The 71,868-nt window shown below is 30.2% G+C and overlaps 7 protein-coding genes across 7 annotated transcripts; 3 read left to right on the top strand and 4 right to left on the bottom strand.

Annotated features, from left to right (window-relative positions):
* The first annotated feature begins 11,594 nt into the window (after positions 1-11,594).
* On the top strand, positions 11,595-13,548 carry LOC114370625 (non-specific lipid-transfer protein-like protein At2g13820). Its single transcript, XM_028328019.1, has 4 exons — positions 11,595-12,056; positions 12,741-12,767; positions 12,901-12,984; positions 13,093-13,548. The coding sequence occupies exons 1-4, from the start codon at positions 11,714-11,716 to the stop codon at positions 13,320-13,322; spliced, it is 684 nt and encodes a 227-aa protein (XP_028183820.1). The 5' UTR covers positions 11,595-11,713; the 3' UTR covers positions 13,323-13,548.
* An 8,475-nt stretch (positions 13,549-22,023) lies between these two features.
* Positions 22,024-23,364, top strand: LOC114369619. Its single transcript, XM_028326847.1, has 2 exons — positions 22,024-22,281; positions 23,079-23,364. Exons 1-2 carry the CDS (start codon positions 22,089-22,091, stop codon positions 23,234-23,236), a joined length of 351 nt encoding a protein of 116 aa, XP_028182648.1. The 5' UTR covers positions 22,024-22,088; the 3' UTR covers positions 23,237-23,364.
* A 3,422-nt stretch (positions 23,365-26,786) lies between these two features.
* On the bottom strand, positions 26,787-29,344 carry LOC114370237 (beta-conglycinin beta subunit 1-like). Its single transcript, XM_028327531.1, has 6 exons — positions 28,485-29,344; positions 28,208-28,383; positions 28,019-28,099; positions 27,621-27,902; positions 27,242-27,509; positions 26,787-27,108 (listed from the first exon to the last, which is right to left on the bottom strand). The coding sequence occupies exons 1-6, from the start codon at positions 29,257-29,259 to the stop codon at positions 26,936-26,938; spliced, it is 1,755 nt and encodes a 584-aa protein (XP_028183332.1). The 5' UTR covers positions 29,260-29,344; the 3' UTR covers positions 26,787-26,935.
* A 7,420-nt stretch (positions 29,345-36,764) lies between these two features.
* On the bottom strand, positions 36,765-37,592 carry LOC114371833 (beta-conglycinin alpha' subunit-like). The gene is made up of 4 exons (XM_028329154.1): positions 37,571-37,592; positions 37,265-37,368; positions 36,947-37,160; positions 36,765-36,820 (listed from the first exon to the last, which is right to left on the bottom strand). Exons 1-4 carry the CDS (start codon positions 37,590-37,592, stop codon positions 36,765-36,767), a joined length of 396 nt encoding a protein of 131 aa, XP_028184955.1.
* Positions 37,420-38,078, bottom strand: LOC114370855 (beta-conglycinin beta subunit 2-like). The gene has a single exon (XM_028328252.1). The coding sequence runs from the start codon at positions 38,006-38,008 to the stop codon at positions 37,643-37,645; it is 366 nt and encodes a 121-aa protein (XP_028184053.1). The 5' UTR covers positions 38,009-38,078; the 3' UTR covers positions 37,420-37,642.
* Positions 38,079-39,891: 1,813 nt separating this feature from the next.
* LOC114372540 (beta-conglycinin alpha' subunit) lies at positions 39,892-42,593 on the bottom strand. The gene is made up of 6 exons (XM_028330146.1): positions 41,681-42,593; positions 41,302-41,477; positions 41,133-41,213; positions 40,748-41,047; positions 40,352-40,631; positions 39,892-40,219 (listed from the first exon to the last, which is right to left on the bottom strand). The coding sequence occupies exons 1-6, from the start codon at positions 42,528-42,530 to the stop codon at positions 40,023-40,025; spliced, it is 1,884 nt and encodes a 627-aa protein (XP_028185947.1). The 5' UTR covers positions 42,531-42,593; the 3' UTR covers positions 39,892-40,022.
* A 13,137-nt stretch (positions 42,594-55,730) lies between these two features.
* Positions 55,731-57,154, top strand: LOC114371830 (transcription factor CYCLOIDEA-like). The gene is made up of 2 exons (XM_028329153.1): positions 55,731-56,872; positions 56,972-57,154. Coding segments are annotated over exons 1-2 (1,143 nt in total). The 3' UTR covers positions 56,973-57,154.
* The last annotated feature ends 14,714 nt before the right edge of the window (positions 57,155-71,868 follow it).

Here is a 71,868-nt window from a genome sequence, read left to right as displayed (position 1 = left end):
CGCTGCGTAGAGCAACCAGTATTAGTCAGTGCTTTTTACCGAAAATTATGCTTCTGGTAAATAAGATATTTATATTAATTACTACATGTAAGAAATATATATAAGATGGATTACATAATTAAAAGAAAAAAGAAAAAAATTACAGATTTAATCTCCTTTACTAATAAAATTAATATTTTTCTATAAAAAAAACTAAGCGTTCTTAACAACAGAAGATTCGATGATATACTTATGCAAGAAATGAACACATTTTTTTTTGGTGATCAGAAGATGAGCACTTGGTGTCGACATTATGCCACGAAAAACGTTAATCCTGATTGAGGTTAGTGGAACAACTTTCAAACTCAAATATAATGATGTAACCCTACTTAGAAACAATTACTGATGCTCTTTAAATCATAACCTGTGGCTGTGGTGATTTTAGGATTGAAAAATATAAGGCAACTCCCACCTCCCACATGCAAACACAAATATGAAATATAATAAGAGAATTCTTCTTATATACTCCCTTGATATGATGTTAGATACTTTAATTAAAAATTTAATTAATCATATTTAATTACATTAATTTAAAATTAATTTTTTTCTAACTTATATTTCATTAAAAATTGATATTAGAATAAAAAAATAGTTATTGAAACTAAAATCTCAAATAAATCAATGATATATTAGAGATAATAGTATTAAATGCGATAAAATTAGTTGATTTTTTTATATATTTAAGATAAAAACCTATTTTTTATTATATTTAAAATCGGAGAGAGTAAAAGAATAATAGAAATGAACTGTTGCTACTAAATTAAATTATAAAAGAATAAGTTAAATAATAAATTTATATAATTTTTGAAATAAAAAGTTATCTGGGGTTATAAAGAAAATAAATATTAATATAATGTATTACCAATTTGGTTCAATTAAATTTTCACAGAAGAAAACAAAAAGGTCCAACAAAACTCCAGTAAAAAAGTATATATATTATCTGTGGTTAAATTATAAAATTTTGTCTCTCTTTAATTCTTAATTTGTGATTTAATTTTAGTTTTGTATTTTACTTTGGTATAATAATTAATGTTATATATTATTATTTTTCAATTGAGCTCTAAATATAATATATTCATTTAAGGTAGCATAAAAATAAATAATATAATTAATTAAATATAAAAAATAAAACTTATAATATAAAGACTAATTCTTTTTAAAGTCTAAAATCACGGATAAAAAATTAAAAGAGAACTAAATTTAAAGTATAGTCTAATTTCATTTTTTATTTAATCATTTTTCTAATTAATTTTGCTATTTAAAACGAGTTGATGTAATTTTCAACATGGATCCTCTCTTCTTCTGTATATATTTTGAAGTTAGAAGCCTAACCAAACGGTAGGACCATGTTGACTTGGCTCTTGTTTGAACCCACGTCAGAATTAAACTCAGCCACTTGTGTCTTTGTTCTTGTTAGGATTATGCAAGATAAAATTTACTTATATATCATTTCAATTCTCTCGATTAGAACACGAACTTTGATGAGACTACGAGTAGACACCACCTTGTTCTTGTTGCACTGTCCTTGGTTTGTACTAGAAGTCTTAGATCTAATTTTCATAGGCACCTCCATATACGGGTTTGGTGCAAGTAATGCATGATATAATAATGTTACCCTCGTTTCGATGTGACATTTGGGTAAATCTACAAATTAGTTCTCGCTTAGACGCTTACCATGATCAACATCGCTTAGAAATAAAACTCACATTTCTGTGACAGCCATGTCTTGTAGTTGTTTTGTTTCTCTGGTCTGCGTTATAGTCTCCAAAGCTTTTAGCAGCAGGTACATCATCTTTCGACAATCATAATAATGCTAGGAAAAACTGCCAAGTGTTCGGAGGAGATAAGATCATTTCTTATAAGATCAACAAAATCAACTTTCATATGAATCTTGACCAAATAGTGACAAGCTATGCATTTATGGTTGGATTTTCAGTTTGGAAATAGTCATATCCAAACATTTCATTGAGAAAAATATTATTTGTACAACAATTCATATAATAATCTTTATAATAATATTTTTTTTTGCTGGTTTCTTTCCCGCACATTATTTATTACGTTATAATGATGAACAGAAATAAATACAAAAAATAACATTGTTTAAATAATTGTATGAATTGTTATATATGTGTGTTTTTTTAATAAAGCAATAAGTTCTTTTGGCTCCAACTTTTCATTTTTTAAAAAATAAAAATCTGAAAAACAGTTTTTGTGTGTTTTTAATATAAGAAAAAAACTATTCATTATTATCTTACAGTATTATTCCATTATCTCATTATAAATTATTATGTATGATAATTTTTTAAATTTTTATAATAATTATTTTAATTAAAAATCATATTAATAATAAATTATGATTAAAGGTTGATATAAAATTATTTTACATGATGATCATCGGTGTGGATGATTATTAGAATTTTAATATATATATTTTTTAAATTGATTCATTTAGAAAAAACTTTATGACAAACCTTGTTCATTGAAGAATGTGTAGATATATGGTAATTGCAGCTTGAAGGCGGAAGTTTTTTTGTGCTTTTTTAAGGCATAAAAATGTTTAACCCTAATAGATAGTCACAAGTAATTAACGACCTTTGGTAGTAGGGGAGGAGCTGATAATCATTTATCACTCAAGAGGGAATTCAATTGTTTTTTTATGAATGAATTATTTATCAACATTTTATTTTTGGTTTTATTGATCAATTTAATAAATAAGTAAAACAATAATACTATTTAGGATTTAGGACCATTACAGGTTATCTGATTTGTAATGATGGATCAACAAGTTTAAAGCTCAGAAGCTGGTGAAATGGTAGTAGACCCATGATAATCATTTGAACTCAAAAGAAAAACTTCCATATCAGTTGCATCTACTTAATAATAAAAAAAGGGGCTGCATCTAATCTTAATTTGGATTCCAACTAAGTCGCGCTATAGACATAAACTAAAGAAGGGTGCAGTCCACATCAGTTATTTTCGATCGAGTATTGTTAAAGAAGGCAGGTTTTTCTATTAAGCGACCATAACTTATTTTAGTCTATATATCCAGGGACTTGAAGATATAAGGTCTTTTTCTACACATCAGAAATAATTCCAACTCTCATTTGTATTTATTTTACTTTCAAAAGCAGGTGGTAAAGCAATTGATGCTTTATTGTCCCCGTGCCGAAGAATTAAGATAATGGTTGAGATATAAAGTTATTTCTTTCTCTTTTATCATTGGATTTTTGTGTTCCCCAATGTGCTTCACAACTTAGACTGGGGTATATAATAGCTGCAAAATATATAGGTAAAGATGGCGTAACAAGAAATGGGCCCAGCTTCATAAATTCGCAGTATATAGGCTTCACAACTTAGTCCCGGGACTAAGCAGATCGCAGTATATATTACTACTTTCCTCTTGATAAATTCGCAAGAAGAAAAGATGCATGATTCATTGATATTTGATAGCACAAGGTACTTCAATATACAGGGTGCATGTATAGTTGTGTTAATTAACTAGCAGAACTAGAGATTAATGCCCAGCTTGGAAATGAATTGAAATATGATTGGAAGTATCATTTTATTTTAAAATAAGTTAATTTAGTAAAAGATAATTAGTTGGGTATTAAATAAAATCTGGGTGTGACTATTATACATAAAAAAATACTTCTTGACTACAAAAAAAAAGAATCTAACAATTAAAAACTAAAAGAATACATAACACAATTTAATTTATTTTCACGTCTATTATATCGACAAGCTGAAGAATGAATATTAAATCATTGTAAATAATAGAAATGTAATACACATACAATAATTCATAAAACAATTTATAGATATTTTATGTGTGTCTATTTCTCTTTATCATTATGAAATTAATTAATAAATTATATGTAAGAGAGATATCGACAAAAAAAAAGTATTATTGTACAAATTATTATATAAATTATTGTATAAGTAACATTCTCTATATATGTTATTGAGAGAAAGAGAATCATGTCAATGTCAAATATTGGATCCGACTCTTTTAAAATAATAAAAGTGTATTTATTTAGTAAAATGTGTAATTATTATACTTAATTGAAAAAAAAAATGATTGACATTTTAATAATTTTTATAATTTATTATACATGTATATTTATCTTATTAAAATCTCAACAATTAATTTTTAATCAATAATTATAAATATATTTTGTCCTCTAATTAGAAGAATTGAATCTAAATATATACAAGAGATCATATCCTTTTTTTCTTTCCTCACTCGTCTCTGTTAAGCTCTATTAAAAAAAAAAGAAGAACCAAACTTAACCATGAAAGGGTCTACATCATAATTAAACCAACCACCCTATTGGTCTCTTATCAGATTTTAGGTTACAGGGACCTGACCTTACTTCTATTTTGTCTGATTTAAGCGTGAGCAATGTGTTGAAATCTTACATTAGAGACACACACACAAACGGAAACGAAAACAAAAATGTAAAAAAATTAAAAAATTCATTGATTTCAATAATTTCAGGTTTAGTATTAGAAGTAAAACAAAAATCTTAATTTAATTTCTTGTATTTGTTTCCATCACATTAGTATTTCTTTAAAACACATTTCTCTTTAATTAAAATAGTGACAGTTGACATCATATTAAAAATAGATTTATACTTTTGATATCTCATCATTTAAAAAATGTGTATAAATCCGCATTTACTAAAGTTTTATTTTCTTATCACCACCTTGGCTTTAGAATTAAATTCCACTTAAACATGCTACATATAGATTTTTTTTAGTAATGCATATTTCTTTATTAAAAATGTACTTCTGTTATATATAAAAAAAAATGTATTTCTTACGAACAGCGTGAACCGAACCCGAGGGAGACTTCAATATTCCTCTTCGCGTGCACATATATAAGGTGATTCAGGTGAAAAAGAGAAGGATATAGGGAGACATTTCAAAAGATAAAGTGTAAGTAAAACCATTTTTATTTATGAAAAATGTTCAATATACACTCTAATGGGATGCATAAACGTAAGAAAGAGAAAGAAAAAAGAAAAAAAAGTGAAAGATGAGATGAGTAAAAAAAAGAAATATGAAGAAAAAATGGGCGTGAAAAAGGGGATGGAAGACAAAGTGAATGAATGAATATAATTATCTTTTATTTAGTGAGAATCAAAGTGAGAGACTGGACTTTCTTTGTTGTTGAGCGATGAAGATCACAAAATGAGTTTAAATGTTGTGTATTTTTTACAGTTGAAAAACATAGAAAAATGGAAAAATGTTAAAAATAAACAATAAATAATAAGAATGGGTACATATATAAGAAGGATGATCTGGAATAGTCCAATGCCAATTTAAGACTCAACACTCCACAGGTTATTTTCCTTGGTAATCAAAGATAAAGACAAAAAAGTAATAAATATCTTAAACTTAACCACTTTAAGATATGTACTATCTCTATCAATTATTTCTTAACTTCATTTTATTATATAAGATAGAGTCTTTTAGTTACATTTCCACCATTATAGAGTTTGGTAGGTCGTTATTGGAGGAAAAACTCACTACATTAAAACTCAGAGATATAAGATTAATCCAATGATTAAAAAAAGAGAAAAAAAATTATGAGTTTAATTTATCTTATTAACAAAAATTAATAAATTAATAAATAATATTTATTGATGATAAAAAAACTTTCTTGAGGCTGTGTGATGAATGAGCTATCAGTAAATTAAGATAAATTAACACTTAAGAAACAACTCACTTTCTGGAGGAACAACATTTTGGGATTGTGTAGAACAGGGGACAAAAATAAAAATGATAGATGAGCTAATAAAGATAAGTTAAAAGTTAAGATGAAACAAAAATAAATGTAAATGAAAATTTTAAACATGAGAAATAATTTGTGAGACTCATTTTAAGTTATTGAATAGAATTATTAGTAAACAATTGTTTAGATTCTTAAAATTAATGTGACACGGTAAGATTCATAATCAAAATAATCTACTCCAATTTAGTTAACCATTGGAAATACTTTAAGGAGCAACAGAATGTGCATTAAGTAATTACTATTTAACATTACCATATGTCATATAAAGGACATTTAATTTATTGTCGTTGATTTCTAATTACGAAAGTTGAAATGCCATTTGCATATTTTAATTTAGAATTTAAATAAAATGTATTAATTTTACATTACCATAAATTATAAATTATCATAATAAATGCTGTTTATTTTTATAATAATTATTTCAAAAGTGACTTTTACAGCATTTTCTAATCATTTAACAGTAAAAGAAATTTATACTTGCATAAAAAATAGTAAATTACACTGGCATCTTGTGAGATTCTACAAATACTTTCTATTTTTTTTACACTCACATTAATCATTTTAATTGTTTGAAAAAAATTATACTGACGTGGCTCATATTATATAGCCCTCTTAATTGTTTGAAATATTACAGCGTATTCTCTTATAAGGGAGGTTGCAGTAAACGGAAACATGAAGAATTTGTGTGATCTTACAAAATCTTAAGATAATTTACTTAAACTATACTTTTTAATTTATGAATGATAACTAAAACATATTTCTTTGAAAATGTCTAAAAAAGTTAAAATCATAAAGCTAGGAGAAGCTCCAATCTTCAAATAGAGAAGGATGGTTGAAAAATTCGAGAGAAAAAAAGGAAAGGAAAGGTTACTTGTCATAACGAAAGGTTGATTTTGACCAAATAATGAAGTTATAATCCAAGCCTTGTTTGTAGCTAGCTCTCAAATCCCATGTAGATGTGGGTCATACGAAAAAAATAATTTGCACCATATTTAACATCCCTTGTCCATTCAAAAAATGAATTGCGAAAACGATACGATAAAGAAGTTAAAAGACAAAAGAAATCAAGTGGGACCAATTAGTAATTCAATAGGCAGGAAAGCAAAACATCAAAAAGGAAAGAATGCCATTTTGGAGAGATATCATTTTCTGAGACACAGTCGAATTGATGATAATCTGCAAGCAGCCTATATGGTAGCTGCACATTGCCGCTAGGTACACAATTACAATAAATTTACATTGTGACTCATAATCTCCGGTTAACAAAAAAATAATAATAATTAATATTTATTGATAAATATATATCTATATATTTTTGTCGATAAATATATTTATATATAGTCATTATGTTTTTGTGGTTCTGATTTTTTTTATAATAAACTTGAGTTGAAGCACAAGATGGGTCAAGACAAGATCCGTTAAGTTCGTTACAAGCAATTGAGCCTGCAGCGCGGTAACTGTTGACCTATGTTTCCCAAATAAAGAGCACTAAGAACAAAAAAGACCACCAATGCAAAAATTGAAGCCCGATTCTATGACGGATCAGCAACAGAAAACCAATAATGTAAATCAACAGTACAAGGAGATTCTCATATTATAAACCCTTGTTTGACCTCCTTTATTTTTCTTAATCAAAGCATTTATACTTCTTTCTCTATTTCAATCTTGCAGCAACCCAAAAAGTCCCAACACAACATAGAACCCCTGCTGTGACCGAACTCTCCAAGCACTATAAAACTCATGTTTAGGAGATATAAGGTTAATTTTATGGTTGGAAAAAAAAGAATTAAAGGTAAAGGGAGAAAAGAAAAAAAAGAGGTTTTAGATTTGAATTCTCTCACTAATAAAAGTTAATATTTATCGATAAAAAAATATAATACATGTTTAATGGTACGTGGTTAAAATCAATCAAACACCATACTATGAAACAAAAAGTTAAGTAAAAAAAAAACTACATAGATCCACAACTAAACATGTCTAGAGTTTGTTTTCTGCCACACAGAGATGGATGAATTAACATACCTGTCAATATTGACAATAAAAAAGAAACTAAGGGGGTTCTATTGCCCCCGCCCCTCTTTTTCTCTTTACACCCCTTGAACATTTTGTTAAATTTCTGTCAAAAATACTAGACTAATTCTCAAAATATATTTTAGCAATTCGAAGTGTTAAAAGTTTAACATTTTCAGAAATTAATTTCTAAAAGTTTATTTGAAAACTAATTGGTGATAGCAAATTTTTTACATCAACTACCGGCTAAATTCATCATCTATTATTTGGATCTGATAATCATTGACAGGACAGTAGCTCCGTAATCAAACTTAAAAATCTATTTTGCATTTGGATTTGATAGCAATATTCTAATAATTCTATGATTTTAGTACTTTTGGAATTTAATTTTTGGGAGTGTTAAATTTTTTTAGTTACTTTCAGAAACCAGTTTCTGAAATTTACCAAGTACATTCCAAAAACTAAAATTTAACATATCTATCTATTTTTAAAATAATGTTCCAAAAATGGACGTTTTAGAAGAAAAAAAAATACCAAAACACTAAAGAAGATGTAAGAAAAACGGTGCAAGTAGAATCGCAAGGAAAATATATAGAGACCCACAGCCAATCATGTTTAGCCTAAATAACAAACTAGTATTCTTTTCCCGCTCACAAAGAATTAGAGATGGGCCAAATAAGAAACTAGTCCTTGTAGCCCATATTTAGTTTTGCCAAAGTTTTAATGGGTAATTCTATTTGCACTCTTCTTTTTCTCTTTGCATCCACTCTAATTTTTTGTATTTTATTTTGTGTCCTTGAAAACTAATTTTCACAAACACATGATGCAAATTAATTATCATAGAGATATGTATAAGTTGAAAAATTATTTGTGAACACTAAATGCTAGTCAATACCTGGAGTGAAAGAGAGAAAAATATATTTATGATATCTAATAAAGAGTGTTAAGGACACTTTGACACTTTTTTTTAATACATCAAACATGATATATGAAAATATAAAGTTAACTAAATGTTGGAAAATAATGAAAAAAAGAAAGAAGGATGGAAATGTGGGGAGTTAGAATATCCCAAATAACATTTCTAAGAAGATTAAAAAAAAATCATACATAATATATAAAGATTAGTAGTAGGAATTAGATTTAGAATTGAACCTTATCTTGGTGATTTTAATTAGATATTTGGGTAATATGATGATCATACCATTATTACACTAAGTGATGGGTGGGGTCTGCACATTGCAGGCACCAGGTCCCAATGAAGAACCTCCCCCGTTAAGAACCTGGCATTGGCACTGTGGTTGTGACCTGAGAACACTGGCAAGCACCCTGAAGAAGGGGTGGAGGAGTTCCCCGTTGGGAAGTTTAGGCACTTGTGCAACTTGATTGTTGTGCCTTAGTCCCTCCACATAGCATGCTAATCATCATTACCACCAAAACCACACCTATCTCCATTTTCCCTGCTGCTGCCATCCCAATGTGCTTTGATGCAATTCTTGTGGAATCCTTTCAATTCAGAATATTGACAAGGACGGGCTTTTATAGGGATGTAAGGGAAACAATATTCAGACCAAAAAAAATAAAATAAAGGGCTAGTTATGTTGGTGAACTACTAACTCGATCTCAAACCAAATGGGGTCTATTTGGGTTTTTGGTGGCACCTTGGTATTTTTTAAGCAGTTCAAACTTCAAACGCGGACATTTGGACCCCTTAAACTTGCATAAAAAAATCCAAGTAACTTTTATATAGAAATCGAAAAAATCATGAGTTAATTTAGTGTCTGATTTAAATAAATTAAGAGAAAAAGAACAGAAGAATTTATAAAATAATATTTTGAAATTTTTTAATATCAGTTAAATACTTTGCACCAGTGTGGTCATAAGCTATTTTAAAAATATTGGTCCAGATCGATATGAGTCGGTTATAACATCCGAAGAGGGGGGAACTTAATTTGTGGACGTTTTAGTTACCAGTTAAGTTTGAGAATATATCCATGGATTTTGAAACATGACTCCATAAAACTAACTGCGTGTTTTTTACGCTTAATCTATTGAATTTGGATCGTATAGCTTGTCAATATGAACAGAATAAATTTGCGGGATGACAACTCAGAACTGCTTCAAGCGAAAACGGGATGTCGCATTTTAGACGTAACTAAAGCAGTTTCGGAGAAATTGAGCAAAAGCATTATGGATTAATTCTCTTGGAATTATCGTGTGCAAGTGTCTCTTGTAAGTTGTATCAGAAGGTCACTGGTGTCTGGTGTGCAATTATGATGTCTTTTTTTAACACAATTTTTATTATTAAATAAAAAGCAAATTGCATTTTTATGATTTTATAACTAGTTTTAAACGTCTTTTTTTAATTTAATGACCTTAAAATATAAAATAATTTTTTTAAACTGAATTTCAAAATTAATAATATTTAAAACCAATATCATCACCTCAGATTCAGAGTGATTATCAACTGAACGGAAATATCAAATTAATGAGTTATTAGTTATTACGCATCAAAAAGTTAACGAGTTATTGGTTTGATCAAGAGGCTTATTGGTTGAACTGATTAAATTAGATTATTCAAAATAAATATATATGTATTTCTTAATTTAGATTATTGGGAATAAATTTCCACTGAAATATGTTTTCCTAAAAGGCAGGTTTGGATCAATGCTATTTAAGTTTGGGTGTACTTAACAAAATCAGTGTGTAAATAGCAAGTACCCAGTAACGGGTTAAGTCATTGGGTAGTGGTTAAGTTTGGGCTTAGCCCAATATTTTTATATTTCAAGTGGAATCCAAATTAAAAAGGGCCTAAATTAAATCGAGAAGAAAAATCGCACGTACGAAACTAATGCAAGATCAAGAAAAAAAAAATAATTAGAAGAGGATAATTGTTAAACACACCTCACTCCCTTTCTTTATTCTTTTGTTAATAATTTTATTTACATATCATTTTTTCATTTTCTTCCTCTTCACTCGTTTCAGTACCTGTTCAAATATCTCTTTTTCATCCTTCTCTCCTCTTTTCACTTGTTCTTATTCTTACTGTCACTTTTTTTTTTTGAATTCTTCGGCAATGTTTTTTTTTTGTTTCCCTTCTTAATTTTTTTCTTTGATAGTTTGCTCTTTCCTTTCGGATCACATTCATCATCTTCACGCCCATCACGTATTGAGCGCACACGTTTTACAAGGGAGATACAATAATAGAGAGGTACATTTAACAATAAGGGAGATACATTTAGTAATTGGCGTAGAAGAATTTGTAGTTTTGTGCACCTATGGTCTATTTCCCGTGAATTGTGATAGACCAATCGTTATATTATATTGGTACGACCTAAATAAAATAAAATACAATGTAGGGCCGATAAAAAAAAAATTAAAACAAGCAAAGGAAAAAAAGAGAACTAGAAGATTGTGTGATATTCGGTTATTATACACCCAAGCAGCTGAACTAACAAAGACATTGCATGACTTGGCAGATGATCAGCTACAATAATTCAAAGAAGCACCCAACATTGTGACACAAAAATCAGGGTAGGAAGTTTTGGATGCCACTTGGTGAGCTTAAAATGCTTAGCCAAAGTTGTTTCAGCATTGGTCACAAACACGCCAATCCTACCTACTTCAAACTCTTTCATTTCACGTTGATTGGTTATGGTAGTTGAGCTTCTAAACCAACTTTGACTCTTCCAAGTTCCATTCTTCACTTCTCTTCTTTATGCCTCCCATCTATAAATTCCCCTAATTAATCCTTCTCCAACCCAACCATCAAAACTCCCAAAGACTCATTTTTCTTTGTACATCTTAAAGCCTTCATAAATTTTAAAATTCCCAGTGGACCCCACAAGGCATAACTTGAGAAAAATACACATGGCAAGTTTTGGGCCTCTTTGCTGCAAAGCTCTAGTGATAGCCGTGGTGGCTATGGTGATGGGTGCACCAAGCTATGGCCAAATCAGCACGCCATGTAACGCTTCAATACTAGGCACTTTCTTCACACCTTGCATGAATTTTCTGACTAATAGCAGTGGCAATGGAACCTCACCAACAACGGAGTGCTGCAGTGCCCTTAAATCTCTCACAAGTGGTGGCATGGATTGTTTGTGTCTCATTGTGACTGGCAGCGTTCCCTTCAGAATACCCGTCAATCGAACCTTAGCCATTTCTCTCCCTCGTGCATGCAACATGGCCGGTGTCCCAGTGCAATGCAAAGGTAAATTTCTTCATTTTAGGACAAACGATCTTTCACACTTTTCAAATTTATTTGTTTATGCTTTTTAATGACTAAGGTCCTCTTAATAAGAACTTGTTAAAAAAGAAAAGAAAATTCAAATAAATTAAACTTCTCCCATAAATATTTAAAGTTAGATAAGTTAAAGTCAGATTTTGAAAAGGCACACAATAGATTGCCTTATGCATAATTTAATTTTAACTTGTAAAAAAACACACACACACACACTTAATTTTAGGATTTTTTTGGATAAAAGTTGGAAAATTGTTTTTATAAATTTCAATGTATATTTCTGGATTTCAACATACAAAACAAAGAAGGAAGGGATTACTGCTTTGAGAGTAAAACTATTTTTTAACTCTCTCCACTAATAATATCCAACTATCTAAATTTTCTGAAATTTAAGTTATAACAAATGTTAAATTTCATTATTTGTATTAGGCTTATTTCTATGTTTATTAACGATAACTAAAATTGTAATTACAGAATTATTTATTTTAATCTAAACTTCAAAATATTTAACAATAAAAAGACATATAGGAAAGTAAGTTAAAAAGTTATAGAAAAATAAAGTGTAACTCATCCTAGATTTTATTCTTAATCTTGTTTATCAATTAAGCTAATTAATTAAGGTGTGTGACTTTTTTGCCTTTACTTATTTTGCAGCCTCGGGTTCACCACTCCCTGCTCCTGGTAATGCCAAAACGCAAAACTTCCATTTCAATTTCAATATGTATATTTTGCCTAAAATTTCTTATATATAATATAATTATTTTTACCATTAATTGTAACTAAGCTTTTGAATGATTTTATTAAACATGCGCAGGACCAGTGTCTCTTGGACCATCTCCTTCGCCAGCATCAGCTCCATCTGCTCCCTCTGGATTTACTCCAACCCCTAGTCCTCAAGGTTAATTAATTATTTCATTTTAGTACATGCATATATAGTAACATTTTTAGTGGCCAAGAACTTCTTTAGTGTGATACTAATATCATACTCTAATTTATCTTTGAACAGCTTCTACTGTTCTCCCATCACCAACTTCACCTTCTCTGGCACCACAATCTGACACAACTACTCCCTCTCTTTTGACTCCACCATCTCCATCAGCGGATTCTGGTAACCCATCTGTACCAACTGGAAGTGGTCGCACTAATCTCTCTCCATCATCTGCCATGACATCTTACAGTGTCTCACCTTCTCTTCTCTTCATTGCACTTGGATTTGCTCTTCTCAAATACTACTAGCTTGTGTGTTCGCCATATCTTATGATTTGTGAAGACCTACTTTATACATATATAGATATTATGTTTCTATATATTATATTCTTTACCGTGTGGCCATTACCTTAGATTTTAAGATTGTCTCAGACCCCACATTTGGGGGAGTATTTATCGTACTTTTGCATTTTAATGTATATATGTAAAAAAAAAAATGGAAACTGAAGTTCTTGTTATTTTATTCAGTCTTGAAGTTTATTAAGTTATTTGTATTTTGCTAGGACTTTTCAATTCGTTAATTTTTTTTACTAGTGGTTTTTTTATTAATTTATACTAGTACTTAATTTTGATGAGGTATAAAATTGATTGGTTATATTATTATCACAATTTTAATTCTTTCATTGTTACTGCCAAAAAAAAAATGTGAATCGAGTGATCTTGTTTCGTGCCTTTGAGGGTGATTTTATGAAAAAAATTATTAGATGCCACATGTTGATGATCCAGATCAATTATCCATGTATGACTTATTTTTTTTTTTAATTTAAGATAAAGTAATTAACTAATTAATAAATTTGATTATATATTATGCAGAGATTAATAGTGACTATGGACTAGATGGTGGTCTAATACCCTCTAATAATTTCTCAATTTTATAAGACTCTCTTGTAACAATAAGTTATGGTCAAATTTATTGATCATTTGTTTGAACTATTAGGATTGACTTAATAATGAAAATTTTAATAATATATGAGCTCATAAGTTTTAATATCAGTATTATGTGTGGATATATTTTTCTTCTTACACTCATCAATCTTTTGCCTAAAGAGATCAATGCTAACGACATTTTCTTTATTATTAGTTGAATTTCATTGAAAATTATTAATTTTTTTGTGGTCTTTAATTTTTTTATTTAATAATTTTTTCTCTTGATTTAAAAGCAAGATCTAAAAAAATTAGTAGAAATGTTAGATAGAATGTAACTAGCATTTCTCTTGCCTAAATTTCTATCTCATTCATTATCATCCAATGATAGATGATACATGCATTATATTGTTGTTAGTAACTTGCCACAATCAAACTGTCTTTGATATCAAAAGTTGCAATAAGATATTCAAAATGGTTTTTATTTTAGAGAACGAGAAAGATAATATGAGAAGAAAATCTTCACAAGAAACACGAAATCAGAGAAAATCAGCGAAGGAGGGAGATAACGTAATTGAGTCGTGTTGGGGGAAAATAAATTACAAAAAATAAATTGTATTGTAATAAATATACAAATATTTAATTCACTTGTCAAAATAAATTAGTTTTAGTTACTATAAAATTGTAGCTAATAAATTATTATTTGGCTTAAAATTAGCTATTAATTTTATTGGTTGTTAAAATTGGTAAAAAAAGTGTGGTTGCAAGTAACATTTATTATTAGAATTGTTACAAAAAAAATATAACTAACGTAATTAAACTAGCAACATTTTCTTAAAAAAATGTTAGAAAAAGAATGTAACTAAAAAATAGTAACATTTATCATTAAAAAATGTTAAAAAATAAAATAGAAATAATTTTAATTGCATTTATGTAATACTTTCATGAATTAAAAAATAAAATAATTTTTAAAACTGCATTTCAATGGGAAAAGAACAAATATAGTATTGCTATATATGTTATATTTATTTACATGACAAACTAATGATGTCTAACTCAATTGATTAAAGATAATATATAAATTATTATAAATCTTTTTTATGTGTGTTTTATTCCTACAAATAAAAAAGAGTCCACACATGATCTTTTTATAATACTAATATGATTGATAATTGATATTTGATAGTTAATGTGCTAATTTCTAATTTCTTTTGTTACAATTACAACACTATAACTGACAAGAAACCCAAATTTTAGAAACAAACCATGACACTGATTGCGGTTCATGAACTATTTAGACAGCTATATATACCATGTTTATCATCCAAAACTAGGCTAGGGAGAGGAATTGAAGGAGAAAAAATAAACCACCAGCAACTGCAGAAGAAGAAAAGATCATTAGGGGCGAACCGAAATGGCAAATAAATACACTGCATTGTTGTTGCTGGTATGCTTTATAGTCGCTGCAAGTGTTGATGCCGATCTCTACACAGATTACAGAAAGAGATGCTTAACTATTTGCCACGAACGTGGTTGCTTTCCACGCGGGACTTTGTGCAATTTGTTTTGTTATATACGGTGCTTAGACCCAAAGCCAGGAAGTAAGTTAATTTGTTTCCATGTGATTTTTTATGTCTCCCTTAGAATATTTTAATAATAAAATATTATAAAAACTGAATTATATCAATCAGATAAATGATAATCATCTTGAATATTAATTAACAAATTCATTTTCATAAGGCATGCAACATGGCAGGTCAGGGACGAGTTTGCCATGCCAATTTTCGAATGAAAATAGTTACATGCTATATAATCTTGAATATTAACGAGATATTGGCAAACAATTCTCACAGTAATGTGTCTAGGTTGTGTGTGTATACATAACTACAAGCACTCAATTCTCTCATATTCTAAATGTTAGTGTTTAATTACATATTTTGTCAAACAATAATCGTCAAAGAAAAAATGCATTATTGTAATTAACATTTTTTTAACTTTTACTTCAAATGTGTTTTGTTTACAAATTTGCCATGCTAATTTTCGAATGAAAATTGTAACATAACAAACTATATTCAGAAACGATCCAAGAGTACAACAATTAAAGCCTAAGCTTTAGACTTACCGATAAAAAAAGTTATTTACTATTACTTTTTATAAAATAAAGATATATATCTCATATATTGGCAAGTAGTTCATGTACATTGGAAAAAATATCTACTATATTATTATCACATTTAAAATAAAATATTGTTTTATTTACTCTTTAATGTTTATTATTAATTATGCTAGCTTCATATATAGTATCTATGTATAACTATATATATATATATATATATATATATATATATATATATATATATATATATATATATATTTATTATTTTGTATTGAGTTTGTAATTTTGAAAATTAAAATCTCTCTATATTGCAGATGGCACTGCACCATCACCGCCCACAATCGAAGAACGAAACGAAGCACAATTGGTGGAATGCACTAGAGCAGTGAAGCTTTCCTCCTCTCCTCTGCTTGTCATTAACTAACACAATAATAATAATACCATTAAAATATCATCCATGTTATTATGATTCTCTTATTGTCCGTTTGAGCAATTATATATATACCCTTCAGTGGATATTGGACCGAACCTAATACCTTTAAACCTACCAGACCCTGCAGGAACGCCCGCGTGGTCAAAGATTGATTTAAACATGCATTATGACATTGATGGATGTATATATTAAGATCTTATTCCGGTCGATCATAGAGTGATCTCATGCTTCTTTAGCCTCTTCATGCTACACACACCAGGCTGATAAACCGTGTATCATTCCATCGGTGTTAGGCTCAACGCCTCAATACCATCAATTGGATATCGATCGATCAACACCCACACGTTATATTATATATATATATATTATCGGATTCTGTTATATTTAGATACTTATTTATCATATTTCACTCGTATTTCAATCATATCTTTTAACAAAGAAGTATAACCTAATTGATTAAATAAAATATTTGAATATTATAAATTTCCTATTAACTGTTTAATTTTTATCATAAAAGAAAATCATATCATATCTTATAATTAAGATAAAAGATATAATAAAGGCTTTGAAAACCTATAGGTTATATATATATATATATATATATGACAAAATTAGTTGTTGAAGTAATTAGAAAATAAACAACTGATCATTTAAATTATAAGATTGAACTTATTAAATTATAAAAGTTAGATAAAATTAGTTATTGAAATAGTTAAAAAATATATAATAATATAAAAATAATAAAATTATAATTTGTTTAAAAATGATAATAAAGAAATTTAATAAATATATTAAAGATAAAAAGAAAAAATTTATAAAAAACTAAAAATTAAAATTTTAAAAAATATTATTTCAATTAGCATTTAAAAAAATAATATTTTTTGTCAAATAATTAAACAAACTTTTCAGACAATAAAATTTATAATCTAAATAACTATCAAACATAACTATAAAAGACCAAAAACCTATTTGACAGATTACACTTATCCTCTAGTGATGTCACTCTAACCACAAAATATTTATTTTCTTATACATTGTAGTTTTAATGTAAAACTAAAACTAAATTAAGATTAAAAAAGTGTCTGGCATATTATATTAAGAATTATTATTGTATATAAAAAATTGATTATGAAATTATGGAAGTATTTTAATTATTAATTTTTATATTTTACATTTCTTTAATACAATAATTAAATAATGTATTATGTAATTATAATCATTAAAAATGAAATAATAAAAATTTAGAAATATTTTAAAGATAAAAATTATAAATAAAAATAACACAATATTATAAACCTAATAAATTCCAGTAAAGTTTTATTAAAATAATTTTAAAATAATAATTTGAATATTTGTTTTCTTAATGTAGGTTTAATGGGAAAAATAAAACTAAATTAAGTTAGATAAAAAAAACAAGTGTCTCAGTATATTATGCTAATTATTATTGTATATAAAATTGATTATGAAATTATTTTTTGATAGTGACCACAAATCATAAATATTAAATAAAATATTTAAATAATAATAATTGAAAAAGAGGTCATACATTGACAATATAAATATAAGATAATTTTACACCGTTATTTAATTATTATAAATTATCATTTATAATCAACTTATTTAAATTAAAGTACATAACATAAATGTATTTGTATGTTTATTTTTTTTTCACTCTCTCTTACTCAACTAAAATATGTTTTCATTTTGTTAAATTTTTTTTTAAAAAATAATTGTTATTAATTATAAAAATTTACCTTTTTAATTATTCTTCAATTAATTATGATACAAATCATCTAAATGCCAATACACATTATTTTTTTTTAATTGTGATATAATCGCCTTCTTAATTTAAATTTGAATTAACGATGACACAAGTTACTTTTTTTTAGTGATAACCATTTGAATCTCTCTGCTATTTGGTCATCTCAAGAGCCTTTTAAAAGTAAAAAGAAGTGTAACTTCTGAGAAAGAAACAAGAGAAATGAGAAAGACATGGATATAATTATTATTATGGTAGTTGATGACAAGCAGGGGCAACAGGGCAAGGAGGACAAGGACGTGTATAAATAGTAATTAAGTAATACAATATTTTGTCCTTGTTCTTGAGAAAGCCTTATATATATTAATCTTCAGTGCATTCTGCCAACCGTGCTTCGGATAATCGTTCGATTCCCTTGTTCTGCATCTCAATTAACTAATTATGTTCCAAGTGTTTAGTGCTTTGGCTCGGTAGGATCTTTAATCATTTGCGCTTTCATTTTCCTTGATGCTCCATTACCAAGAGTATGAACTGCAGCATAAATATTTCAAAATTACAAAGTCAAGAAACATAGATGTATAAGAAGCATAAATTAATAATAAATATTGAAGAATAAATAGAACAACGGTCTCAATATAATTTGTAATGTTATTATTTTCATTTTAAATTTATTATGCCGAATTTTTTAACAATTCCAATTGAAGTTGAAAAAAAGAGGATGAAAATGAATTTCTTAATTAATATTGAAGATGATTAATTATCTGTTTAAAATAATTAAGGTTTTAGTATAATAATTTCTCAAGAATTGAACATGATGATGTGTGAACATTATCCAATACTGATATCGTATCCAATTCTTTCAGATAAAAAAAAATCATGTAAAGAAACGTTTTAAAATAACATGAAAACAAATCAACTCACCCTCTGATGTTTCTCTACGGTTGACGGTTAAGCAAACAAAACAACAATAGTTTTTGCACAACATCGATTGGAGCGTGCAAGAATTAGCGTGGCAATCATCTATGCATCCTCTTTTGGCATCGGATATGGCATCAACACTTGCAACGACTATAAGGCACACCACCAACAACAACGCAGTGTATTTGTTTGCCATTTCGGTTGGCTCCTTTTTTTTTCTTCTGTTGTTGTTGATGGTTTAATTTTCCTTCTTGCCCTGTTGTTAGTTTTCCAAGATAGATATAGCTGTATATATATAGTTTCGTAAATGGGTTCAGGAACCACAAACTGGTTTGTTGCTATAATTTGGGGTTCTTGTTAGTTATTCCGTACACATCAGAGTCTTAATTTTAACAAAATTAAGAAAATTAGGGCAAACTATATATAATACCAGATTTTTTCTATATTTGTTTGTGCTTCATCACGAACCATTTATCTATCTTTCAAAACTAAGGTCAGGGAAGGAGGAGAAGACAAAATTAACCACCATAAACAACAGTCAACAAATAAAAGATCGAGCGAACTGAAATGGTAAACAAATACGTTGCATTGTTGTTGGTGGTGGGCCTAATGGTCGCTGGAAGTGCTAATGCCCAATACAACACATACGTCCCACATAATGAGTGCGTTAATAATTAATTGCATCAATGAACACTGCAAGGGTGACCATAGTAGTTGGTGTGCAGCCTTTTGTGGTATGGCTTGTGCGCTCAGAACAATCATGTTGAATATTAATTAATAAACTCATTTTCATCTTCATTTTAGGGTTTAGGTTTCATTGTCTAACAATAAAATCCTTACAGAAAAAAGGCATTATTATAGATGACACTTTTTTTTTTAAAAAAATTTCAATTGGAATTGTTTGAAAATTTGACATGATATATAAATTTTGAATGAAGATGGATAACACAAACATAGTATATTGGCATTATTGTTTTATTTACTCTAATATTTCTTATATATATAATTAAAATTTATAATAAATAAATAAAAATACTCGTTCAAAATAGTCATTCTAATTTTTATATATAAATAGAAGGGATTAATTATGTTTATATCTATGCATAATGCTATACTTTCAAAAGAAAAATCTATGTATAATGTTATAAACATTTATTATTTATTGACTTTGTAATTTTAAAATATCTCTCTATCACTCTATGATGCAGAAACTGATCAGGTTCAACCACAAACAGTGAAAGAACAAGACTCACTATCATCAAGGAAGGTTCAATCACAGATATAAGTTGAAGTAAGATGGAAGCAAAAAGAAGAGGCGAAGCACAATTGGCAAAATGCACTTACTGAAGCTTCTTAAAATAGGGCTTTATCATGAACAAGAACATTTTATACACGTCCTTATATCCTCCTTTCCTCTGCTTGTAATTAACTATCATAATAATAACACCATTAAAATATTATCTATCCATGTTCTTGATTCTCTTGTTTTCTTTTTTGAGCAATTACACTTTGTTTTTCTTTCTTTTTTAAGTTTCAAAAGTTATACAAAGAGTAAACTCTTTTGTTGTCAAGTTCAATTTCAATGGATAAAATAAAATTATATGCGCATAAAGAGAAATAAATAAATATATGTATACATACATATGTGAAAGAAAATTTTAATATGAGTTTTAAAAAAATATTATTCAATTAAAAATATTGTATTAAAAATTATACAGATATAATTTAATCTCTCTCATAACACATAATTTTAATAATTATTATATTATTTTTATAATTTAATATAAAATATGTTTTTTTACTAATTTAACCGTTGAATTATATTTATATAAGAATACATTTTTTGGTGGATTCAACCACAAGTATTGGTTTATTATTTTTTTAAGCAAGAATACTAGCCGTTAACGAATATTATTCACTAAAGGTTGTTTTTAGTGATTGTAAACGCCGAAAAAAATATTTGTAGGAGTTTTTAGCTTCCAAGAATTATATTTCAGACTGCCACAAATCACAACTCTTTTGTAAAACTATAAATATTGAATTCTTTTTTTGGAGTAAGAAATGAATATATAGTAACAATAGTAATAGCACAATGAATATATGTTCTGTATCTATAGACGGGAAGGATATAAATGAATGACAAAAATGTCATCACGAGCTGCCGAACAAATACGTTGCTTAATTTTTAGTTGTTTTTTTATGGTAGTTGCTTAATTTGTAGTTGGTTGTAAGAAAAACCTTATTTTTTTATATAATAATTAGATAAATAGGTTAATTAACTTAGAATTTCTTATGTCAAAATCAGGATACTAAAAACTAATAAGAACCACACATTTTAGCAACAAACCAAGACAATATTGTTTGTTGTTCATGAACTATATAGCCAGTTAGTCTTGTGTTGCTAAAAAAGGGCAAAGGTTAGTTATACGTTTTTTTTATACCTAGTTTGGTTCACAACATATATAGCCTCTCAATTTGGCATGTGACAACTTCATTACGCTGCCAAATTAGCCTTGGACCAGGAAAGGTGGAAGAAAAGCACCTTTTAGATGATTAATTAGTTAATTTCCAATTTCTTGGGCTAAAATTAGCATACGTAATTAATCCGCTGTTTTTGTGCTCTCTATAAGCCGATGAAAAATGTCATTTGTAAAAAAACAACCTCGGCCGGAGGTTAACGAAAGACGAAAGAATAGCTAAATTTGACTATAATTAGTTACCATATAATTTCTTTGGATTAAAATTATGACACTTGGTAACAAGAATCCCAAACTTTAGCAAGGAAACCAAGACATTAATTATTTGTGGTTGAGGAGCCATTTAAGCAGCTATATATACCTACCATTCTTCGTAAGCAAGGGCAGGGAAGGAGGCAAAACAAATTAACCAACAACAACAAAAGCAACAGATCGAAAACATCAAAAGATGGCAAACAAAAACGTTGCGTTGTTGTTGTTGGTGTGCCTTGTAGTCGCTGCCGGGGTTGAGGCGAGGAGGCCCTACGCCGTTGTCCGAGATGAATGCTTCGGTTATTGCTGGCATGGTTGCATATTCCCCTCATCATACTGCAATTGGTGGTGTGATAAAGTGTGCAAATACCCAATAGACTTCGGTGACGGTAAATTATCTATACTCATTTTATTATGGTTCTATAACTATGTGACAACATCAGTTTCTCTTATTATTATCTATATTCTTTTTTTTCTCTTTTTAGCGTGGTACTTCAAATAGTTTTATATCATTTTACTAAAACGCATAACATAAAAGCATACATCTTAAACATTTAATGCATTATTTTTGCTAAAAATGAATTATTTATAACACCATATGATGATTTAAAAGTCACATATATGTTAATCAAAGGATTTATGCAATAATGTATGATTCTGTTACATTCAAGTGAGTGAAAATTATTCATTTAGCCAAATAACTAATGTTCGATTCTTGTGTGTAAAATTTTTTTAAATCACATATGTTCTAATTTTAACTATACATACATAAGTTCTTAGAATTGCTATAGCAGGAAGGCGTTCCAATTTAAAGGTTCTTCATTTATTTTGTTAGGTCAGTTTTTTGGTTAGTATCTTTTTATTCCATTCTGACATAAATGGGTTCTAACCTGGTTAAGTCTTATCGTCTTTTTGTATATGGGTTATGGTACCTTGTACCATCATCAATATATTTTTTTGTGGAGTAAAAAAAAACTATGCATACATAAGTTAACAGTTAGTATTTCAATTCCATAATTCACTTTTGCAAAGATATGATCATGTAACTTATTTTATATGTTCCCTGTATTTACATATGATTCTTTTAAAGATAATATATATTTTCTTCATCTATGTATCTACAATTCTTAAAAAGCAATTATTTCTAGGCACTGTAATTTTTTTGAAATTTCTCTCTACATTGCAGATGGCCTGAATCATGTAGATAGTGTTGGTCATGGTGGTGGTCATCGGTATCCTGTACCAACTGAGGAAGACTACGAACACCGCCCGGCCGCCCTATCACCTGAGAGCCCGGTGTGGAGAAAGCCAGAACAAGACATGAATATTGGCGGAGCGATTTAATTAATGTAAATCCACAGTACAGGGCATTCTCATGAATTAGGACGCATTATACTTGTGTCCTTTTTCGGTCTCTTTCCTTCTATTTTGCAATAATGATAATAAAATTACCTTCAAAATATTCTGGTTTTCTTCTTTTCTTATTGAGTAATACATCTCTCGTTCTTTCTTAAGGCTATATTCAACTTAAATTGCATACATAGGCTTTTTTTGCTTCAAATTATACGTACGTTAACGAGGTTAGGGTCCAGTAATTTGTACTTTATTTTGCTTGAAAAACACTAATATATGCTAATATTTTTTTTACCCTAATAAGATGTCCAATAACATTTGCATGTAATATATAACCCTTGACCTTGAGTATTTATAAATATTTATAAAATTGGTTAATTAAAATCAAATTATCAAACACTAATAATTTGTCCAAATCCGGTCATATTGACATGTATCCCACCTCTAACATATGCCTCTCCCAAACAATTTTCTTCAGTAAAATTAAGAGGATAAAATTTAAATACCCTATCATATATAGATCGTTGTTCTTCAATGTCAATTTTTACCGTAAAAGTAATTATCAAGATGAAACTTTAATTTTAATTAATTAAAACAATAATACTAGAAGAACCTATGCTATTGCTCTTAAGTTTTATTTTTAATTTTTTTTATCATAACTCATTTAAACTAAATAATGCATAAAACATGTTTTTTCCTAAGAGACTAAGAGAAGGCTCTGGCTTCTTTCAAAAAAAAGAGAAGAAAAAGAGCAGGCTCATGGCTCATAATAGACCTTATAAAGGGAAAAAGAAAGAGAAGGTAAACAAATGGGAAACGGGCAGAAGGAACACATTAATATTTCGAGGGATCAAATTCGTGTACTTATATACAGTTTATATCCAGTCATTAAACCAATTGAGTTTATCTCAATAACACACAAATTAAAGTCATTTTCATCATTTGGTTTTCTTCCGAAATATTTAACAGGAGTGCTCTGATATTAGTTTAAAATAGTGTCGCAATTGAGACGACAACAATGAAAAATAATTATGAAATCATAACCAAAATTTATTAAACTAGGAAAACCCAAAAATTAGTCTATTAAAGCCAAGTTTGATTTGAAGAGTTGATTTGTGTGCACAAGGAAAGATGAATTCTTAATTAACTCTACAGCACTTCTAATTAATACATCTATTGTTTATATAAAAACATTGTCTTTAGTTATCTGTGAAAATTATTTGTATATTTTAAACATATTTAATTTATTTTATCTCAAAATGGAGTACAAAATAAAAGAAACCAGAATGATTTACAAATCAAACGATTATTCATTTTGCAAAAGAAACTAAATTAAGAAAAATAAATGTTGACTTGATAGGATGATGTCTACATATATATATATATGTATCTCTAAGTGTAATGAAAAATACAAACAATCTTCTAAAAAAATAAGTGAGTTTTGACAATTTAGTAATCCTAAATTATTAGATTAACTAGACATCAGATTTAAATTGATGGTGACAATATCACTCCTGATGCAATTACAAATAAGGAGGATATTTCACGGAAGGAGGGAATTCAACTTCATTCTGAATCACATCCCGGAAAAATTGGCAGGTTGGAAGTTCAAGCTCTCGAGCAGGGCTGGCAGGGTGACTTTAGCTCAATCAATGTTGGCCTATATCCTCTCATTTGTCATGCAAAACTATCTTCTTCCAAAGGGTACTTGCAAAGCTATTGATACTTCGGTAAGAAAGTTCATTTGGGGGGTAGCAACTCTTCTCATTGGGTTGATTACGAGATTATTTCTAAGCCTAAGAAGAAAGAGGGTTTGGGGATTCATAGGGCAAGGGAGCAAAATATCTTCCTCCTGGGCAAGCTTGCGTGGGCTCTCATGAACGAATTCAACAAGTTATGGGTTCAAATCTTATCCTCAAACTACCTTCATGATGGTCATATCTTAAACGCCAACTTCCAAAATGGGAATTCTTACACTTTTAGATATATTTTGAAAGTTGTTGATTGTCTTTGAGAGGGTTTTAAGTTTTGTGTGGGGCATGGTGATGTATTCTTCTGGTTTGATTTGTGGTTTCACGAAAAAAAAAATTATGCAGTGAGGATTTGTTTGTGCATATTGTTGATACCCAATTGAAATTCTGTGATATATATGTAAATGATTCTTGGAACCGGTCTACTATCTATACTATGGTTCCTCTGGAGGTTCAGGATTTAGTTCAGAAAATAGTTCTGCATGAGGAGGTTGTGATTCATTTGGGACTCATCCCCTTCGGATTGCTACACAACAAAATATGTTTTTAGGTGACTTTGTGGGGTACCTACCATTCTAAATACATGTGAAGAAAGTTGGACCTGAGCCTACTAGAAAATATAAAACACTTTTCTTATTGGTAAGTGAAGCAATCTACAAGTAATAGATAAAGAATTTAAAATACAAGATAAAAGAGGTAAGATAAAGAATTTAAAATACAAGATAAAAGAGGTAAGAAATAATAAGATAAAAGAGGTAAGAAATAATAAGATAAGAGATTTTAAAAAAAAATTAGAGATTTAAAGATAAAAAATATAAAAGATTTAAAGATAAGAAGAGTAAAAGATAAGATGATGATAAAAAGATAATTCAAAATATCTAGTAATTTATCTATTTTTTTCTTTTAAACATTAAGATTAAAGATACATAAAATAAGTTAAACAATATTAATTTATTTCTAATTGATTTCATTTAGATACTTTCTCCCGGTTAAAAAAATATAATCATTTTAATGTATCATTACTTAAATAATATATGAATGGTTAAACCATAATAAATAAACAATTAAGCACAATAGAAATGCGGGGCGCCCAACAATGAAGATTTAAGCTCTTGTCACCATGAAATGGAAGACTTTATGATATGAATGGAAAAAGATGAATGGATAATGGAAGAGAATGAGATAATAAATGAATAGAAAGAGTATTTTTCCGAGATGCACGCTAAGCAAATAAGAGTGGATGGAAGAGTAATGGATGGGTCTGGACGATGGAATTGAAGATTAACTTCGGTGAGAATTTATAGGTTCAGTAAAACCTTAATGGTAAAGTTACTCATGAGAAAAAGGATCTTTATATATATGGAAATGAAAGAAAGAATCTGAACAAATTACTGTTGTAGAATCAAAAGTAAATAGAAAACTGTCCATGATCAGCGAAATTTGAGGGAAATATCTCAGTTTTTCTTTTATTAGTTATTTAAAAATATAGTTCGAGAGATAACTGTCCATTATCGGAACTTTGAAGGAAATATCTGTTTTTCTTTTCAGTTATTTAAAAATTAAAGAACAAAAAAATGAACTCGTACATTTGATGGAAATTATAAAAAAATGCTAAAATATATTTTAATTTTATTCTTTATCTTTTTTATTTTTACTAATATTTATTTTGGTCTTTTATCCTCTTAAGAGATTTATTTTACATTTTTAATCTTCCCAAAATTTTGAGTTAAATGTCATTATTCAGATAATTTGGGATCTGTAAATATATGTACGTTCCAACCATATCAAAATTGCTTAGCAGATAGTAAACAAAACCATCTTGCTCGATTTATTTATTTTATTTACTAGTAGTAGAAAGGTGGATCTCAAGTTATTCTAGTTACATATCCCTATACTTTCCTCGCTCGCTGTGAACTCCTAGTCTCCTAAGCATACATATTCAAAAGACAAAGGACCCTTTCTTCCCTTCCTCCTTTTGCAAAGGCTGAGCATCAGCAAAATAGGATTCCCTCTGGTTCTTTATTAGATTCTCGATATCTTGTGCAGACCCAGCAGGGAACGCAAGCTCCTTCACCTGTTTTTGTATCTGTCTTATCACATTGTCTTTCGAACCTTCAAATTTTCAATCACACGCACCAAGAATTGGAAATAATTAAATAACCCAATCAGCATGCTTCCACATGCCATAAAACAACAAAAAGTAACAACAGGGTATTCAATAATCAATATTATATATGTATAGTACCTGCAAGGAAGTTCCTCTGGTTGTTCTCAGCATTGATACCAAAAGCAACGAAATTGAGGTTTGAGGTAGCGTTGACCACAAATGGATAAGCTGCTGGGATTACAAATATATCGTCTTCAGACAACTCGGCTCTATACTTTCGCACTTCCCTTGTTTCCTCTCCCTGTTGCTGTTCTTTTAGGCCAACGAGTTCAATGTTTGCTTCTCCTTCAGTAACCATTAGTATCACTATGGCCTTTGAATTGTAGTGTGGCAGAAGAAGACCTCCCTGTATTTGTTTAGTCTCAATAATTAGTATAACTAACTAATTAAGAAGAGAGTGAATAGAACTCAATAGTGCAGTTCACTTTGTCTAGATCTACATGGTTTTTGCACTTACCTCGTTGATATCCACAGTATTGAGGAGGATATCAAAGTCCCGAAGCTGGGGGTTCTTCTCAGGGGTGATCTCATAGAACTTTCCAAAGTTGTTGGAAGAGATTTGGGAGCCTCTCAAGTAGAATGGTTCATAATCGAAGGAATTAGTACTCCTTGAACTAGATTTGGCACGCTTGCTCAGTTCCCGAATCTGTTCCTTTGATAGTTCCAAAATCACTCCCTCTTGCTGGTGCCGCCTCCCCTCTCCACCAAACAAAACCCTGTTTATCTCCTCGAATTTGGTCTATAAAACCAATTGCGCACACAAGCAAATATAATGATAATATTTAATTAGTATGACATTTAGACAAACCACTAAACGGAAATGCAAATTAGATGGTGCATGTGTTGCTTGCTTACATTGAAGGAAGCCTCCAGAATATTCTCGCTGAAGCCTTGCAAGTAGGATTGCTGGTCTTGAGTGCTAGATAGGAAGAAATCCTAGAGAAAGAGAAAAGGACAAAGATTGATATTCACTTCACATTTGGAAATAAATTAATTAGAAGAATTAATTAACTAATCTGTCATAATGAAAAAGGCATGCAGTACCTCAAAATTGCCAGGTTTGTTAACGGGTATGGCGAGTTTAATCACTCTGAGATCTTTCTTCTTGTCCGGGTTAACCAAATAGACAGTGGTTCCTGCAGGGATTCTTTGTGCATAACCACGGTCAAGGTAGTAGGGGTCTCTGTCGTCGGGTTTCACCAAGTTAATTAAGGCTCTCCCTGTAATTAGTAAAATTGATTACCATTAACTAGTACTAAGAGCAGAAGCAAAGTGATGATCGATGTTTAATTAGTAGTAGTAATTAGTTAAGTGTACTAACCGCTAAGGACAAGGAGGAGAAAATCAGCGTCAGCGTGGTGGGGGAGAAAGAGGGTGTTGGGTTTAGCCATGAGCTCTACAACACGGTAGTCTCGAAGGTTCTCAAGTTGTGGGGAGCGTTGGTCGAATCTCTGGAGGACGCGAAGGTGACCATGTTGGTTCTTGAAGAGCGTTTGGAACCTGTTAGAGCTGAAGTGAAAAGGGTTGTTCTGTCTTTTTGAGTGTGAGTCTTCCGAACCTTGACCTTCTTCTTCTTTCTCTTCCCGTTGTTCCTTCTTCTCACGTCGCCGGAGTTTCTCTTCCTCCTCCCTCACCCTCTGTTCCTCCCTTTCCCTCTCTATTCTTTCTGCTTCCCTCAGTCTCATTCTCGCCCTCTCTTCGGGGTCTTCATGACGATGCCTTCCTTTCCACTGTTCTCCTTCATGCTCCTCTGGTCGTGGAAATGGACGTGGTTGTAATTCACGCTCGTCTTGTTCCTTTTCCTCCTTCTCACCTTCCTGGCGTCCTCTTTCTCTACGTCCTCTCTCCTCGTGTGGTGGGTGTGGTTGTGGATGTTCTCTTTCTCTTTCTTCTTCTTCATGTTGTTGCTCCCCGTGCTCAGGAACGAACTTGCAACTAAGCTTGCATGCTTTCCGCTTGTATGGATCCGTTTCACTCTCGCAACTCTGGAGGCACTCGTGGTGACTCGGCGGCTTCACCTGTAATGAGACAGAAACTGATGCTAGAAAAACAATTCCCAGCAACAGCAACGGCAACAAAGGAAACCGCGCTATCATTGTAGCAGCAATTGCTTAAAATATTGTTAAGCTACGTACTCGAATAATGTTGCGCTCGCTCTTGTGTGATGATGAAAACACGGTGTGAGATTAGAGCTATATATATATATATATATATAGTTACAGAAGAGAAAAAGCGACTTTGGTTAACTTGCATGAAAATTTGGCCACAGGATGGGCATGCAGAGTGACGTGTGTTGAATTGTTGAACAAAATTGGGGTGGTTGAAAAGAATACGGGTCTTATTTTAGTTATTTATTTAGGGTTGGTTCGCATTGGACTCGTGGGATGAGGTTATGAGCGATTTGAGCGGCAAGGTGGACACATTGGTGAATACGTGTTGTTGTGCATGGCATTTGGGGTCCAGTCCTTTTAGTTTTAGATATATACGTACGGATGCGGCGATCTTGAACAGTTAGTGGATAAGTGAAGTGAAGTGAAGTAGGGTGTTATGCGGTTGCTTAACAGTACCTATGGGTGGTTGTCAGTCAGTCTGTAAAAACGTGTTTGACAAAATTTGTGTTGTTAGATTTAAAGTTGTTTTACCCTTATTTCAAAAACAATAAAAATTGGTTTGTTAGATTTACTCTATCTTACATACCCCTTGATGTTCACATTGAGACCTTACGTTGCTCACTTTTTCTCGACGCTTCTTCTCTCTCTACACTCCAGGACATCTTCAGCCGCGAGGGGAGCCGCTCCGCCATCGACCTCCCTCAGGTTGCGGTGGTCGGCAGCCAGAGCAGGGGCAAGTCCAAGGACATCTGCAGGCACCGCCCCCTCATCCTCCAGCAAGTACTATATCACTGTTTTTGTTGATGATAGGGAAGCTGGAGGGAACAAGGCTGTATCTGATAAGCCACCCCTAACAAGGGTGTGACGGATAAGCCTCTATTTCAAAATTCAAACTGAAATTGAGTTTAAATTTTAATAATTTCAAAATTAAAAAATAGAGAATCTTCCCGACGGAATCTTAATTATTTTATGAACTTGGTTGGGCATTGTTTTCGTTATCGAAAGGATACTATAACTATATGTTTTTTCTCCCCCATGGTACGGATCTAATACCCGTCCCGCCCCTATTAACTTGCAAAAATTAAATTAAAAAATATCCTTTATATACATATATATAGTTTTTTTTTATGATAATTAAAATTTTCCGAACTAGGAGTGGGAGTTGAAAAAATCAATCCGGTCAAGAGGAATTTGGCTTCTCCCTCGTCATGTTGTGTGCTGTCCCATTAAAATAACACTTCATAACAACTATTTTAATATTTAATAGTGACATTTAATTTTAAAAATTATAAAAATTGTATAATTTTAAGAGGCAGAAATAACATGAGAAGGGACAACAAAAAAATCAAATCCAATCAAAAGAGGGCACAATTTTTTTGGTCTCGTAGATTTTTGGGGCAGGGGGAATGGGTTTTAAGATTGGGGACAGAAATGAAATAAATAAAAATCGTCTCCAATTGTCCCGTTGTCATGTCTAAAGGTGAATTTATCCATATAATATAATAAAAGTTTAATAAACATATAAAATAAATTGATATTAAAATTATTAGTTAATTCTCAAAAGATAGAAAAAATTTATCTAAAATTTTCACGTGAATTTACATAATAAAAAATTATTTAAATATTACTAGATATTAAATTATTTTTGTCATCTTGATCTAATAAATGTTCTGTTTAAATTTTTATTTTTGTCTCCTAGTATTGATGTATTCTTAAAGTAAAATGATTTTTACTGCTCTTAAAGTAAAATGTTGTTGATTATCATTTGATATTTAAATGGATAACCCAATTATGAATCTCTTCATTTTTCTTAAAAAAATAAATTATTAAAATTTTAATTACACTTTTCATCTAAAACTTTTAATTTTCTCAATGATGATTGTTTTTACAATGATGATAAAAAATTTAGAACTTAAAAATTTGTGCAAACTACTAGACCTTCACCATCACTAAGTCATGATTCAATTCTCTCAATAATAGATCCACATTCTTGATTGTACGAATGATCTATTTTTCAAATATTTTAAAGAAAAATTATCACTAATTTAAAGTATCTTAACTTAATTTGCCGCAAGAGATTTATCTTGATTCATGTTATACTTTACTTTTTAAGCCCGTGCCACTGACTTGGTAAGAGCCAAGGACGACTCAATCTAGAATTTTATAAACGTAATTAGTTGATTATTTTCCCAACTGTGTTAGCATGTTATTTAATTAAAGTTCAAATTTTCGTGTTTAATTACAAACATGGTGAAATATTTATGAATAAAATATATTTGATATTTTGTAGAATTTTGAAAGATATTAATTTTGTTCTCATAAAATTTTCGTATTAATTTAATTGTAATAAAAAACATTTTTTAATTGAATTTCGTGTCAACCAGCATGCGTATCAAAGTAATTAAGCACAGAATTGAGCAGTTGAAGAGTTGAAAACAAAGTTGACTGCTTTTCTCGTAGTTCTTCATTTTTCAAATATTTTATTTGGATAAATCAATTTAAATTTCTTCAATTTTAAATTCTTTGTTTGGATAAGATATTTCAATTTCCTTCAAATGCAAAATTTTAATTTTATATTTTAAATAGATGAAATTTTAATATTAAATTTTATAGAAAACAAACACAATGTAATTTTGAAATATTAATTAAAAAATATTTTTCAATTTTTAATAATTTAAAAATACAAAATATTGATAATTTTAACTAGGGTTGCTTTGTCTGATCACAAGCAGTGATGTTTTTAAACCAACATCAATCTAGACTATTTTTTTATCGACATCAAATAGGATTTTTTTTGTCAAAGTATACTGAAAATATTTGTCAACTGACGTTAGCCGGAGTTATTTTTTGACTAACGTTGGTTGAGTTTATTTTTTAGTCGATGTTAGCTAGGTTTTTTTACTAACGTCTGCTAAGGTTTGTTTGGTCGACACCAGTTAGAGTCTTTTTGAACGATATTGATCAAGGCTATTTTTAGCCAACGTCGGCCTAAAAATCCTAGCAGACGTTGACAAAAAAATCTATCCAATATCAGCTAAAAAATAGCTTGGTCGATGTTGACCAATAGAACCTATCCAATGTCAACTGAAAAATATCATTTGTCAACATTGACCGAAAAATCCCTAGTCGAAGTTGGCTAAAAATAGTCATGACCAATGTTAGACAAAAAACCTATCCAACATGAGCTGTAAAATAGCCTTGACTGATGTTGGCTACAAAATAGCTCTGACTAATGTCGACTGTAAGAACCTAATTGATTTCAACTAAAAATAGTCATGTCCGATGTCGGTCAAAAATACCTAGCTAATGTTAGTAGAAAAATCCCTAGCCAACATCAACCAAAAAACCTAACTAATGTGGTTAAGAAATAGCTCTGGCTGATGTCAGTCAGAAAACCCTAGTCGATGTCAATAAAAAAATCCTAACCGACATTGGCTAAGAAAATCTAGTTGACATAAGCTAAAACACCCTAGTTAATATCAGCTGAAAAATAACCCTAGCTGATATTGGTTAAAAAATAGCTTTGGCTGATGTTGGCTGGAAAAACCAAACTGATGTCGGCTGAAAAACCCTAACAAGTGTCTACTCAAGAGTTAGTCATGACCGATGTCAATAGAAAAAATCTAGTTGATGTCGACCAAAAAAATCATTGGTCAACATCAATTGAAAAAACCTAGATGACAACGACCAAAAAATCCTTGGTCGACATCAGTAAAAAATTCTCATGATTGACGTCAGTGAAAAAATAACCCTAACCAACATCATCTAAAAAAAATCTTAGTCGATATCGATAAAAAATAATTTTAACTGACATCATACAAAAAAATTTTGACCGACAAATTCTCATAATAGTAGTTAGCTACCATATAAGAGAATTTGACACTACATTTTAACCCAAAATTTTGAGACATAAGTTTATGGGTCTTCTTTTTATTTATATGATACTCAATTTTTTTATTTTTATCTAATATAAAACTTTATCTCATACTTATAACCCAACACTTAAGACAATTGGTTTTGGAAAGGATACTTAACGTTTTGCTCTTTACATCGGTCTCTGTTCTTGGCTTCGCATGCATTATATATCCAAAGAGACTGTATACTCTTATGCATGCTACTCCATCCGGTACCATCAATAAAACAAAAATACGTACACAACCATATAACTATATATGCCGGAGGATATATAGATAAGTAATGGGTGCCTATCAAAACAAGAACGAAAACATCGAGTGGACATCATACAAGGCTAATTTGATTAATATAGGTTATTTGCTAAAACTTTTTAAAATACCACTTCAAGGTGTTCTTTAAACAATTTATCAGCCTAGGTGATCCTTACGTAGAAAATTGGCAACGCCAATTCATCAGTTTCTCCGGGTGGTGTTATTTTAAGGAGTGTCACCAGTTTAGGTATGTGAATGATTTAGTGACACCACTTAAAAATTATTAAGTCTTGTAAATTGTTTAAAAATCACCCTAAAATGATATTTAATTTTAAAAAATAACCTATATTGATCAAATTCCCTCATACAATTGTACCATGTAAGAACAATCATTCATTATCAAAGAATAACAATTATAACATAATTAAGAGAAGTTTATGAAATGGGTTTGTCTAATGGATGAAAGATGTAAAATGAATAGATATAAAAAAATTTAGTAATTATAATTAAAAGCTAGAAAGCATTTATCTAAAATTTGCACCTGGATATACATATTAAAAATTATTAAATTTACTTTAAAATTATTTAAATAGTACTACGTATTAAATTAGCACATATTTTCTTTTATCGTAGGTATTATATTTGGAATTGATGTTGATCTATAAAATTGATATTTGACTGTAATAAGATTGTTTTAGGTTTATATATTGTTGGGTAGTTACCAATGTTAAAATTTAAGTAATGACTGCATGTAGAGGATTTCAAATTGGTTGATATTTTCCTTTAAAAAAATGTTTTAGGTTTAATGTATCATTGCCCAAATACCATTCTTACTGTACAACATTTAAGTATTGACTGTAAAGGATTTCAAATTGGTTGTTTAGATGGTTGAAAAATCATTGACAACATTTTAATTCAATCAGGTTATTATTATGTGCAAATCTATCTCTTTAAGGTGTGTGATGAACGATAACCAAACACAATTAGTGTTTTTTTAACCAAACATAGCATCTTGTGAGTAGCTCTTTTACCTTGCTCGGTGTTGTCTCAATTTGATGTCAGGGAAATTGTCAATGCGGCCTCGGATGTTTAATTAATGTTTTTTGAATATTGTTTCTTGTATTTTTGTTTTGTGTTATTTCTTTTTATTGCTTTTGATTTGTTAAATTATTTCTTTGTCAGTGCTTTATGTATAGTTGTATATGTGAGAGTTTCAGTGATGTGTTCATTATTATACTTGTTTGAATGTAGAAGCATGTGTTAATTAATACCATGATCAAGTACTCATAGTTTGTTGCATATTGCAGTGTTATCCTCCATCTATATATGGTTTGAAATTGGTGCAGATGGCATTGGAAAAACTGACTAAGGTTCCATAGCTACTCGTAGGATCTCTCTTCAAAGGAAGAATACACTTTCCGCACCACTCCACTTGTTAATGTTGTCGTTATATCAGAGAGAGGTGTTGTTTTTCCTTCTTTTACTTTTCAATTTTATTTTCATAATTTTACAAATATAATAATATTAGAATAACTCACTTTTTAGCCATAATATAATTTACCTATAAATTTTAGTTTCAATATATTTGAATTAATTTATATTTTTAAATGTTTTGATGTTATTTTTATTTTTTTTAAAGTTTACATAATTTAAATTTACTATATATATTTTAAGAATTTACTGCTATATTTTGATATTTGTCTATACTTTTTTAATCAAAATATTATAAAGCTATTTAAAAAAATACATTATCTTAATTTTTTACTTATATATTTTTCAAAATATGTTATTTTAATATTTTTTAAAATATTTTATTTTTATTTTTTAAAAATCATTTTTTTATATTTTATTATAAATATTTTCAATATTTCAGAATCGAAATATCATAAAAGCTATTTTTAATAAAATATTGTAAGTTCAACAAATAAAAATATATTTTAATATATTATATGTTTTTAATATTTTCAATAACATTTTAATATTAAATATTTTCAACTCCTCTGAAATATGTTTTTAATATTTTCAATAATTTTATACATTATTTCAATAGTTTTAATCAAAGTTTAGAATGTAATTTTTATATTTTATAACTTTATTGCATACTTTTTTTTTAATCTTTCCTGCGTATAGATTTATAATTATAAAATCCTATGAAATAATTAATATTGCTTTTTATTTCTCTTTATTTTTAAGAAGCTGTTGTAGTAGTAATTCAATCCTAAAAAAATGTGTAATCACATTAATATATTCTGAAAAAAACGTTATAGCTGTAATAATGGAAGAATATGAGTGGAATTAGACTGACGCTAATAGGATAGGGATGGATCACTTGTTCGAATTCCACATTGCTTCGAATTCAAGGGCACATTGTTGATCCTCGAAGGACAAGGTGATTGCCAAATTGAACTTGGTGATCTAATCCAACTTTGCGCTTCATGGACTTCTTTCCTTCGCTAGTTTGAGTTTGGGGGGGAGGAGGAGACAGCGGAGGCAATCGGAGATGCAGAGGGCGACGCTGAGGTGATGATGGAGCCCATTAACTCGGCGAGGATCATGGAGGCGGTGCCGCAGTAGCGGAGGATGATTGGCCGGGTCAATGGTCATCCAGGGTGCGCTCCCCAAACAACTTTCTAATTCTCTTCCACCAATAACAATTTTCCAATTTATTTTATCACAATCAAAGGGAGCCCTCTGAATGAGTGATGTTTTGAATATTGCTTCTTGCCTGCGTTTTATGTATTTGTTGTATATGTGGCTTTCAAACATCTTTTCAGTTGTCTGGCAGACTTGAAAACAAAGTCAATAGCTTTTCTGGTAGACCGTAACACTTTGTCGAAGATGTATCTAATTTAATGTCTTTTTTTCATTTAATACACGTCATAATTCAGATAATTTAGATTCAAAGTAAATTACTTTAACATATTGATTCGTGCCAACCATATAAAATTATACAGTTGAAGGACACAAAACACAAGCATCGTATGCTCGATTTATTTATTCATAGTAGAAGCAAGGGTGGGGCTCAAATTATTATAGTTACATGGCCGATACATTCCACTCTCACAGCAATAAAAACAAAAAAGTAACAACAGTATATTTTATTTGATTTTGATACATACCTGCAGGGAAGTTTCTCTGGTTGTTCTCGGCATTAATACCAAAAGCAAGGAAATTGAGATTTGACGACAAATGGATAAGCTGCTGGGATTACAAATATATATATCGTCTTCAAACAATTCAACTCTGTACCTTTGCACTTCCAAAGGTTCCTCTTCCTGTTGTTGTTCTCTTAGACTCACAAGTTCAATGTTTGCTTCTCCTTCATTAATCACTAGTATCACTATGGCCTTTGAATTGAAGTGTGGTAGAAGAAGAGCTCCCTATATTTTTGTTAACAAAAAAAGTAAATCATTATTTAAAGCCTCAATAATTGGGTTCTCTAACTAAGAAGATATCCAAGTCCCGAAGCTGTGGTTTTTTTTAGGGGGTTATCTCATGGAACTTACCAAACTTGTTGGAATAGATAGGTTTGCGGCTTCTCAAGTTGAATGGTTCGTTTTTGGAGGTAATGGTTTTTCTTGAACTAGATTTGGCATGTCTGCTAAGTTCCTGAATCTGTTCCTTTGACAGTTCCACCATCACTCTCTCTTGCAGCCTCTGCACGCCTTGTTGTTGCCCCTCCTCTCCCAACAGAACCCTGTTTATCTCCTCGAATTCGGTCTATAAAATCAAGCAAGTATAACTAATGATAATATTTAGTTAGTGTGTCATTTAGACATACCACTAAATGGAAATGCAAATTAGATGGTGTGTTGCTTGCTTACGTTGAAGGAGGCCTCCAGAATATTCTCGCTGAACCCTTGCAAGTAGGATTGCTGGATAGGAAGAAACTCTACACGGAAAAGACAAAGATTGATGATCTTCACAACTGGAAACAAATTAAAAGAATAATTAATTAGTTATGAATTAGAAAAGGCAGTACCTGAAATCTTCCAGGTTTGTTAAGGGGTATGGCGAGTGTGACTACTCGGGAATGTTTCCTTGTAGTCAGGGTTAACCAAATAGTAAGTGGTTCCAGCAGGGATTCTCAGGGCATCGCCAGGATGAAGCCTCTCCTTGTAATTAACAACCAAACAAATTATTCATTACCATTATTATTTATACAAGCAGAAGCAAATGTGGTGATGTTGAATTAGTAGTAATTAACTACGGCTAATGAGAACCAAGAGGAATTCAGAATCAGCATGCTGGGGGAGAAAGAGGGCGTTGGGGTTGAACTTGAACTCCACAACGTGGTAGTCTCGAAGATTCTCAAGTTGTGGAGAACGTTGGTTGAACCTCTGGAAGAGACGAATGTGACCATATTGGTTCTTGAAGAGAGTGTCGAAGCTGTTAGAGCTGAAGTGATAAAGGTTGTTTCGTTTTTGTGACTGACTCATCCGAACCTTCACATTCTTCAGGATTTCCATGAGGCCGTTTGTGCTGTTTGTGCTATTTGTGATTAGGACGTGGAAACGGACGAGGTTGCTCACGGTCGTCTTGTTCCTTTTCCGCCTTCTTACCCTCATGGGGTCCCCTCTCCTAGTGTGGTGGTTGGGGTTGTGCTCGTTGATGTTCTCTTTCTTCTTTTTCTTCTTGTTGCTCCTCACGCTCAGGAAACAAGCTTGCAACGAATCTTACATTGTTGCAGCCTGTACGGATCCTGCTCGCTCGATCTCGGAACTCTGTAGGCATTGCTGCTTCTGTATAATGCCAAATAAGACAGAAACTGATGCCAGGAAAACAATTCCCAGCAACAGCAACAACGGATACCGCGCTCTCATCATAGTATAATATAGTGTAGTATTGTTGTATTGTAGGGAATATTGCTTAGGTCATTACACTTCTCGATCGATGATGAAACAACATGGAGTGAGATTAGGGGTATTTATAGTTATAGTTATACACACGGAGTGAGATAGTAATTACTATGGCGGAGGAAAGACAAGTAATTGATCTGCACGGTCAAACTAATTAATAAGTTGCAAATTAAAGGAGTTATGGAGGCAAGCTATAATTAAAAAAAAAAAAAAAGTTTACTTGCATTGGTAATTAAGAACCATAGCACCCAACCATAGATTTGTGCAAAAGGAATAGTTTATTGTTTTCCTACACTATTTTAGCATGTTACTTGAAGCTAATAGTTTAATTCGTACGAATTGACACAGAAAACTCAAACAAAAAGAAAAGTTATTGGCTGTAAAGTGAAGTGTTTTTGTTAAAGAACATTCGGTGTTCTAGGAGTAGAAGACTTGTATTTAGGATTAGTTATCCCCAATTGGTTCGTGGTATGAAGACCATATATTGACTAAAGCTCTTCCCAAGACTTAGACACTTGTTTGGAGTGTTCATTCAAAATTTCACGGAGGAATGTTAATGTTACTGAATTTTCTAATGTCCAACAGTTATTGCAATCTGTAATTGTACTTCAGTCTTTAATTTATGTAGTAATTAATGTGTTTTCAGACAAAAGTACAATGTGTTAAGCTTTTTAACTAAGTTGGGTAACTGGCTGGTTAACTTGTTAGATAGTAGAAGCCTGTTGTACTTACTCTTATGTTTATGTAAGCAAATATATGTATCAGAAACAATGTGTTCTGCTGTATGAATGAAAACTTTTTTGGTTCCTGATTTTTAAAATTCTTCATTTGCCAACAGTATTGAAGTATAATGGCTAATTTGATGTTTAAAGAATAATCATTGTTATAGATGATTGGTCTCCATAATATCCTTTTTATAAGACTAATTAACTAAATTACTAGATCAACAAAACTAGTTATTCTAGTTAAAAGCACTAAATTTATCTTAATAACTAATTCTGCTCTATTGTATCTTTCTTGGTACTGTGCTTCTTTCTTGCATTGTTCTTTATGTAGGGTTTTTTTGGACTTTCACCCTTCTGGCACAACACTTAAATTTTAAGCAAAAAGCAACAATACTGTTTGCCACTAAAAGCAATAAGCAATTCAAGCTCGTTCTGTTTATTAACCACCCAATGATTTATGTTAGTAATTTTAATTCGTCTGATTCAATACACTATATATAAAGTCGTGATGTGTACTCATTCATTGAAACTTTGGAATAAACGATCATTTTACAATGATCAATTGATCTTAAGGATCTTTCCTCTCATTCACTCTGTTTGAATTCAATATTGTGGCAGGACATTGCTACATGATACCTCTTAGAATTGTTTAGACTTCAGATCTTGTCAGTCTGAAAGACCCAAAAACAAATGCAATTTCTTTTCTGGTAGACCGTGACAATTTGTCTAAGATGTATCTGATTTAATGCCTTTTGTATATAATACACTCATCTAATCTAGTTAATTTAGCTTCAGAGTAAATTACTTCAGCATATTTATACGTGCCAAGTGCCAACCATATCAAATTAGCTAAGCAGACAGTTGAAGTACACAAAACAAAAGCATCATATGCTGATTTATTTATTCATAGATGGAGCTCAAGTCATAGTTAAATAGCCCGATACTTTCCTCGCTCACTATGAGCTATTACAGCATACATTTTAGTACTACATACTTATTCAGTAAAAAGCCCTCAAAATTGAAGACAAAGGACCCTTTCTTCCCTTGTTCCCCTCCTCTTTCTGCTGAGGCTGAGCATCCACAAAGTAGGACTCACTTTGGCTCTTTATTAGGTTCTCAATATCTTTTGCAGACCCAGGGAACGCAAGCTCCTGCACTTGACTAGGTATCTGGCTTATCACATTGTCTTTCGAACCTTCAAATTTTCAATCACCAAAGGATTAGAAATAGCTCAGTCAGCTATGTTTCACATGTAATTAATAAAACAAAAAAAGTAACAACACTTCAACAGCATGTTCTATTTGATCGTGATATACAAAATATGTACCTGCAAGGAAGTTCCTCTGGTTGTTCTCGGCATTGATACCAAAAGCAAAGAAATTCAGATCTGAGGTAGCGTTGACCACAACTGGATAACCTGCTGGGATTACAAATATATCTTGTTCAGACAATTCAGCTCTATATTTCCGCACTTCCAAAGGTTGCTCTTCCTGTTGCTGCCTCTGTTGTTGTTCTTTAATGCCAACAAGTTCAATGTTTGCTTCTCCTTCATTAATCACTAGTACCACTATGGCCTTTGAATTGAAGTGTGGCAGAAAAAGAGCTCCCTATATTTGTGAACAAAGAAAAAAGTAAATCATTATTTAAAGTCTCAAGAATAGGTTTCTCTAACTAAGAAGAAAGTGAATAGAACTCAATTGTCATGTTCAGTTTTTCTGCTTACCTCGTTCATATCCACAACACTGAGGAAGACATCCAAGTCCCGAAGCTGAGGGTTTTTCTCTGGGGTAATCTCAAACAACTTGCCAAGCTTGTTGGAATAGATGGGGTCGTGGCTTCTCAAGTTGAAAGGTTTATCTTCAGAAGAAATGGTTTTCCTTGAACTAGATTTGGCATGTTTGCTCAGTTCCCGAATTTGTTTCTTTGAGATTTCCACAATCACACTCTCTTGCAGCCTCTCCTCGCCTTGTTGCTGCCCCTCCTCTCTACCAAACAGAACCTTGTTTATCTCCTCGAATTTGGTCTATAAAATCAAGCGCGGAAACAAATATAAGGATAATGATAATATTGAATTTGCTAGCGTATTAGATGGTGTGTTGGTTGCTTACGTCGTATGAGGCCTCTAGAATATTCTTGCTGAACCCTTGCAAGTAGGACTGTTGAGCTTGAGTGCTAGATAGGAAGAAACTCTGCAGAGAAAAGAAAAAGATTGATCTTAAGATTTGGAAACAAATTAGAATAATAATTAATTAATTAGTTATAAAGAATAAGTAGTACCTCAAATCTACCGGGTTTGTTAACGGGTATGGCGAGTGTTATCATTCTGAGATTCTCGTCGTTGTCAGGGTTAACCACATAGTATGTGGTTCCTGCAGGGACTCTTAGGGCATCGCCAGATTGAAGGTTGTAAGAGTCTCGGTCGTCGTTGTTCACCAAGGTAAGAATGGCAGTCCCTGTAATTAACAAAACAAATTCAATAACATAATTTTATGAGAAGTAAAAGCATGTGATGATGTTTATTAATTAATTAAATAAGTGTCATAGTAAGATTAGTTTTTATAAAATTATTGGTTTTGTTTTTATTTATTTAATAATTTTTCTTAATCCGCATAAAATAATGACATTTATTTTATTTTGAGAGGAAAGGAATACTAACCGTTAAGGATAACGATGAGGTAATCAGCGTCAGCATGGTGGGGGAGAAGAAGGGTGTTGGGTTTGGAGTTGAACTCCAAAATGCGGTAGTCTCGGAGATTCTGAAGCTGTTGGGAGCGTTTGTTGAACCTCTGGAGGACGCGAACGTGGCCATATTGGTTTTTGAAGAGAGTTTGGAACCTTTTAGAGTTGAAGTGAAAAGGGTTCTTATTCTTATGTCTTCGTGGTTCTCTTTGAGACTCAGAACCTTCACTTTCTTGGCTCTCTTTGTCTTGCTCCTCATCCTCGTCTTGGTCTTCTTCTTCTTCTTCACTTTCCTTTCCTTGGTGCTTTTCCTGCTTGTGTTGCCATTCGTGCTTTTCCTCATGCTTCTGCTCTTCCTTTTGATGAGGTTGGTGTGGGCGTGGGTGTTCACGTTCATCTTGTTCCTCTTCACTTCCCTTTCCTCCGTGTTTTTCCTCCTTGCGATGCCATTCGTGTTCCTCCTTCTGCTCGTGCTCTTCCTCTTGATGAGGTTGGCGTGGGCGTGGGAATGGGAATGGACGTGGCTGCTCACCTTCGTCTTCCTCCTTCTCACCGTGTTGCTGACGTTCCCTCTCCGGGTGTTGTGGTCGTGGTCGTGGTCGTGGAATTTGACCTTCTTCGCATTCTTCTTCTTCCTCCACCTTAAGGAGGTTGCAACGAGCGTGGCATGCTTGGTTCCTGTAGGAGTCTTTCTCGCTATTGCAACTTCGGAGGCACTTGTTGTGACTGGGGTTCTGCTTTTCCCAATACGCAATGCCAAATGAGACAGAAACTGATGCCAGGAAAACAACTCCCAGCAACAGTAATGGGAACCGCGCTCTCATCATAGTATATCTTAAATTCTTTAATACGGTGTACTAGGATATTGAACTGGTTCTTGATGATGAAAACCTGGGCCGAGATTGCAGATATTTATAGTCATAGGTCTTGTTAACATGCATGGACATTTGGCCACGGGGTGGCATGCAGTTTGACGGGTGTTGAAATAAACAAAAATGAGGTGGCGGAAGAGAATACGAGTTTGAGGTTGGGTTAGAAACAACAAATGTGTGGGCTCATGATGGGTTGAGTTGGTGAATGTTTTGGGCTGCTCGATTGACACCTTTGTGAGTACGTGTTGTTGTGCATGGCTTTTGGGGTCCAGTTTTTTTTTTCTTGACGCGGCGATCCTGATCAGCTAGTGGATAAGTGATGTCCACTGTGTGTGATTGCGTTTTTGTTTGAATTTTATGAACTTAGACATTGTTATGCAAAGGATACTCTTATTGTGTTTTGTCTTCTTTTGTTCCTTGGCTTTTTCTTATGATCCAAGAGACTAGTCAGTGTTGTGGCATTCGAGACTACCAAGATTAATTATGATGGAGGAAGGATAAGTAACTGATTAGTACGGACTGTTACCAAATTAATTAATAAGCGGCAAATGGAGGCCTGGATCAAAACACTATCCACATAGTCAAATGCAATGGACACTTCATATGGTTCCAACAATATGTACCATGTAAGAATAATGATTGATTATTAAAGAATAGTCATTATTAAATATGCCAAAAAACGCAAGAAAATTGATAAAAATGCAAAATAAGTGTAGATATAAAAATATTTTAGTTGATCAATATATAATAGATTTTTAAAAAATACATAAGAATAGATGTTAAAATATAAATATATTATTACATATTTTTTTCTTAAATAATACGTATTAAATGTTTTTGCCATTTTGATATAATAATTGTTTTTATTTTTATTTTAAATTTATACTTACAACACACATTAAAATTCAAATTTGAAAACGTAATAAATGAAAAGATATAAGTATATTATCGGAGATCTTACAACATCTCAATCTTTTGATTGTGAAAGATAAATTGAGTATTTATTGTAAATTTATTTCAATTAGAAAGTTAGTCAAATAAATATTCTTAATTGCCTAAAAATGAATTTATCAAATTATTCTTATTCTGAGCGGAAACCAAAAAAATAAATTGAATAGAAGAAAACTGAACTACCATGGAAAAAAGTCCGCTCAATTGTATAAGAGTTTTCCACATAAACATCTTTACTTTTATGAGTTTAATTTCGTCATGTCAACTAATCAGGCATTAGTCTTGATATAATTGTTTAGGTAATTACTATAAAAACTCAAATATTTATTATAAATAATTTATAATTAAATGATGTTATAAAATTATTTTATAATGCATCACCTATTTTTTCTACTTTTAACAATATATAAAGTTAAAGATGATGATGACTTAACGTACATCTTCATGCGATAATAGTTGTAATACCTCTTTGCACTTACAGTAATAATTGAATATATATATATATATATATATATATATATATATATATATATATATATATATATATATATATATTTCAAATATCACATATTATTGAGGGTTGTCAAAAACAATATTTTTTTTAAGATGTCAAACAAGATTGAGAATGCAACAAATGTGAGTTTTCTTGGTAAAAAGCAACAAATATGGAGACTCCAAATCTGAAAGTGAGGGTGGAGACCAAGCGTTGAGTGTAAAAAATTGCATATAGAAAAACATATATCTAGAATATTTGTGGCGATTTTAAGTGCTTATAGAATAAAATTAAGTTAAAAAAAAAAACTAGTGCCTAAGAAAAAGTGCTAAAAGTCATAAATATGTATCAACTTCTTGCGACAGTAAAAAGTTGTCAATTAACACTCTCTTTTCGTTAGTGCATCTTTTATGACATTGTCTCTATGTTATTGTTTGGTAATATACAGTTTCTCGGCCAACCCAGGAGTCACTTCTGTTATTGTATTTCAGAAAGAAAAATTTTAAAAGTTGAACACCAGTACAAGACATGCGATTATAAAAAATAAAATAAAATTAATACTTATATATTTTTATACCGTTATTTAATTATAATTTATTATTTAATTTTTTTAAAAAATTAATAAATTTATTGCATATAATAAATTATAATTAAAGGATAGTTTAAAAATTTATATATATTTTTTTCTTAAAAAAAAATAGACTGTTTGTGTTAGGTTTTCAACGCCCCAGTGGAGTAAGTTTCTTAAAAGCCAAAAAATTTTGTCGTCGTCCAAACTCTACTTGAATATGTTCTGCTGCAATGTTAAAAGTTAAAGCAGTCAAGACTTTTGTTATTGTATGTAATAAAAAAAGACTTTTGTTATTGTATGTAGAAAAAAAATCTAAAATTTCCATACAAAATAATTAATTACTAGTTTAATTTAGAGTTTGACAAAATAATTTATTTTAATGGAATTGGTTATAAAATATTAAACATAGTCAAAATGTGTATGTGTATTTAAATCATATATCTGTATTAAAAGCTATATTTTATTATCTTAGAAATTAAAGTATACGAATTGTTTTTTAAAAACTATAAAAAATTTGGGGAGGTTTATTTCGAATTAAAAAAAGTGTTCATAATAAACTACTTGTTATTTTAAATTCTATTTAAAAGTTTTTTACCATTTGTATAGTTTTTGAAAAAAAGTGAAAAGATAAATTCTTAAAATAACTCATCGTTAATAATTTTCTACCAAATTATTGTACGTAACTCTCGTGTTACCAAAATCAAACCAAAATAAATAATAAAAAAGAGCTAAAAAGAAGACTTGTAGTAAAGTTGTACAAAAAAGGCAATATATAAGACATATATAGTATACATAACAATGCCAAATAAAGAAAAGAAAAAAAGCACACAAACACAAACATAGTTCTCATAATTAAATAGGTTGTATCATATTACTTTGTACAAGATATCTCTTGTTGTGCAAGAAATCAAGAATATGTATTGCATTCCTACACATTAGTCATGTAATCATGTTAATGCCACATTATTATTAGCATGTTATGTCACCATTAACTGCACAATAACATTAAATTATATTATTCGAGTCAATTGTAAACAGCTCTTATCCAACTTAGATAACTCTAGGGTGAAATTTTGTAAGAAACAAATTAATTTTGTGGCTCCTAAGCTAGCTAGGACATCAAGATACAATGTTGGCTCTCAATTCTCATGATTATGATGATAATATTCCTTTTCATGTTTATTTGTTATCCTTGATGAAATACAATAACTATATTTCTTATAAAAAAATAATAAACCAAATTAAATTGTTAAATTTTAAACACATTAAGGACCAAATGTGTTATATTTTTTTAGAGATTAAAATTATACAACTATAAAATTTTAGAGACCAGGAGTGGATTTAAACCAAAAATAATTGTATTCTTTACATGAAAGGAGGTAGTAAATAGAAACCTAAAACGACATTGACCTCGAGCATACCACATTCAACACTTTATAGTTTATACGACGTCATGCTTCTTAATTATAAGTTCTTATATAATCTATAATGTTGAATATAATTTCAAGCGAATTAAAGTCGCCCTCTGAGCATTTAGAGAAATATGGAAGTAGATTTCGAAGTGATATATAATTGTTTTTTACACTTTATTTTTGTAAGCAATTATTTTAATTTCTTTTTGATTTAGAGTTTTAATTCTCCCTATTTGTGAGTAAAATTGTAAATAATTAGTGTTTAGTTTGATTTAACACCCAAATGCATTTTGATTGATTTTTGTTGCTTTTTGATTAAAGGAATGAAGATTCAAGTGAAGCAAAATAATGCTTTTGAAGGACAAGACTCACATATCAACCTCGCTTAAGAGAGACATGTTCCAAAGATCTTAAAACGTTGCTCAAAGCGAGACCACTTATCACTTAAGCCAAATCTATTTCAGAGAGCAACTTCAATTGACACTCAAATTCACTTAAGCGAGATCTTTCCCAGAGCTCAACAGATGCAGTGCGGCTTAAGTGAGAGTTTATCTTCACTTAAGTGAAAGCTGATTAGGGATGAGAATCGATTCGAGTAAGATTTTATAGTATTCATCTTCATATTCGTATTTTAAGAAAATACTTATATTCAATCCAATACTTACGTAAATGATAATTTTATTCTTATTTTTATATTCGTTTGATATCTATATACTCATATTCGTATACCTGATTCACACTTTATTTATGTATAAAGTTAATTAATAAATCAATAAAAAAATATATTAATTAGAAAAATTACTATAAGTAAATTGAAAATTTACTTTTAAGTAATTCAAATATAATATTAAAACACAGTACTATATATATATACATGAGAAGATTATTTTTCAAAAATAATTTTTTAAACAATGAATATATATTTTGTTGATAGCTCAATGAGTACACTCATCTTTTTGAAAAAATAAGTATATATCATTGATAGACCTCATTATTAATTAGGGCCAAACATAAAATCTAACAATAAAGTAATTTTTATCTTTCTATTAACTAAAATTGATGATAAAATATTATATTTTTTCTTATATATAAGACTCAAGATAGTATTAAAAACAAATAAACATAACATTAATTTATCAAAACTTAAGTCATCATTAAATATTACAAATATAATCATCCAATATTACAAAGATAAGTCATTAAATAAATATAAATCTACACTACTAATTGAAGTGTCAAACAACATAAAATATGATTTACAATTTAAAGTCAATCTAAAAAAAATTTTTGTCAACAAATTCATAAATTTATATATATATATATATATATATAATAATTCAATATTCCTAAATAAAATATAAAACAAACTTAATATAAATTATGTTGGATTAAAATTCACTATTTTATGAATAACATATTTTAATACATTAATATTTATCATATATGATATATATATGCTATATATATGCGTGGGTAGAATGTATTATAATATCCGTACGTATCCATCCGCGCCTCCATCCTCAGTCCCAATAAATAAGTAATCATATTTTTTAGTATATTCATAAGATTCGGGTTTATTTTATCTTCCCTAGATGCTAAAGCTGAAATAACAATTTTAGTTGGAGAAACTCGTGTATAATTGGACAATGCACAAGGTTAAGATGCATTCGATCGATTCATAAGTTCGTTTGAGACGGTTTTGGGTGTGGAGTTCTGTCTAAAGCTCTTCCATGGCCGAATCTTGTTTTGGCCTTGTTTACAAGCTGGAACGCTGTTGTATTTGCACGCACTCTGCAATAGCTCGCGCATTCCTTGTGCTTAGATCGAGTTTCAACTTAATTAATAAATTTCGTTGAAGTAGAATTGTGATCTAAGATTTTGATTACATGTGTAGAGGTTGTTCCTACGAAATCCGATTCCAACAATGTTTCACTCATTATTAATTTCACCTCAATTTCGTACGTTCACTGGTTATTTGATAAATTTCTTAAATACAATTTACTTGATGATATTCTGCCATTTCATTGCATTTCTAGTATAATCTTCTACTTTTCATTACATGTCAATCACTTTAATCATCAATTTCTATAAGTTTTAGATAACAAATCATGTCAATATTCTACGACTTTAATACTCATCGTTTTACTTGCACGTTTGATCTTTTTGTCAGAATAGTAAACATGAAGCTACTAGCACTGAGCAATTAAGAACAAGATACAATAGTATTTTTGGCATTTCTTTTCATTTAAATTATAGTTTATTTTGATTAGTTTGTAAAATTATCAAAGTAATTAAAATAAAAGTATATAGTAAATGAATTTATTTTTATGGCTTATAAATATTTTTTTTAAGTGATGAAGAAGCGTTTGAATTTATTCCTTATGACGTACAATGTTTTATAATTTTTTATTTCCTACTTTTAATATTTTTATAAAATTGTTATTTATTTATTATCTCCTCTAATATTATATTAATAAAATTTCACTTTTAATATTATATAATTCACTCTTTTTTTTTTCAAACATTACTTATAAAATTGCACGTGAATTGGAGGACGTCAAGAGGTGTTACCAGTCATTTTGAAAAGGTTGCAGAATCCGATAATATGTAGCCAAAAAAATTGAAAAGACAGGTGCGTGAATGACATCACGTGCAATTGTTTAGCTCATCATTTAATGCATTTTATATTAAGCATGGTTTGCTAATTAATTAAGTAATTAAGTATAAAAATACTTTTCTTTTTATAATTTTGATGAAGAGCTCTAAAAAATAATTACTACTTTCTTCTAATCAAGCTATTGATGAGCGGAAATATTTGAAAAAGGAATTGAAAACATAAATCAAAAGACTCTGCGATTGTGTTGATAAGACCTAAAAAGAGACGAGTTAAAGAAGAAGAATCTAAGATTGTGTTAATTAGGAGAATCAAAACACTACACATTAATATTACGATTTGTAAGAGAAAAGTTCTCTTATTTTTATTTGATCGAAAGAATAAAAGCAAGTTGCCTTACTCAGATAATAAGGGGAGGTGAGAAGAAATGAAAAAATAGATTATTATATTTCTATAAGTATTAATGGGGAAAAACATGTAATATACTCCTCATTGTGAGTATTTTACTGGAAAAATATGGCGCAATTCTTTTAATTGTAAGCAAGACTTCCTTATGGTGCCACAAATCAAACATGTTTAAGTTTAATTTTATTTATTTTTACTTAAAACGTATTTAATTTATATATTGACATACCAGCTTAGCATAAAAGCTAGTTTAGATCATCAAATTTGTAACATACAAGAAATTCAAGACAGGATAACCTAACCTGACCCAAAAAAATCCAGACTGAACCAGATCGGGTGACCCAATGAATTTACCAATTCTACTTCGGATTCAGATGTATATCACAATTTTATATTCTCAATGAAAGATGAGAAAGATATCTATCTATCTATTAGTATTCAGTGTAGTGAACACGCACATCAAAGATCAAATGTTTAGTTTCTAGGTTGATGGATTGGATGCATGCCAACTGTTGCTTAGCTATCAATGCAATTATTGCTATGTTAACTAGCCGGTCCACTATGAGACAGTAGGGTGCATATCTCTTATTGTGAGGTTTGTATCACCCAACATGCATGGTCCATCCATTTCCCTTTTTTTAGATAACTTGGCAAAATCTTAAAAGAGTAATTTTTTTTTACATGTCCTCGCAATATTTTATTAAACAGCCATTATAATCAATTTAGATTCTGTACAAATTCCGGGCAAAGTGGTTAGTGGTCCTAGTATATTGCATGGTTTATTTGGCGCGCTGCTTCTTCTTAAAAAATAAAAACAGATAGAGAAGTAACAGTTGAATTTATGATCAATTGAATTGAACTATGATTATTACTAGCAGTGTTTGCAAACAGAGAGCTACTGTAGTTTGAAAACCAGTAATTATAGAATGTTTTGTTTATACTTTAAGATATAGCATAAAATTTGAGTTATTAGCAGTGTTTTTAAAATCAGAATAGTCATTGAACTCATTATAGTACTGATTTAAAACTTAACAATGATTCAATTATGGTTAATAAAAACAACAATAACTAAAAACACACAATAATATCAAAGAAACGTAATGCTATAACTTTATAATACTAAAAGAATAAAAGTAAATTATATTTTTATTGAGTTTTAAATTTTAAAATTAAATGTACATACAAATTCAAATAAAATATATCAGTTTCAACAACACATAACAACATTTATTAACAATAACGGGTTAACATCTAAAATAAAAATTTATGATAAATACTTTAGATTATTTTTTAAAAAATCAAAATAATGTTATATTAAACTTTTTTTTTTACTTGCTGCGAAACAATTTTTTTATTTATTGATATTTATCAGTTTTGACCAATTTTTCTCTAAGCCATTTCTGTAATTTATTCAAATCTAACAGTTGACAGGTTCAACCAATTAGTTTGATTTGATTTTCAAAATTCTAAAGATTGGTAATGACATGAAATTAGAAGTGAAAATAAGTCAGACCTTTTGACAATGATCATTGGTCTAACCTACATCAAGCCAAGTTTTAGCTTAGGCTTTTTTTTATACTTAATAAACTAGGCTAATTAAGATTTTTTTAAAAACCTATTTGATTAAAAAAAATTAGTCTTTAGGACTTTAGACATTCAAAAAATCTTTTTTTTTTTAAGGAAAGCATCTCATTATTTCAACCATAAGAACATACTTAATACATTGTGGAACTGAATTAAAAACTTGTGCACTAACAAACAATCTAGATATCTTAGCTAGAGTATGAGCGTCTCACTTAATCATGTCCATGGGCAAACTTAACACTAAAATAAACTGAATGTTCAATCTATAATTTTTCGGCAAAGTACCAAATTCATTATTATTGAAGTTGCACGAGTTGAAGTTGTCCATCACTAATTTACACCGAATTCACTATTCAAAAAGTATTTTAAGTTTAATAGACTGGTAAATTTAATTAAGTAATTATAAATAATAATATTTTGTTAATATAATTAGTTTATTAAATTTTTATAATGTATTAAAATTATTATGTTAATTTATCTTTTTTATATATTAAGCATTTGACCTAAATAGAGAATCAAGCCTATAACCTTATTGAAAGAAAATTTTATACCCTATTTAGAGGCGTTAAAGTAAAATAATCTTCTAAATTAATAGTATATTATGAATGTCATATTAGACATAAAAAATAAACTTACATTGTATAATTTTTTTTAATCGGCGCTTATATTAATTATATAAATAAGTTAACGTTGATTCTTATCATATTTAATCTACATATTTTCAATTGTATTCCAAGGCTTGAATAGCTGTGGTTTTAGTGTTCATAATTTATATTTCCTTTGGTCCTTTTCATAAAAAGTCTGCTGTTTAACCCCTTCTATAGGTAAAGCCAATTACTCCAACTTACTGGACTTGCACCTTCAATGTAACGACCAAGAAAGAATTTGGTTTAGAAAATGACAAGCATAACCAATATAAAATAAAGCAATATGTATAGATATATTAATGAAGAAATAATTAATTAAAAGAATTTAAAAAACTTCATACCCATGCATATGTAAAGAGGCTGTTTCCGGATTCGAACCCATGACCAACAAGTCACCAAGGCACAACTTTATCACTGCACCAGGGCTCACCCTCTAATTAATTAAAAGAATTTAAACTAATAAAAATATTTGAATAAAGAATAAACGTATGTCTCGTTAATGTTATGGATAATTTAAAAAAAAAACATAAATTGAGGATAAATTAAATATTATTAACTAAATTAATTAATTTTCTTATTAGTCTCGGTAAATTTTTCCTGTCTAATTCTAATTTGATGAATTTAAGTTTTAGTAATTAAATGTTATATATTTTTAAAAAATGAGTTCCAGTTATACCTTTGGTTTAATTTTCTGTATTCTTTTTTGAATAATATTTTAGTATAACACAATGTTATACTTATATTGATGTTAATTATTTTGAAATATATGTCATAAATTATACTAAATTGTAATTTTACAATTTAGCAATATACAACGTGGATATTGTGCGTCAACAAATTAAATTGACATAGTCTTTCGTGCTCTCATTTTCATCCAACCAATGCGAACTCTTGAGTAAATAATGCTTATTTATCGATACAACAATTTCACATGCATCTATGTTTGGCCCCAAAGCATCCATTGGCAATGCCTTGTTTAGGCAAAACCTCCTATCATGCATAAAATATCTAATAGTCCAACTTTTTTTTGGTAAATGGAAGGGGAAATCCCCTAGAACGATACATTAAAAATCACGAGGAAACATGATAGATGATACATCTGCTAAAACTACAGTTAATAAAAATTGAGGAACAATCTCAAAATTTTGTAGCTGTCTATATATCTTAGGACAAACCAAACTTAGCTAAATAATAAGCCACTTGATTTCCTTCTCTTAAGGCATGATGCCACAGAATGCTACCTCCAAGCTCCCGGAACTTCAGTATCTCTTGACTTAAACTAAAGCATGGATGGTAAGTAGGACATCCACTAGTGAGCAATGTAATGGCTACTACTTGCGAGTCTGATTCTACTTGAAACTGTTGAAAACCACGACTCCAAGCAATCTGCACACCAATTTTAATGGCTCACAATTCAGCCATGACAACAGAACAAAGTTCAATAGCAGAAAAGGAGAAAATAACATGACCCAAGGAATTCCTGAAAACTCCGGGATTTTTGCTGTCGGAAAAATGCTATTTTTTGGTAGTGAAGTCACCATTGACTACCCCATCACAATTTAGTTTGTAGCTCCCAATTGGAGGGTGAGTCCATGAAATAGATTTATTTTCAATCTTCTTGTGAGACTTCAAATTTAAGGCATTCTGATTCTTAATTTGACAAACAAGGTTACATATCAATAGTACTGGCTTAACAATTGTTTTGTGGTAAAATATTCAATTTGCGCATTATTTTTTACTTATATCATTCATTTTTCCTTATTAAAAGCAAAATATTGTACAAGATTAACCGTTAAAAAGTCTAGGGAATGAAATCAATTTTTGACGAATTAATTAAAGTGTGGAAAACTCTTGGAGATAGAGGTCTTGAGTGGCTCACCGAACTCTTTAACGAAATTATGAGGTCAAAACGCATGCCGGAGGAATGGAGGAGAAGCACGTTAGTGCCAATCTATAAGAACAAGGGGGATATACAAAATTATGCAAATTATAGGGGAATCAAGCTCATGAGTCATACCATGAAATTATGGGAAAGAGTGATCGAACGGAGATTAAGAAAGGAGACTCAAGTTACTGAGAATCAATTTGGTTTCATGCCGGGAAGGTCGACCATGGAAGCGATTTATTTATTACGGCGGGTGATGGAGCAATATCGCATGGCCCAACAAGACTTGCACTTGATTTTTATTGACTTGGAGAAAACGTATGATAGAGTGCCTAGAGAGATTTTGTGGAAAGCTCTAGAGAAGAAAGGGGTTAGGGTTGCATATATTCGAGCTATCCAAGATATGTATGATAGGGTATCGACTAGTGTTAGGACACAGGGTGGAGAGTCAGACGATTTTCCCATCACAATTGGTTTACATCAAGGGTCAACCCTTAGCCCCTACCTTTTTACCTTAATTTTGGATGTCCTCACGGAACAAATCCAAGAGATAGCGCCGAGATGCATGCTTTTTGCAGATGACATAGTCCTCCTTGGAGAGTCGAGGGAGGAGTTGAATGAGAGGTTGGAAACTTGGAGACGAGCTCTAGAAACACATGGCTTTCGCCTAAGCAGAAGCAAATCGGAGTATATGGAATGTAAGTTCAACAAAAGAAGGAGGGTTTCTAACTCAGAGGTGAAAATAGGAGATCATATTATCCCTCAAGTCACACGGTTTAAATATCTTGGGTCTGTAATACAGGATGATGGGGAAATTGAAAGGGATGTGAATCATCGCATTCAAGCAGGATGGATGAAATGGAGAAAAGCATCGGGGGTGTTATGTGATGCAAAGGTACCGATCAAGCTAAAGGGAAAGTTTTATCGGACTGCGGTAAGACCGGCGATTTTGTACGGAACAGAATGTTGGGCGGTCAAGAGCCAACATGAGAATAAAGTAGGTGTAGCGGAGATGAGGATGTTGCGGTGGATGTATGGTAAGACTCGACAGGATAAAATTAGAAACGAAGCTATTAGAGAGAGGGTTGGAGTAGCGCCTATTGTAGAGAAGATGGTGGAAAATAGACTTAGGTGGTTTGGGCATGTAGAGAGAAGACCGGTAGACTCTGTAGTGAGGAGAGTAGACCAGATGGAGAGAAGACAAACTATTCGAGGCAGAGGAAGACCCAAAAAGACTATAAGAGAGGTTATCAAAAAGGATCTCGAACTTAATGATTTGGATAGAAGTATGGTACTTGATAGAACATTATGGCGGAAGTTGATCCATGCAGCCGACCCCACCTAGTGGGATAAGGCGTTGTTGTTGTTGTTGTTGTTGTAATTAAAGTGACAGATAGAATTATAATATGCATGTAAATAACTAAATGTTTTTTTAAGCACCTACGTATTCATGTACTTAAATACTATAACGAGTACACATACACATATGTATCCCAGGGAAGCTGCAATCGCTGTCAGAGATGAATGAGCTTTTTTCGGGATTGAAATGAAGTAATGTGGGCGCATTAAAAAAGAACACCAAGTTTTTAGTCAATTTGTACTACTTTCAGCTTTTCAGAAAATGAAAAAATGTAATTTTATTTTTCCTGACGAGTTTGTATATTTGCGGTTTAGTTTTTACAGAACAAACAGCTGAGAAGCTATTACAGCTTCTCACCTACCTTTTACATTTCCTGTACGGCTCAACTTCAAAAGTTCATTACCTTTCGGATAAAACCCATCAAAACTAGATCCACAAAGTTAGGGCTGTTTTCTTTTTCAATTGTATAACTACCCTTAAAAAGTTCAATTAATAAACCTTCTAAATTAAAAGCTAAATCAAACTATCCCTTAGTAAGCACTTGTTTTTTCCCCAATTTTTTTCCATATATACCACTCTTCTCTTTCTAACTTCCTTTGGCATTCTTTTTATGTAATTTAATTCGTCTTTACCATAATTAATAAATTCGCCGTGAAGTATATGTACTTATGTTGATGTATGTCACTTAATTTTTGTATAACATTCTTCTCGAAGTTGATGGCCTTGAATATGCTAGTAGTATTTTGAATATGGTACAAACCAAAAAATTATTTGTGTCCTTTTGATCGGTGTCTGTCCTGATACTTGAGCTAGATTTTCTGCCTCTGCCCTAACCCAGATTGGTAATATTGTAGTTGTATTCACAAAATAAATGAAATTATGATCTAAGTACTTCATTGGCCTAAACTAAATCTCCCTTTCCGTTGTCCTCACTTTCCTCAACAACATACATACTTCTCTTTTTCTTTTTTTAAAAATATACTTAAAAAAAAACAAAAAATAATAATAACAATAATAATTCTTTAATGGTACTTAGTACTTAGCAGCTAGTAGTCTCCTTTCAAAGATAGAGATGGGGAATCTCAGAAAATGATTATATAAGAGTAGTAGGACTGTACTTGGACCGTTAAGTAGGAGCAGAGAAGCTACCTCTGTGTTATAATTGTGATCTTTTTACTCACTGCACAATAGCTAGGGTTTTCACCACACTGAAATTTGGTTTCCAATCTGCAGATGTTCTCTTCCACATATGACTCCAACTTTTTCCCTAACTTCCCTTTGTCTACTTACCCAATCCTTCCTTTTCTCATTGAATCTGAAAATGATTTTGCAAGCCACACTCTTCTTGTTGAGGACCCTCTTGTTGTTCCCCTCACACATGATCCTCCTCCATTCCCTGAAGAAACCGTTGCCAATTTTGCAGTTGCTGATCATCACTGCACTGCCATGCTTGATAATCAACACGATGCAGCAGCAAACACTAACTATGGTTCCCACTATGGTAGCAGCATTTCCAATTTCCTCACCCATCAGAAACCTGCAGCAGCCACAGCCAAAAAAGACAGGCACAGTAAGATTCACACATCTCAGGGTTTGAGGGACCGGAGGGTGAGATTATCAAGCGAAATAGCCCGGAAGTTCTTTGATCTTCAGGACATGTTAGAGTTTGACAAACCAAGTAACACCCTCGAGTGGCTCTTCACAAAGTCTGAGAATGCAATCAAAGAACTAGCCCGAAGTAAGCATAGCGGTAGTGTTAGTACTGGGGGTGACAAGTCTTCACGCGACCCTTCTGGGGATTCAAATAACAACTTCAACAACAACAAATCAATGGTGGGTGGTGGTGTTGGTGATGGTTCTAAAGGGAGGAAGCTGAAATGGGCACAGAGGGATGATGCTTGTATTCAGAACAAAAAAGAGTCAAGGGAAAGGGCAAGGGCAAGGGCAAGAGAAAGGACTTGTTTCAAGAAGTGTAGCAGTATAAGGGTGCAGCAGCAGAAGGACTTTGATGAAAGGTGCCCTGCAACAACAAACACTACTCAAATGCTGCACCAATTGTGGTCTTCCATTCAGCCTGAACCTGAAGAACCTCGTGCAAGATGGGTTCAGCCTTATTATAACCCTTATTTCGTTGATGATAATGAAGCTCCAAGAGATCATGGCTTTAACGTCATTGAAGAATCTATTATGATAAAAAGGAACATGAAGCCGTTATCTCAACCAAACCTTGTGATCCCTAGGGAAGCAAGTTTCAACAACAATGAGTTCCCCCTATTACCCTATTCCACTACTCCAAACTGGGAGAGTACTAATGGGGCCGTTAACTATTGTGGAATAAGCACCATGAATCTATCTACGTGTTTCATGAACCCGTGGTAAGTTTTAATTTTTTTAATTTCTTTTTCTTTAATTAAATCACTGCTTCTCAGGTTTTCAACTTGTGTTGATGTTTTAGTGATTTTCTCTGCGTCCAGATTTGTAGAGCTACATTCAAAATCTTTGGAAAATTCTTGGGACCAGTGCATCAATCAGAGTCGACACTAAAATGTGCTAGTTTTCGGTAAAATCTGATCAGAACGAAATTCTCAAGTGTGCTTTGCGTTGTAATCATCATCTCTCATAGTTCTGTGTTTCTTCTCTCTATCATAAACTTTTTTCTGCCCTATATTCCCATTTTACAATGTTTGTACTGATTCTTGCTGATAATCAGCCAATGGCATGTGAAAGTTCTCATAAAGGTTTGCTGCGTCCTGCGTGTATTATATCTGTCCAATATTTAAAGTTTGATTTAACAAGTATTATCAAAAGTCATGAAGTCACTCGCTAGCAGCTTTATTCATGCTTTTAGTTTTTTATTAATGTAATTGGTTAGTCTTCAATGGTGAAAAGCACTGATGTACTTTTGGTGCAAGGTTTACAAGGATCAGGATAAAAAATTCAGCTTTTGTCTGCAGTTAACCTTGTTTTTTTTTTTTTTTTTTGTGCTAAAACTGCAGTTATCCTTGTAAATGTTGGGGATTTTTCTAATTTACATTCTCTGCGAATTCAAGCACCGATCAATAGAAGTCAACAACGTATTTCACACAAGCTCTGTGATGTATCAAAAAATAGTTTCTCGGTAGCAATTATAAGTTAAAACCTTCTTACTTTCGTAGTTTTTCTTAAGCAATTAACTCAATAATCATAAATATTGGTATGAATTATAACCGAGGGTTTGGTGTGAAGAATAATCATAAATATGGTAATTTTATAACCACAGAACATATAGTGAAGAATATTAACTATTGAATTTTTTTTTTTGTATTTATATAGCTATTGAAAATTTTAACCCTTTACATCTTAAGGCAAAATTATGGGCAACAAACACTGGGATAACTGTTAATTATGTTCCGATGTTAGCATGCCAAGCATTGATTCCTTTTAGCCTGTTAAAAATTCATGCATGCTTGAAATTTTAGCTTTCTGATGATTATGTATAACTGTATCCATATTATTTCACTGCCAAGTTTCTTCAATTCAAAGGGATGGATCTTTTGATCGCTTTTCAGAGGTCATAGATATGGCTACAATCCATTGGACCAGCAAGATGTTTTGATAAGGCATTCCAGATTTTGGTAACTATATTTGCAAGTTTCTGAGCAAGAACAAAATGGATGATGCTTAGGGCTTAGGGATTCATGCACTCAAATTGTTATTGCTATGTATACAATCTATATTACAACAGAAGTTGACCTTCTACTCTATAGAGTTTCTGTTTTCCTTTCCATTTTTATGCCTCCTCTTTATGTTAGGTTTATTGTACTAGACATGGAAACATGCATGGATCAGCAGGTAACTGATGTTCTGACTAGAGCATTACTGTTTAATATATTTGCCAACATAATTTCTGAGAAATCTGATGGTGTAATAATTGATGACCTGATGATCTTTACAGTTTTTTTTTTTTTTTTTTTACTTTTGATAACCCTGTGCAATTATTATTTTTATGTATCAAAGAGTTGTTGCCACAACTTGAACTTATGACATCTATAAAAATTCCATACCTATCACAATCACTTGAACTATGCGCCCAGGAGGGTGGAAATCCAGTGTAATTTTAATTCTATCTCTTCCTACAAACTGGTATTGTATATATACATGCTCAATATTGTTAGAAGAGACATAGATATCTTTCCTTATTGTGTTTTGAACCTTGTCACTATTCTACATCTTTAATTGTGGCAGCTTAAAGGGTTAACAAACCAAGCTTTCCAGTGGTTGAGTTAACGGGTCACTTAAATTGATTCTATAATGTCTTTTTTAACCTAAAGCTAAATGAGCTGGATTTAGGAAAAAAGAAACAGATTTGATGATGTTCATGATCATACGCAAGCGTAAAGAATGCTCATGATCATCATTTTGACAGGATAGCCATTTGGAAAATTCCATATTTTGATCTCATCTCCAATGTAGGGCACGACAATTTCGCAGGCCCTAATTATGAAAATGAAAGTAATTCAAGGGTTACACCAATATATAAATTACAACTGGTCCATTAATATAGATTCGATACTTTGGTACAGGCTTGTTTTGTTAGGTGCATGTTTTCTCTTGTTCTGCTAATGTAGGGTTCCTTGCTGTCTTGGTCATCCTGCAAGCGATAGCGCCTCAGTTTTCACTTTTCACATCCCATCTTTTTTCTGTGCATTTCCTATTTGAAGTTAATTTAACTCCTTACTTTCTCACTATATATTTCATTGGTTTAAGGGAATTAAATCCTAGTCTATGTATACATGCTTCTAAATTCTAAACCCTTATAAATTAACGGTCAAAACCACTAACGAATCAGGTTGGTTTAACTGGAAAAGAAAAAAAAAATTGAAGTGTTTGTTTTGATTCCTATAAATACAATCATTTAGTACTATACATATATTACGTACTACATACACTCTGAATCGTGAAAAGTTGTCTTATGACTTATGCCTTGAACTGACTTTTCTCTCTTAAACTTTATATACCAAAAATAAAATATAAAATTCTTTAAAACTCTTGTTAGCGCTTCAAAGATTAAAATCACATCTAAGATCAGGGGTTTTAAGTCCCAACATTAATAGGGATGCAACGGTTCTGATTTCTGAATACTGACTCCTAGTTTGTGTACGTTATCTTGGCGTTGACGGAGGGCTACAAGCATTTCTCAATACCAATCCTTCGTTTCGACATTTATAACAAGACATTGAATTTAAGATAGTGTGATATGTTTGAGAGTATAATTTAGAGGGAAAGGAGAATAAAAGGCAAATTGTTCCATTTTTATAATGTCTTAAATTTTTAAATAAAAATTGGGATGTTAAATTTATTCTAGTTTCTTATTTTATTTCTTTTATTTAATAAATATTAAAATGGAGAATATTTATTAAAAATAAGAATGTCTTTTTTACTTCCAAAATCCAACTCCGAGACATTCTCTACGGTCTGATCTTTCTTGTTTAATGGGTTTTGTTTTCCTTAGGATGCAAATGTAAAGTGGAATTTATCATAGTTTGAAACTAAATACCTATTTATTAAAAAAAACGAGGTTGTAACGATTCATTCTACATTATTTTATAATAAAAAATATAAATAATGGAATGACATTCAAAAGCCAGAACTTACACAAGTATCAACAAAGGTTTATTGTTATATCAGTCGTCATTGAATTGACGTTTAACTACAAAAAGGCCCCACGTGTTATATTAATAATATTAAATATGAACTATTTCATAGCTTATGCATTTAGTTCTATAATATTTTACTTTTAATGTTCTGTATTAATTAAATCTTACTAAAATATCACGTGCTTAGGACTAAAATAATAATAATAAAAGACAATTCACAAACACAACAATAGTAACTATTACATTCTTTCAATCTTACCTACATGCGTAACTCCCTCACTCTCTCATGACTCTCATATATTTGGTCTAAACATTTTAAAAACTATTTCACCTTTTAAATTTTATTGCAAAATATCTCACTATTTTGTTTCAATTCTCAACCTCTCTCATTAGTTACATTGATAAAAACAAATCATATTAAATGCATATGCAGTAAATTCAATTTCAAAAAATAGAAAATGAGGATAGACGAGTATACAGTGTTTGCCTTTTAAAAATAAACAACGACACACAATGATTAATACAGTATATTATAAAAAAAATTATGGAAAAAATAAGTTTATTTGGACGAGCTGAATGAAATCACGATAAAATAAAAGTATAAAAACATTCTATCCTATTTAAACCGTATGCCAAACACTACAAAACAAATTTAACCAAACAATTAAGATTGTAATTATAATACATCCCCAAAAAAGAGCTAAACTTGTCAAGATTTTTAACATCATGTATCATGCTTATAGCTAGGTTTTAATTGACCTAGAAAAAACTGTACTAAGAGAAGAGCAATAGAATAGAAGACTTTGGAGAGAAAAACATGTGCACATGACTTATGTTATACAAGACTTGTATGAATGAGTAATTATTAGTTTGAGAACTTTAAGACGTGAAACTAAGTTTTTTATTTTATTGGGTTATGATTATATTAAGGAAATCAAGTGATTGAACACAAGTTGTTAATGTATTGAAATTAAGATTGAATCGTTTGTGTATTACTTGAATTCGATCCTTAGTGAAAATAATTTTTATCGGACTTTACGTACTTCTCGACCAAACTCTTAATTAGATGTGATCTCTGTCCCTTGATGAACTGAAGGATTAAAATAAAAAATATTGCATTAAGGCTTAACTATAAGTTCTTAAGTGTTTAATCTAATCTTGGACGCTTAACAAGGACTTGTAGAATATTATCCCTAATTGCATGCTTTTTGCGGATGATATAGTCTTGATTGAGAAATCAAAGGAAGCAATTAAAAGTAAGCTTGGACTCTAGAGATAGACTTTGGAAACAAAGGATTTTTGCTTAAGTAGGAGCAAGACAAAATATATGCATTGCAATTTTAATAAAAGACAAGATTATTTGGGGTTGGGGGTAAAAAATGAGAGAATATGTCATACCACATGTTTATATATAAGTTTTTAAACATTTGAGATCAATCATACAAAATAATGGAGAAATTAATGATTAAAAATCACACAGAATGCGTACAAGTGGGATGACTTACATGGAGAAATAAATTCAAGATTATTTGTGATTACAAAGTATTTACAAAACTCAAATATAAGTTTTATCGTATAACTATATATCTATTTATATTATATGGTAGTGGAAGATGGGATTTAAAGAGACAATATGAGAGAAAAAAGAGGGTACTTAGCATAATAAAAATGTTAAGATGGAAGAAATGATAGAATATAGAATAATTGTATATAAAAAAAGATTGATGTGACATCCAAAAAAGAAATAAAAAAATCTATTAATTAAGGTGATTTTGACATGTACAAAGAAAATCACAAAAGATACTAATTAGAAGACTATATTGCATTAATTTTAGTCATGTGAAAATGAGAAGAAAGAGACAAAAAGGAAGTCGAAGGAAATCTAAAACTTATTAATATTATTGAAACTTTTATTCTTAATCGTGCTAAATGGTATTGTGTAATTCATGTAATCGATCTCATCTCATAAGATAAAATTTTGTTATTGTTGTGTCATGATAAATTAAGAAGGTATTACTTGATTTGATGCTCAATAGTCTGTCATGACTTTACCCTTAAAAATTGTTTTGGTGGATTAAGGAAAAATAATGTTTATAAATTATCTATAACATCAACTTTTAAGCAATGTGAAATTATATATTAACATACTGAAACAACTGTCACAATCAAAACTAAGAATTATATATTAAGATTGGTTGAAGTTCTTCTTTTAACATCAATGCATGTTCATCTCAAATCCACTAATAGTGTTAGAATCATTACATCCAAATAGATAATATTTCAAATACGATAACTTAACAATGTCAACAAGCATAAGATCAAAACAACATCAAATTAATAATATTTTAGTTTGCGTTAACAGTTTATCAATGAAAACATTTTAATATTAATGTCTAATTCATCATAAAAATTGTAAATTTCAAGTCGTAATTTTGAAGAAAGAATGTACGAATATTTTACTAACTATTCAAAATTTATAATTTAATTATGTTACTCTTATATTGTTATTATTATTTTGCTCATAGGATGCATGGATATCAAATTAATTAAATAAAATTTTCAGTACAAGAATTGTGTCTAATCATGATGAGCTGTACTAAATAATTCAAGTGTTTTAAATTTGTTGATTTTTTTCGCACGCACAGTTACATAACAAGTGGCAGTGGTTGAATTCTATTTCTAAGTGGACACCTAGTTGTATATTCCCCCTACTTTTGGAACTTAGTTGTGTCTTAAGGTTACTTAGAAGTCAGTTTTCAGATTTTATATTTTTGCTATCCTTCGTATGTATAACGGATGAATTACAATTAATGACAGTAATCAGACAAAAGAAACAACCCAAAGAGTGTATATGTTTTATAAAACAATTCATTTCATCGTTAAAGCCTTCGGATATTTCAATTACTTGTATAATAATACGAGCATACTGTTTTGGTTCAAACAAAAAAATATACTAGTTTGCTCTAAAAAAAACTAATAAATCTAGATATAATAAGGAAAAAAAAAACAAAGAACCACTTATGAAAGGGAGCCGAAAATAATATAAAATAAAATTATAAATATAGCTAATTTGAATATAAACGTTTAATTTTGAAGAACAAGAAAATATTACATTTATCCTTTACATAATGACGAGGAACTTGATATCATCTCGACATGTATGGTATTGGTACCCCAGTGACCTTTAATTCTAGAGTTCCTAAGGATCTGTCATGTTCAACACTGCAAGGTTTTGACAGGAAGAAGAAATGAGATATAAATGCTCTAACAGTAGATTGAGTACCATAGTACGACAGCAGTGAACTCGTGCTATACGCAAATATTGACCGAGTGTTCTCTTAGCCCCAAAGTGGCTTCTTTCCTAAAATATGTATATATCATACCTCTCTAATGCACCTTCCTATATGTCTGATCATGGTTCCTAAATCCTAATCCAGGTCCCTCCAAGTTTGAGCACCCACTGGTACAACCAAGTGCCTATTGTTTGATATAATGATTCTGTATGCTAAATATCAATGTTATAATTATTCTTCCTATAATATGGTAGGATTTTTTTTAGATATAAGATCAGTTAGATAATTAAAAAAGAAAAGATGGTGGATGCAGGTTGGATTCTTTTTATTTACAAAAAATTAATGTTTCAAGAATTTTGAAACATGTATATTGAATAACACTCAAATTTTTAAGATTTCTAATGTATCTGAATATACGTGTAAGCTAGCTAAGCCTCAAACCTCTAAAATTTAACATTAAAGTACTATATATGAAGCTCTTAAGTGAAAACTGCAGGATGGAATTGAAAAAACACAGGAAAATAATGTTAAGAAGAAATTCGAAACCTAACCCAAAAAAGTATATACCAATGCCTTTTAAACTTCGATCTTATGCACACTCAGAACTTCTTTTCTTCCAATTCTTCCTGCTCCATAATTGGAAGGGGAAATCCAAGCTTTATCTTTTCCCCATTCATGCCTCATTTCCAAAAGGAAGTTTCTTTAGTTACCTTATCTCCAACCTCTCATAGATTCAATTGGTTCATCCAGTCCCCATAGATGTTGTAGTGACAAACATGTACTCGTGATCTAGTTAAAGCAATCATATCAACATTTTAAACAATATTTTATTTTTTTTATAGTATAAATAATCATTTTTATTTTTAAAAGTGTATAATGTTGATAAATTTATCCTTGAAAGATGAAAAAACAAAATATAGTCTATAAAAATATATAAAGTGAGACAAATTCATCTTACCGTTAACTTTCATCTATTAACGTTGTGAAATTTATTTACGTGACACACAGGAATAAAAATGTCACGGAATTGATGCTGATGTTGACATATGGGCTAAAGTTAATAACAAATACATCTTTAAATTTAATAACTTATTAATATTTTTGTCCTTCAATTATATAATTTATTGATAAATATATCTATAAAATATATAAATCTAATTAGTTAACATTAGTAACAAGATACATGTACCAAGAATACATTAGACTTAGAAGGTTTTGATTTTAATATTACAAATTTATTATAATATATTATAATTATAATTATAGTTATAACATCAACTTATCACAGATGAATCAAAACTCAAAAGAAGATAAGATAGGGATAGGTTCTCAAATAGAAAATTAGTTTGTCAAATCTTAAATGAATCATCTACAAGTAAAAGAAAACAAACACGAGAGGTGTAACAATTAAAACTACAATGTTTTATAGCTTCACTGCTCAATTAATAAATTACCTATATAATTATAATAGACGTCAAATAAAAAAGTGACAAAGTACACTTTTATGGACAAATTAGTCTCACTTTTTTCTTTAATGTTTATTATAAATATATTGGTGATCACTAACTGAGAGAGGAAGCTATAAGAGTATTGCAGTTCTGGTTGTTGGATCTCTCATTTATTTTCTTTTACTTATGGATAATCCATTTAGAATTTGACAAATTGATTTGTTATTTGAGAATTTACCTTTATTTTGCCTCTTCTTGAATCTTGATTTTTGTATAATAAGTTGACATTATAAATATAATTATAATTATAATGTATTATAATAAATATTTACAATAATAAATCAGAAAATTGTAAGTCTAATATATTGTTAGTATCTTGTTACTAATGTCAACTAACATTTTCTTCCGTACGTGTTTATGTAGGTGAGTTTTTTAACGTTAATGGATTTGTCTCATTTTTTATACTTTTAAGAACTAAATTTTATTTTTGTTATCTTTTTGGAATGAATTTATTTTATTAACACTATATATTATGATATATTATTTATCTTTTTTACAATATTATTTTCAAACACCAACAAGGTAATGTGTGTTTATGTGGGTGCGAGTGTGAAACGAGCGGCTTCAATGCAGGCACTGGTAATTGTGAAACTCAACTCCTGAATTGAAAACCGAGATTATTCCCTTTGTATCTTTTTAAGTGCGGAACTTTTAGAGAAGAAAATATTATTTAATTATTATTTTTAAATTTCAAGATATTTATCATTAATTATTTTTTCCAACTATAATACTATTTGCTAATTGGTAGTAGTGATTTACACATTTATAGTGGAAATGAAAAAAAAAACTAATATATACATGTATTGTAGAGTAAAAATAAAAAGGATAAAATAGAAAATTATGTAACCATTTTAATAGACCAAGAAAATTTATTACATTTGTTACTTGATTTCTATGTAACCTTAAAACATAATTAAAAAGGAACCAGAATAGTAAGTTTTATTTAAGTATTTTTTTTTTCAAAAAAAATAAGAGTAATATTTTTTTAAAACATTTCAATAGGGGAAACGCTCTATTGGTATCCGTCTTTTTTCTTTTTTCTCTTTTTATTGTAGTAAATACTTACTAATATAGAAGAAAGAAAAATATTGTATAGAAAAATCAGCCAAAAATTTCTGCTGTCTCTCTCTAGCACCATTTTCTCTGCATCCATAATTTGAACCATGCATTACATTCTCTCCCCCCCTTAAATTAATGTATAACGACTAATCAATATAGATGAGATTTGACTGCATATTGGCTATAGATGAAACTTCTGTAAATAATTTGATTTTGTCTAAAAATGCATCATCTACTTTGTTTTTTAATTAGCTCATTTTCACTTTATTTTTCTGGTTATTCACCCTCATATATTTGTTAGTATATTTATAATTTTTTTGGATTTGTTTAATTAATCCCAACTAAAAATGAGGTTAAACAATTTCATTTTATTTGCCCAATAAAATTACATCCATTTATTTAGATTTTTATACACAAATTTTCATATAATTTTATTGGACTATTTAGGATGAGATTATTTAACTTTTTTTCTCTTCTTTAATTTTTTTTTTCTATCTCTCTCTTATTTCTATTTACAGAATACATGTTTATCATTATTATCTTTTATTATTTCATGTCATCTATCACATCTACTAATATGACAAATTCGTGCATCATTTTCCATTCTATAAATTCGTCCCACAGTTGGTCCCCAAAACACAGTCCAAGCATTAACTAACCCAGTCCTCATAGGACAGATGCCGGGTGGAGTGGTTCAAATTTTCCTACCCTATCCATTGCTTTGTAAAGCCCAAGCAACTATACGTACTACAATGGTCTAAATGTTTTTCATATATAACCAAAAAATCCAACCAAAGTAAAATCACCTGCGCTTAACTAGCTATACCTCGTGTGAGATTTTCTTTTCTTTTCATGGCAAATAAAATTTATATTTTGTAAATGATCCATGGGCCAAAATTAACAAATTCTAGAAACTCATTTTGAAGAGCCAAACTAGCAGCCGGCAATTAATAACCTAGTTCAATTACTTAACCGGGATAAGCATCCAGCCTCCCAAAAAAAAGGGGAAACCTTGAAAGGAAATAATGAAGTACAACAATCAACATGTTCTAAAGTTGAGCTAGATAAAAATAAAATTCATGTAATAAAACAACATTTTAGCTAGAGTTAAAAACGTATAATAGCTTATAACCCGTTATTGCTATAATTTTTACATGCAACTCTGTGGTAGGACCTCCAGGTGCAGGTATTTATAATCTGCTAGTCAACACTAGCAGTCTTTCGCAGAGATATTCTGGGAAATTGTTTTATTGGAGTATAAAAATAGAACAAATAATGTGTTTTGTATTAGAAGGTTGGAAGTCAGTCCAGTCATTCAAATGCTCCTCAACTTAATTCATTAGTAGACTGAAACTCACTCTAAGATATTATGAGAGTTTATTTTAAATTTATTAAAAAAATTATATTTAATTAGGTTCAAACCTACGTTTTAAAAGCTCTCACTCACTCCCTCTTTTGTATGTGTATATTATTTTAATTAAATATACAAAAATTAAAAAAAAAACTGTTATCTTGTGATTTAAAAGTGAACCAAGTTAAACTTATTAAGAAAACAAAAACAAGTTTACATTTTTAACGAGTGGAAACTACAAAAAAATTATGCTTACTAAGTCATACCTAAGTCAGGCTTAAGGCAACTCTCTTCCACACCCTTACTTAAAACAAGAGAATATCAAAATTGTTTATCAAACCCCTCCCAGAATTGCCTCATACACATTGGCTCATGTTAGCTGAGCGTCTTTATCTAACAGATTACAAATTTCACTATAACAAGTAAATATGGTCTAATTAAGTTTGAATTCTTATTCAGATCTGTCAAGCTCTCGCTGAATAACTTAAGTGTGTTAGATTTTTAGTATTATTTCAGAGAATACTTCTTGATAAGTGTGGGTTAGATTACAAGTCTGTTGGGTTCTTTTCCCTAGGTTTCATATTCAATAAATTGCATATAACATTGGTGATTATCTCTAATTAACCATGCAGAAAGAAGTCGAAGAAAATCTATAGCATTTTTAATAAGGCTCCTATTCCACGTCAAGGAACCAATAAACCAAAAAAGATATATAATGGAGATAAAATCAAAATGTTAAGACGCCGAGGAACTACTGGCCTCTTACTTGAACTATTAGGCAACATGGAAAGAACAAACTTGATCCATCCTTTTTCAATTAAGAGAAAAATATCATGCCGACAATATAAATTTGGAAGATGTTTACGCAATATTTTGCTCATCTCTCACTGTCTCACATCGATAGAGTTAGCCCTTTCATCCAAAATGACATGTCTTAATAGCACGTTGCAACTACCACCAAGAAAGAGACTAGAGCTTAGCACTTGCCTAGCTTTTAATACCTAGAACAAATTAAATAAGGCAAAAGGAGAATTGCCGCCAACTTAATTGGCACGCCCTAGCTCACCTTGCAATCTTTATAACCCTGCTCCCCAGCCAACGTCCGATAATAGAACTATTACTAACTCTTAGTATTAATTACATGTAATCGGACTTCAATAACCATAGTGAAGATTATATAGAATTAATGACAATGGAATTCAATTTTCTAAAGTTGGAAATAAGTCATTCGCTCTAAATGGTGATTTCAAGATAAAGTAGGATGAGGGGCCTACTTTTAAGAGTGAAAAAAATATAATTACTCGTAATAAGTTGATATTATTATTAATATAGCTAATCGTAATAAGTTAATATTATTTATTAAGTAATTATTAACTTTTTATGAAGTATTTATTAAGAAAAAAATATTATTAATAAATAAAAATATTTTTCGGACTCCCTAAAACAAAGATTAGGCTATCCTGCTTGCATTTATTTTCATCATATATATATATATATATATATATATATATATATATATATATATATATATATATATATATATATATATATATATATATAGAATATTCGGTTTCATATCTTGGGTTGGGTAAGAAAAACATTTGTTGTCAAATTGTGCTGTTAACTGAACCGGGCGTTGCTAAAATATTGCTATCTGAAAACAAGATTCTTGTCGTTAAATCTAGGTTCATATATTATTGGAACAGTGAACATTATGAACCTTAACTTAAGTAGAGTCCGCACAAGGTTGGCTTGGGACTAGCCACAGTAAGCTCTTAAATAGGAGTACTTGCGGTTGCGGACAAATAAGATCAGCTTCGATTTTGGAGGAGTAAAAAGCAAGCTAAATTGAAGCAATTTAATGATTTTATAGAGTAGAATGACTGAATGATCTGTGCTGTTATCTAATCGTGTCTTAGTACACACTTTTAAGTTTAGAATATTAAGGTTAGGAGAAATTTGGTACAAGGAAAATTAGTGGAGAGGAGTATTTTCCGGAAAATTTGTTGATAAATTCCTAGAACAGTCATACGAATAAAATTTATTTAATTGATGTCATATATATAAAAATTAAGAATTAAAAAAACATAATATTTTATCAATTATTTTTTGTTTTTTTAATTATTGAATCTTTGAAAAAAAATATTTTATTTATCCGTTATTTGTGATACTCAACATCACATCAATTAATCTTTTATTAATTATAACTTTTATTTTTTATCTAATCTTTAATTATTTTACACATATGTATTTATTGTGGAATAAAAGTGGAATAATAGAATAAGATACTGGGATTGTATTGAATTCTAAGTGAAAACCTTAAAAAACAATAAAAGAAGAATGGGGAATATTTTAATTTTTTATCGCATTAAATAATCTAATAAAGATTTGTATGATATTCTTAATAAAAAAAAATCAACCTAAAAAATTTAGATACTCACCTTTATGTGGAAACAATTTTATAAGAAACGGTGGTATAAAAAAATTTTAAAATATAAAAAATTAAAATTTTTAATTTAAAATCCTCACATCAGGATTCTTAAGAAACTAATTTGTTTTTTCTCTTTCAACTTCTCCTTAAAGTCATACTACTGGTTGAGTACATATAGTACTTAACACTTTTTTTTTCTTTTTTTACGATAAAATTATTTGTCTGCCTATAAAAAAGAATTATGGTTAAAGTCATTATAAAACGTGGGAAATTTTATTCAGGTGAACAGAAGATTGTTAATAACACGTTAGTTCTAACTTACATTTTATCATTGATTAAATTTGATTAAAAATTATAAAATAAAAAAGTGACTCATTAGATATACTAAAATTATAACTTATAAATTTCATTAAAAAAATGTATTGTTACATTCTCTATTAACCTCAAATCCATGTACATTGAGACTGGGTCATGGTCATGCAGACATTGAGTAGGAATGATCTTGCCAGAATGGACAGGTACCTAATTACCTATTGCCAAAGTAATCATCACCAGCTACTTGGATCTCAGCCTAAAGTCATACCTTCTCCGGGTCTTATCTTATCAGTTGTTCAGAATCAATAAAATCTTATCAATTATTTGTTTGGTTTATCAGCTCAGTGTTGCTTTTTTAAGCTTTATGAGCTTTGATGATTTGACTCACGACACTTGTAATAAATATCCTTTATTAGCCTTTTGGTTTAAAAGGATAGTAGCATTTATATTAAAAAAACATGGTGACCCATAAATAATTTTATTTCTCTTTAATATTGTAATGATAAATAATTATGCAAATAGGTAAATTTATTATTTGTTAATTATTAGAATTAGAATTTAATTATACAAACTTATGTTATTTAGATTTTAGAGTAAAAAAAAATAGGCCCATATTGCTATTTTAAATAGGTATACCTTAAGGTGGTATCTCTATGTTGGACTCACTTTTGTCCTCTCCTAATTTCCTCGTTCATATATACTTTTTCTTAAGTCAAACAGATTGATACAGTATTCCAAAATCAGTCTTTATCTTTTTTTTATATATATATAGGACTCATCTTTTAATTTATTCTTGTTACATTAAAATTCATACATGTAAGATTTTTTTTTTGAAAGGTTCATACATGCATGTAAGAAAAATAATATTAGACAAATTAGTAATTTTCTAATAATTTTTAACAATAGGAATTGATTTGTTGATATTTATTTTAAGGGCTAAAATATAACATTTTATGCAGGAAACGAATGAAAGAGTTATTAAAAACTTGTGCAAGTTATTTTTATTTTGTACAAGATTTTTTTTCTAGTTTTTTATTTTATTATGAGTAGTGGTTAAGTAATTTATTCAAACTGTTTGCATAAAAAAATTTCATGTTTATATCAAGGCAACAGGAAACTTAATTAGTGCCTCCATTTCTTTATCAAACTATTGGTGTCACAGCAGAGAGTGACATATATTAGTTTTCATTTTCTGTTTTCTTGGCAGGAGGCCACTTAACAAAATGAACTAGTACTACAACTGAATGGTATTTGCCAATGGGCACGGGCCATGCAAACTGTGTTTTCGATTTGAAATCGGTTTGATTAGTATTTTCTATTCATGCTTCTACTTTTATGCTTGCTGCTCTTTACATTTATGATTTGGAAATTCTCATTTAAAAGAACTACTAAAGCAAAATCAAAATAACAATAGAGTTGTACCCAACTAAAAAATAGAGGGTGAGACTAATTAAGATTCTAGAAAAGTTTGGGGTTTTTAATATTAATTCAAACAAAGAAAATAGGAGATATTAACTCAAGTGATAGAGGGAAATTGAAAGGGTGAGACTAATTAAGTCAACAGTCTCCTAATTTCGAATGAATCACAGAGATATATAGTACTATATAGGCAGTATTCTTTATGAATATAGAACAAATCAAAGAATATATAGACATCACAGTGAAACGAAGAAAGATTTAAGATGGGACTTACCATGAAGATGCGGTTCCAATTCATTTGGAGTAGTAAAGTTGCCAGCACCGGAGGCCACGGTTACAGCATTCAGGATAAGTGACTA

Source organism: Glycine soja, chromosome 10 (assembly GCF_004193775.1).
Source record: "Glycine soja cultivar W05 chromosome 10, ASM419377v2, whole genome shotgun sequence".
NCBI classification, from domain to species: domain Eukaryota; kingdom Viridiplantae; phylum Streptophyta; class Magnoliopsida; order Fabales; family Fabaceae; genus Glycine; species Glycine soja.
This window is presented reverse-complemented; position numbering and strand designations above follow the sequence as displayed.

Excerpts from the sequence above, each read along its gene's own strand:
- LOC114371833 (XM_028329154.1), bottom strand. The coding sequence starts at position 37,592 with ATGGTAATGAATAATTTGTTTG. Across the intron at positions 37,369-37,570 it reads GGTAATGAATAATTTGTTTG|TTGTGAAGATCATCAATCTT; the intron begins GTTGTTAATTAC and ends ATTTGTTTCCAG. Across the intron at positions 36,821-36,946 it reads TATCTATTCCAACAAGTTTG|GGAGCTCTTCTTCTACCACA; the intron begins GTAAGTTCCATG and ends ACAAAAATATAG.
- LOC114369619 (XM_028326847.1), top strand. The coding sequence starts at position 22,089 with ATGGCAAACAAAAACGTTGCGTTGTTGTTGTTGGTGTGCCTTGTAGTC. Across the intron at positions 22,282-23,078 it reads CCCAATAGACTTCGGTGACG|ATGGCCTGAATCATGTAGAT; the intron begins GTAAATTATCTA and ends TCTACATTGCAG.
- LOC114370237 (XM_028327531.1), bottom strand. The coding sequence starts at position 29,259 with ATGATAGCGCGGTTTCCTTTGTTGCCGTTGCTGTTGCTGGGAATTGTT. Across the intron at positions 28,100-28,207 it reads ACAAACCTGGCAATTTTGAG|GATTTCTTCCTATCTAGCAC; the intron begins GTACTGCATGCC and ends CTCTTTCTCTAG. Across the intron at positions 27,109-27,241 it reads CCAGAGGAACTTCCTTGCAG|GTTCGAAAGACAATGTGATA; the intron begins GTACTATACATA and ends GAAAATTTGAAG.
- LOC114371830 (XM_028329153.1), top strand. The coding sequence starts at position 55,731 with ATGTTCTCTTCCACATATGACTCCAACTTTTTCCCTAACTTCCCTTTG.
- LOC114370625 (XM_028328019.1), top strand. The coding sequence starts at position 11,714 with ATGGCAAGTTTTGGGCCTCTTTGCTGCAAAGCTCTAGTGATAGCCGTG. Across the intron at positions 12,768-12,900 it reads TTCACCACTCCCTGCTCCTG|GACCAGTGTCTCTTGGACCA; the intron begins GTAATGCCAAAA and ends AAACATGCGCAG. Across the intron at positions 12,985-13,092 it reads TCCAACCCCTAGTCCTCAAG|CTTCTACTGTTCTCCCATCA; the intron begins GTTAATTAATTA and ends ATCTTTGAACAG.
- LOC114372540 (XM_028330146.1), bottom strand. The coding sequence starts at position 42,530 with ATGATGAGAGCGCGGTTCCCATTACTGTTGCTGGGAGTTGTTTTCCTG. Across the intron at positions 41,478-41,680 it reads CCTCATCGTTATCCTTAACG|GGACTGCCATTCTTACCTTG; the intron begins GTTAGTATTCCT and ends TGTTAATTACAG. Across the intron at positions 40,632-40,747 it reads GTGTTGTGGATATGAACGAG|GGAGCTCTTTTTCTGCCACA; the intron begins GTAAGCAGAAAA and ends TCACAAATATAG.
- LOC114370855 (XM_028328252.1), bottom strand. The coding sequence starts at position 38,008 with ATGAGGGTAAGAAGGCGGAAAAGGAACAAGACGACCGTGAGCAACCTC.